The sequence below is a fragment of the Squalius cephalus genome (genome assembly GCF_949319135.1).
Source record: "Squalius cephalus genome assembly, chromosome: 17".
In the NCBI taxonomy this organism is placed as follows: domain Eukaryota; kingdom Metazoa; phylum Chordata; class Actinopteri; order Cypriniformes; family Leuciscidae; genus Squalius; species Squalius cephalus.
Window position 1 is genome coordinate 30265550 of NC_137138.1, and position 72089 is coordinate 30337638.

A 72089-nucleotide genomic window follows, 5' to 3' on the forward strand; every position below is an offset into this window, starting at 1 on the left:
TCTTTATGAAGCACTTGTGATGGTTTTATGAGAGAGTAATGTTTTCCGGATAATGTTTTGGCAGATGTATATGAGAGCACAGTTTGACTATGACCCTGCCAAAGATGACCTGATCCCATGCAAAGAAGCTGGCCTGAAATTCCAAACGGGCGACATTATTCATATCATCAATAAGAAAGATCCAAACTGGTGGCAAGGAAAGGTAGACAGCTCCTCCACAGACTTTGCAGGACTCATCCCTTCTCCAGAACTTCAGGAATGGTGCGTTCTGACCTACATTCTTTTCCTGCATTTGATAAGATCTCCCTCTCTTTCACACAAACTAAACATTTCTGATGTTTCTTCAGGCGAGTAGCAAGCAAAAGCAAAGCCACACGGGAAGCCGGACAGTCCTGCAGTCCTTTTGGCAAGAAGAAGAAATGCAAAGACAAATACCTGGCCAAACACAGCTCAAGTTAGTGAAGCTCACCTCTTTATCATTTCTAAGGCCTGTTTTACATCATTATTTTGAGAAAATGCTCTTATAATATAAAATTCTAGCGCAAACTACTTACCCATTGTTTGAAAATGCACTTTCTGTGCTGATCTAAATGCAGGTGATTTAAGCTGTTGATAATCTGCACTTTAAATTTGTGTTCCATTCCATGTAGATTCATTTTCTTTTTGGATATAAAGGTGACAGACACCCCTACTAATGTAAATTTGATTTCACAATGATGAGTTATTCTCCAATGCCATCTCCCAATAACCATTTTATGGCTGTAATTAAAAAATACTCATTGTGGTAACCCAGAAATCATTGTGTTTTCTGTATAGAGCTTCAGCTCTGTTAAGCAGCTCAAATGGTGTTTGAGTTAAAGCAACAACATGAGTCTGGTCCTGTAAAAAAGGCCTTACACAGATGCACTAACTGATCAAGCATTAACTGATGATTTTTTTCTTCTTTAGTCTTTGACCAGCTTGATGTAATATCCTATGAAGAAGTGGTGAGACTTCCTGCATTCATCCGAAAAACTCTGGTTCTGATCGGTAAGCATTATCATACCCTATTAACTTTAAATATTGTGCCTCCGTCACCTTTGACACAGCTTAGACCAGCAGGGAATTCTTGGGAATGGAGGATTTATGTGTCACATTGTGGTTTCAGCAGGGTTCAGCAATTAAAACTTTTAATTGCAGCAGTTCATTTCTTTGCCAAAACACTGAAAACTCTAGATCAAAAACATTAACTGAACAACCAATTAACCAAGATGAGATCGGACAATGAACAGAACTAACACAGGGCTTAAATACACAGGTAGATAATAAAAGAAACTCAGAACAGGTGCGTAACTAAATCAGTAACCATGACAACCAACTCAAAGCACTGAGACAGGCGAACAGACAGGTAAAAACAAAACTAGAGCACAAAGCAAACAGACGTTATGGGAGTAGACATCATCGTGGGCTCTTTTCACAGTCCCTTTTGGACTGTGATGACGTGTGTGCACAGTTATTAACATTGTAAATCTAGCTCATAGTATAGTGTTATAAATATATAAATATAAATAAATAATTGTGTTATATTACCTTTAAAGACATTAAATTTAACATTTAATTTAGTATTCAACGATAATATTGATCTGCCTGCATTGACACCATTATATGAGAACTGAACTGAGCTGGATGATGACATCATGGTTTTCTCCAGAGCAGCTGTATATATAAAATTAACTAAATTAATAACTTTTTTACAACAAAACTGAAACATCACTGAACTTACTTAAGCTGGACTGTGACCCTATTTTCATCTGGAAACAAACTTTGTTGCATTATATTCCTTTTATCTCTGTAAAGCTGCTTTGAAACAATCTGTATTGTAAAAAGTGCTATATAAATAAATGTGACTAGACTTGACATGACCTTGGCATTTAATTCCAGAACAAATAGTTAACACTGCTATGTGAGTGTTTCCAATACAACTGCTTGATGGCTAATTTGGAGTGATGGCTGGAGTTATGACGATTTCAGCTTCTGAAACCCCCGGAAATGTTAAAAAGAATCTACCCTATATATATATATATATATATATATATATATACAGTGCTATGCATAAGTTTAGACACCCATACTAAAGTTGACTAAAAAGAGGAATAAAAAATCATCTTTTGGAAACTGAACTTAATGCCTTAAAGCTACACTGTGTGATTTTTACCCCCATCTAGCGGTGAAATTGTATATGACTACCCAGTGAATATTAGTTTCTGTTCCTCTCAATTCCGAGGGCGTTTTAACTCCTACGGTGGCCGTATTATTCCAAGATTAACATGGCTTCCAGTTATCGACTTCGTCCATGACAATAATAAACAATACCTCTAAAATGAATAAAAATACAGGACAGATGTCAGGAGGTAAACGTCACCCTTGGAATCGGCTATCCCAGCATAATCAGATTAGGCTAACGTTACAATGTGTACAAAGTAAAAGCAATTAAAAATAACTAAAATTTACAGTGTCCTTTTTTTTATATAGCTTAAAAAATTGCGCCTTTAAAACTATTCATCACCTGTGATCCGTCGCAGCACAGATTTATGTTACAAGGTAAACAATACTTTTTCACCATTGACGCGAGGATGAAGTTATACTAGAGGTCGTTCTGCCGTTATGCACAACTATGCTATGGTTAGACAAGCAACTATAAAACTTCGAATTTACACAAATGAATTACTATAGGCTGAATTACCTGTCGAGAAGAAAGCAGGCAACCTCGGCGTCCGTTTTAAAATCTTTGCTCCTCATGAGCTCTTACCATCTGGGAAAAGTTACTCCAATATTGACTATGGTCTTGCTGATTTGTCTGTCGCGTTGACGTTTTAATTCTCTCTTTCAAATGTGAGTACACACACACACACACACACACCACACTATTTTTCAAATCTGCCGCCGGCACTCGCGAGCTCGCGAGTAATCTCCCCCTCGCATTCGTCACGGTGTCACTGAGTGAAAAACGCAAAAGGCGAAGCTTGAATTTACTGGTATGTCCCTCTTTGGCTAATGTAGTTTCAAGATGGAGGGGCAACATGGCGACCGGCATTCGAACCCCTCACCCGTATGTACTTTCAATGGCAGATTATAAACTTAAGAGAATACTTTATTACTTGAAAGAAGTAAATATACATTAATGAGCACATATATTTTTGAAAGAACTAAGTGTTTTTTGCTAAGAATCAACTAAAAAAGTTACACAGTGTAGCTTTAAAGGAGAACTCCGGTCAATTTTAACATTGAGCTCATTTTTTTGTACATTTGGAGTGCTGTCAATACAGAGAACAACGACAAAAATCGGTGTTGCCTACACCGAGTTATTCTATTTTTAAAGTTTGCACCCTGTTGACTTCAATGGGGCAAGTACTAAACCTGCTTTTAGGCTCTTAACATCCTTGATGTGTCATTACAAGTGCACAGAAAATGTGAGTGATTCCTTCTGAGTGAACACGAGTGGATCTGACTGCAGTAGATGTGAAAGATGATGTTATTTAAGCCAGCGCAAATACCTGTTTACATCCTGTTTTTCGGTTGAAGTCCAAAGTAGTCGATTGCCGAGTTCACGCGCATAGGTTTAGTTACCTATGATCACACGCGTGAACTCGGCAATCGACTACTTTGGACTCCAACCGAAAAACAGGATGTTTTTTTTTTCATTAGGGTAAATTATCATGTAAATCCACAAAAAGGAGCTTAATATTTGAAAATGTGCAGCTAAGTTTACAGGCTAAAATTTTATATTCAATGTTTTGCTCTTGTTTAAAGGTGCACCTGGAGTTGGAAGGAGCCATATTAAAAATGCACTGCTGACCAAATATCCTGAGAAGTTTGCCTACCCAGCACCACGTATGTACAATCCAGCTGCTTAACTCCAAAGTCTTCCACCTGTATTTAGGAATTTTAAACAGTGTTTAGGAATGTTTAAACATAGCAAAACAATTATATACGGTCGCAAATCCATGTATGGATACCCTGCTGAAAAATCCAGTATTGCTGTTCACCAGCATAAGGTATGTTTGCATGCTTGGACCAGCATGAGATGCTGGTTTCTGGTTTGCTAATCCCTTGCATGGGAAGCAGATGTGCTGGTGGAGCAGCTAATTTTTTATTATTTTTATTTTTTTTGCTTGATAACAGCTTGACTATGCTGGTTCACCAGCTAGACCAGCATTATACCAACCTGTGAAAAGACCGGACCAACATGGATTTCACGCTGGTTTATTTAGGATTTTTCAGCACAGTAGTTCACCTAAAAATTTGTCATTCATTACTCACCTTCATTAGCAATGTCAAGTTGACATGCCACACCATTTTTATTGTTTATGTACTTCAAGCGAAATCACAAAACAAATGGATACGAGGTCATTTTGAACAAAATCTAGCCAAAACAAAGCCATGACTATTTGCATAATAAGGTAGGTTTACTCTGGGCCCCAGCAATCTTTTCAGGTTCCTTTCTTGACTCAATCAATTTCTTCATCAAGGTCAGACATGAGTAAAAATGAACACACTGGAGTGCTACTTTATAGCTGAAATTCAATTCAAGTTGTTAGTCAATGGCTACCACCAATTTTCTTGTTACCAACATACTTCAAAATATCTTCTTCTCCTTCTTTTTGTCAATTTTGTCTGTTTTTCTATGTAAGCGTGTGCTAGATGGACATCTTTGTTTGTTTCTTTTAATGCAGCACTCATGTTAAACAAAGTTCAACTTTTAAAAAAATTTTAACAATTTTTCACTGGAAAACATGACAAAATAATGAATCATAAATACAATTTTTCTTTGCAGACACCACAAGACCTCCAAAGAAGGACGAGGAGAATGGCAAAGAATATTACTTTATTTCCAATGATGAAATGACCAAATGTATCGTCGGGAATCAGCTACTAGAATATGGCAGTCACCAGGGACACATGTTTGGTACTAAGATCGAAACTGTTGACAAGATTCACGCACAGGGGAAAATTGCTCTGCTGGATGTGGAACCACAGGTAATGCCACACTGTTGAGTCAGCTATTAAATAACCATAGCATTTAATCCCTAGCATTGTGGTGTCAAGTTTTGCACAGAAAACACCATTCACATTTTGTTTTTATTTTGATGAACCGTCACTATTTCTAGCCTTGTCAGTCAAATGCTTTCTGAACCCTTTTTGTTTTTTTCCAGACGCTGAAAGTGCTCAGAACGGCAGAGTTTGCTCCTCTTGTGATGTTTATTGCTCCTACTAACACTGGCAATCAGGTTAGAAACTGATTAATTCAGGCTTTAAGCCCCAGGGGCCAGATTCACAAAATTTTCTTAAGAATAAAATTGTTTTTGTATTTCCAAAAATACTTCTTAAGAATGTTCTTAACATTGTTCTTAAGACAAAACTTGAAAAGAAATCAAATTCGTGAAAATAAAAAAGAGCTTTCAATAATGATTATTTTGGTAATAGAGTAATTGGTCGATTATTTTGATGATTAATCGACTAATCGGATTTTTTTTTTGTGGTAATAATAATAGACAAAGTGAACAATAGCCAATAAAATGAATTAAAATACATATATAATGACATTGAGGCAATAATAGTTGGTTCAAATAAAGTATCAAAAACAAGTGATCATATGGTTTTGTTGAACAACACTGTTACTGTGAATACAAAATGTAATATACATAATATAAACAATCAACTTATGCGCCACTTCTGGTATTTTGCCAGTTAATCGACATGGGTAAATTGCAATCAAGGATTTTTTAAAATCAAGTACTCAAATTTAATCAAGGAATCATGGCAGGCCTATTAAAAACCATCGTAAATAACTTTTCAAAGTTAGGATAACCTCCAACTTGTCTTAAATCCTCAAAGGTAATATCTTTTATGCTTTTATTAGGTTGTTTGAAATTCATTTTTGCACGTAAGCATTACAACATAACACTAGCTTACATGTATTGCATATTACTGTTAATAGGGTTGTGCATGTTTGCTGAATTTGAAATTCAGGAACAATCAATTCAGCACAAATGAGAGAGCTCGTTCACCAGGACTGAAAACTACTACTCTAGAGAGAGCCAAAATACAGCATTTAAGAAAAGATTTGAGAACATTTTATCTCAAGTAATTATTTCATAAGAAGATTTTTGTGAATCTGGTCCAATAACCCCACCCTTATGGCCCACCTATCCATGCTTACGACCTGAAGTTTATAATAAAAGCAATGTTTCCTTTGTACACTGAAGATTTGTAATCTATGCTTTTCTACTTTTCAGTCAGAGGCAGTGCAGAACATCCAGAAAGAATCTGATGGCATCCTCAGTTCCTACCGCCACTTCTTCGATGAAATTCTCGTCAACAATGATGTAGATGAGAGTGTTAAGGGTGTTGAGGAGGCCATCGAGAGAGCCTCCTCGACCCCACAGTGGGTGCCAATCTCATGGGTGTACTAAAAACCCCAGTCCCTTTCCCTAATCTCCCCTCCAAATATACCATAAGAGTAAACCACACTCACACGGTCATCAAGACAGTTTGCACATGAATAAGTGGTTTATAGAATGTTTTAAAAAAGCAATAAGTTTGTTCTTTTTGTTTAATATGTGAATGATTTTTAAATGCCAGAGTGCTATAACCATACCAGTACAGTATATATATATATATATATAGCAGTAAGCGATGACATTGTTAGCGATGCAAAAAGGACCTCTACTGTGATTCAAAATACCACTCAGTTCATTTTTGATCTTCCCTGGAGTTTCAGTGTATTTTTTATACCATGTACCATGGTGTTCTTCTGAAATATAATTACGTTTAAAAAAAAACATGTTAAAAACACAGGGAAATTGTATCAATCTATATTTGAAAGCAGGTTTGTCTTGTCCTGAAATGTTTCTCATTATGATATATGGATTTACCTGAAGTCATAATGTAAGGCACTTTTAAAAGAACTGAATAAACGTCTCCCCACACTTTAATTGTGACTCTCTGTGTTAAAGAATGGAAAACGTTTCGGTTACTAATGTAACCTTAGTTCCCTGAGATGACGGGAATAATAATAATAATAATAATAATAATAAGAGCTCAAGGACCTTTCCAGAGCTCAAGGACACTTTACAATAAACAAACAACAATGAAGGCAGTTGACAAAGACAGCAGACAGAACAACAGTAGGCAGTTGAGAGTGCAAGTACAGTAAGTGAAAATTGGGTAGATGGGGCGGCAACCAGCAGAATACAAACAGATATAACTTTTAAAAATAAAAAAAAATAAAAATGGAAAATTGAGAATTATAACATTCAGAAAATAGATGAGTTTTGAGCATGGATTTGAATTCAGAGATAGTGTTAACAGAACAGAGTGATCGAGGGAGAGAGTTCCACATTTTGGGCGCAACAACACTGAATGATCTGCCCCCCATTGAAGCAAGGCGATGCCGAGGGACGACGAGAAGGCTGGAATCAGCAGATCGTAAAGAGCGAGTAGGGGTGTAGGGGAGAAGCAGGTTACAGAGATAGGGGGGAGCCAGGCCGTGCAGAGACTTAAAAGTGAGAAGGAGAATTTTGAATTTGATACGGTAAGCCACAGGAAGCCAGTGAAGATCATGCAGAATTGGGGAAATATGTGCAGAACGCTTGGTGTGGGTGAGTAGTCTGGCAGCAGAGTTTTGAATGTATTGTAATTTGGAAATGGAGCTAGCTGATAGGCCAATGAAAAGTGCATTGCAGTAATCAAGACGTGAGGTGACAAATGCATGGATGACAGTTTCAGCATCTGAGATACTGATAAAGGGACGGAGCTGAGCGATACGACGTAGATGAAAGAATGCCAATTTAGTGATAGAATTAATGTGAGAGTGGAAAGATAGAGAGGAATCAAAAATTACACCAAGATTTTTAATAGTACTAGATGGTTTGATAAGAGAGCCAGCGATCTCACAGGTGAAGTTGGTAGGAATTTTATTTTTGAGTGATGAGGGTGCAGTGAAAATAATCTCAGTTTTGTCCATGTTAAGTTTTAGAAAATATGTATGAAGCCAATCTTTTATTTCATGTACACAAGCAGAGATTGTGTCAGTTGTGAGAGATAAAGTCGATGTACAGGTAGTATATAATTGAATGTCGTCAGCGTAAAAATGATAATTAAAACCATGACGGCGGAGGATCTGACCAAGAGGTATTATATAGATTATAAATAATAATGGCCCAAGAACGGATCCCTGAGGGACACCTTGCTTCAGGGGGACAGTAGGTGAGCGGAAATTCTGAAGTGAAATGTAGAACAGTCTGTCAGAGAGATAGGAGGAAAACCAGGAAAGAGCAGCACCAGAAATACCCACATCCAAAAGGCGCGAAATGAGTAGTTGATGGGAGACGGCATCGAACGCAGAGCTGAGGTCGAGCAACAGGAGCATAGACAGAGAACCAGAATCACCAGAGAGAAGCAGATAGCCGATCATTGATCATTCAGTACCTTAACTAGTGCAGTTTTAGTACTATGCAAAGGGCGAAAACCAGATTGAAAAGGATCAAAGATATTATTTTCAACTAGAAAAGACTGCAGCTGGGAGGCAACAGTACTTTCCAGTAATTTAGCTATGAAGGGGAGATTTGAAATGGGACAATAATTAGATAAAACTGAGGGATCAAGGTTGGGTTTCTTGAGAACAGGGGTAACAGCTGCAGTTTTGAGTGACAGAGGAAATGAAGCAGAGGTAAGAGATGCATTGATGAAGTGAGAGATAGGTGCAGAAATAACTGAATGGCAAAGTTTCAGAAGAGTAGTAGGAGCAGGGTTGGATTTCAAGATTAACTCAGAGACAGAAGAAGGAGTAGACAGAGAAAAGAGAGGCAGGGATTGACCAGGTTGATTCGGCAGATAACTAATGTTAGTAGCATCATTAAAGAGGCACTGGTTTACGGCATCTGTCTTTTCTAGCAAGTAAGTCAAGAATGAAGTGCAAAGTTCATCAGAAGCTAGAGCAACATGAGATGGAGGTTTGGTAAGTTTATTTATTGTGTTAAATAATGCTTTTGGCCTGTTACTTGATTTATTAATTGTATATTTATATATTTTATATATATTTATTAATAGCAGATACAAAACTGGAACGAGCCAGGTTCAGGGCCGATTTGTACTTTTTGATATGTTCAATAAATGCCAAATGGTGAACAGTCAGGCCAGTTTTCTTGTAGTAACGCTCAAGCCGTCTACCAGTGGCCTTTAAGATACGGAGCTCAGGAGTGTACCAAGGAGACGAATGTGTGGAAGGGACACTTCTGGTCTTGACAGGAGCATGCTTATCTAAGATATCCGAGATATCCGAGGGAATGAGCATTGCGTCAGTTACTGATGCTTATGTTTTTCTCAGAATACTGAAGACAAATGGCATTTCAGCCCACCAAAACAGACAGGGCCGACTGCCTATTTAAGTCGTGCTGATTGCCAATTTCGTCAGAATTTTTCGACTTGAGGAGCAGGAGCTTCGACAAGCTACGTAATGCTAGTTCCTGTTAGGGAGCCAAGGTTATGGACCCATGGGGCATGACACCACTCGGAAAAACCCTGCGTTTGGGGACTGGTTAAGCAGATAATATCTGTGCCTGAAGACTAGGGACTTCAAAGTTGTAAAAGCTGGCGGTGTAAAAACAAGTCAAGTCACATTTATTTATATAGCACTTTTTACAATACAGATTGTTTCAAAGCAGCTTTACAGAGATAACAGTAAATAATGCAAAGTTTGTTTCCAAAAGAAAATAGCATCACAGTCCAGCTTAAGTAAGTTCAGTGATGTTTCATTTTTGTTGTAAGAAAGTTATTAATTCAGTTAATTTATACATACAGCCACTCTTGAGAAAACCGTAATGTTCTCATATAATGGTGTCAATGCAGGCAGATCAATATTCTTGTTGAATATTTAGTCAAATGTTAAATTTAATGTCCCCAACTAAGCAAACCAAAAGCCAATGGCTACAAAGGTGAAAAAGGCAACAGTGGCAAGGAACCAAAACTCCATCAGGGCAGAATGGAGAAAAAAAACCTTGGGAGAACCCAGGCTCAGTTGGGGGGACAGTTCTCCTCTGGCCAATGAACGAACAGTGTATGATTATGATTCAGGCAGCATTATAGGTCAGAAGTCAGATTGGATTTGACAATCAGAATATTATCCAGTTCCAACAAGGTGGACAGCGAGGACCAGTTGGCCGCTGTACAGATATCCTATATGGATACTCCGCTAGACCAAGAGGAGGGCATACCCCTGGTGGAGTGGGCCCTCACCCCTATAGGGCACTGCAAGTTCAAGGAATTGTAAGCTAGTGATATTGCGTCCACTATCCAATGAGAGAGTCTGCTTTGTAACTGGCAGTCCCTTAGATCGGCCTCCAAAGCACACAAATATCTGCTCTGACTGCCAGAACTGACTCGAGCGTTCAATGTACTCCCTAAAGGGGAGGACAACTCAGTCAACTTTATGGCCAGCAATATTGTTATGTTTAAGGACATTATGAAACTAAGATAATGTCTGTACCATGTTATGATTGTACTGTACAATTAAATACAATCGTTGCTATGGGGTGTAACGATACCCTTGACTTGAATAGTTATGTCGAATCAAGTTATGGTTGAATCACGTAAGCTACACCAGTTACTTTGCCAAGAGATTTCTTATTTATTATGTTATACATGCATCAGACAGAGAAACAAGCATATCAGAATGAGGCTACATGAGAGCTCCATTTCTCTATCCTCTCATCCCATCATGCCAGCTGTTAATGGTTTCTTGGTGTTTCTCCTTCCTCACCCCCTCATCTCTCAGTTTCTCCTTCCTCACCTCATCATGCCTCTATGTTTCTCTGGGGTGGTACAGTAAGATTGAACTTATATACACCACAGAGACCCTTAGAAGAAGGGTATCAATGGAATTAGGAGCTAGAATCGTGTGGATTCTGATTTTGACAATGAAGCTGTTCAATATTTGAGGAGGAGACTGATCTGAGTTAAACTTGAAGGAAAAAAGCAAAAGCAAAGAAAATGATTGACTCATTGAAATGAGTTAAATTAAGAAAAAGATGTCACGATCCACACACAAAAACAAGGATAGGATCCAAATGCAGTAGGTATTATTTATTGTAGGGTAATCCAATCTCATAACAGTCCAGGCAGGGGTCAAAACCAAGGTAGCAATCCAACAAACACAAGAACAAACAAACAGGTCTAACGACAGTACTCAGAAGTGGTGTGAAATACAAGGACTCCGTGACACATACTAAAACAGACAGGGTTATACACACAGGGAAATGACAATGCTAATGGGGAACAGGCTGAGTGCAATGATCAGTGATAAGGGACAGCTGAGTGCAATGAAAAGACAAGGATCATGGGGGATGTAGTTCAAGAGTGTGATGGACACCGTGGGGAAGGAGGACATCTAGTGGTGACCCAAGGAACATAAACCAGACACTGTGACATAACCCCCCCTCTACGGAGCGGCTACCAGACGCTCCCAAGACGTGACAGACAAACAAGAGTCCAGGCGGGAGGTGGACTGGGGGAGGATCAGGGGGAGGGATGGGGGGCCAGGTCCATCGAGGGAAACGGGGACAGGGAGTGACAGTTCATCTGGCGGCCAGGGCGGAGACTACAGTCCCTCGGGCGGCCAGGGCAGAGCAGACAGTCCATCGGGCGGCCACGGTGGAGACTTTCCCTCGGGCGGCCAGGGCGGAGACTTTCCCTCGGGCGGCCAGGGCGGAGACTCTCCCTCGGGCAGCCAGGGCGGAGACTCTCCCTCGGGCGGCCAGGGCGGAGACTCTCCCTCGGGCGGCCAGGGCGGAGACCTTCCCTCTGAAAGGTCCAAGGCACAGGAACAGACACCACCGGCTCAGGAACTGGAACAGACACCACCGGCTCAGGAACTGGAACAGACACCACCGGCTCAGGAACAGATACGGACACCGGCTCAGGAACAGATACGGACACCGGCTCAGGAACAGATACGGACACCGGCTCAGGAACAGATACGGACACCGGCTCAGGAACAGATACGGACACCGGCTCAGGAACAGATACGGACACCGGCTCAGGAACAGATACGGACACCGGCTCAGGAACAGATACGGACACCGGCTCAGGAACAGATACGGACACCGGCTCAGGAACAGAAACAAACACCGGCTTCAGCACAGTGTCCGGGGTTCCAACCGGACTGGAGGCTGCCATCTTGGTAGTGTGTGCAGCCCAGGCACGCCAGACAGCAACCAAATAAAAAGTGAAGACAGCCCTCTGTGCCGTGGCAGGGCTGACGGGTACAGCCTCCGGCACAGGAACAGTCTCTGCATCGACAGATGTGACGTGAACAGTCTCTGGATCGGCAGACGTGACGTGAACAGTCTCTGGATCGGCAGACGTGACGTGAACAGTCTCTGGATCGGCAGACGTGACGTGAACAGTCTCTGGATCGGCAGACGTGACGTGAACAGTCTCTGGATCGGCAGACGTGACGTGAACAGTCTCTGGATCGGCAGACGTGACGTGAACAGTCTCTGGATCGGCAGACGTGACGTGAACAGTCTCTGGATCGGCAGACGTGACGTGAACAGTCTCTGGATCGGCAGACGTGACGTGAACAGTCTCTGGATCGGCAGACTTGCTGTGTCTCTTCCACGCATGCAATACCGCCACTGCGTAGAAGAGAAAGACAGCCCTCCTGGCCGTGGCAGGACTGATGGTGGGCAGCTCCGAGACAATCCTCTTGTCCGAAGACACAGGCTCGGCGGCGGCCATCTTGTCCGAAGACACAGGCTCGGCAGACGTGACGTGAACAGGCTCGGTGGCAACCATCTTGTCCGCAGACACTGGATCCGACTCGGCAGCGGCCATCTTGTCCGAAGACACAGGCTCAGCGGCGGCCATCCTGTCCGAAGACACAGGCTCGGCAGACGTGACGTGAACAGGCTCGGCGGCAACCATCTTGTCCGCAGACACTGGATCCGGCTCGGCAGCGGCCATCTTGTCCGAAGACACAGGCTCGACGGCGGCCATCCTGTCCGAAGACACAGGCTCAGCAGACGTGCGTCTCTTACCCTCTCTCCGTCTGCGACGGTGAGACGGTGGCTCCAATTCGTCCCTCACCATCCCAGAGTCGAAGGGGGGCCATGGTGGAGAGTGGTGTTGGACTCCCTCTCGACCCACCACTCCTCTGCGACCTCCCCGGGTCCCACGAAAAATGACTAGACGGGTTCCCTCAAAACCCTCTCTCCTCTCCCGCTCGATGGCTGGGGAAAAGACATTAAAAAACATACCGCTGGATCCTTGTTGACGGAGTCCTTCTGTCACGATCCACACACAAAAACAAGGATAGGATCCAAATGCAGTAGGTATTATTTATTGTAGGGTAATCCAATCTCATAACAGTCCAGGCAGGGGTCAAAACCAAGGTAGCAATCCAACAAACACAAGAACAAACAAACAGGTCTAACAACAGTACTCAGAAGTGGTGTGAAATACAAGGACTCCGTGACACATACTAAAACAGACAGGGTTATATACACAGGGAAGTGACAATGCTAATGGGGAACAGGCTGAGTGCAATGATCAATGATAAGGGACAGCTGAGTGCAATGAAAAGACAAGCATCATGGGGGATGTAGTTCAAGAGTGTGATGGACACCGTGGGGAAGGAGGACATCTAGTGGTGACCCAAGGAACATAAACCAGACACTGTGACAAAAGATAACAAAAGAAACTGATCTGAGTTAAACTAAATAAAAAAAAATACAAATAAAAACTTAATATAAGGTATAAGGTAATATAAGGGTGAAAATATAAGGGTTAACTTTGTTTTTAACTTTTCTTTTTCTTTTCCTTGAGTCCCTCGAGTGAGAAGGGAGAGTGAAGCAGCCCCTTCCTTTGGAATCTAGACACACACACACACACAGAGAGAGAGAGAGAGAGAGAGAGAGAGAGAGAGAGAGAGAGAGAGAGAGAGAGAGAGAGAGAGAGAGAAATACAAAGCCTGTTGCTTCTCTAGTATACACAGAGAGTGGTAAAATGACCGAAAGTAATTGTATAGCAAAACATCTTCAGATATTTGAAGAGAAAAACAGAAACAAGCTAAGCTTTTGAACAGAAATCTCTGGTGTTAATGTGTGTTTAAAAGTAGATGATTGTTTAACATTATAAAGTTTAAGTTTTTGTCTGAAAAAAAACATTTAAAAAAAAGATAAAAATAAGATCATAAGATTGAAGGTAAGGAATTACTTTGAGGAAAGATCTATGATAATAGTTTTATAGTAATTGACAAGTACAAGCTGATGTAAATTATAGTTGACTCCAAAAGAATGAGAGTTGAAAAATATATAAGGAAAAAAGACAAATATAAACAAAGATATTTATTTGGACTAAGTCGAAGTAAAAAGTGAGTAGAATGAAATTATAAAAGTTATGAAAATGCAGAATTACTCTGAGGCAGTCTGGACTTTCTCTCAGAGTCTTTCTCTCATTCAAAGTCAGTTAGATTCTGCTATTTGAGCCTGTGTCATAACTAACAAGCTATTTATAGTAAAGCACAGTGTCTCAGTTGGAAATTATAGACACAGAGATTTTAAAAGAAATGATACATGCAATTGGTAATTAAATGTTTCAAGAAATAATAATATACCTTAAATGATAGAAGTGACCAGTTTTATTTGTTTATCCCATGACCAGTAACTTCTTTGACTCATCTTTGTCATCATGTACAGGGTTGATGGTACCGGTTATTGATGTAACAGAACATTACACTGAATGGACGGTTGTAATAATTAAATTCACTGAGTATAACCTCAGCATTGCTATGTTGATGTTTTGAAGATGTCTAATGGATTTTTGTGATTAAATACTACTATTATTAATTTGTCTACATGTTTACACTATTAGGCATTCCAAATGGCTCTGATGGCTTCTTGAATGCACTTCCCTGAGCTCCAGAAAATACCTGTTAAAATTCTTAATGGGAAGGAGCGGTTACCAGTGTGCATGAGGTGATTTCTCAAAGACGGGTAAGATCCTCTTTTGGCCAAGTGGAGGGCAACCTAAGGCAGGGGGTCACCGCCACTGGGCACCTGCTCTGAAGGGAGGTGTTAGATGTGAGAATGGTATGGTTGAGCAGAGGTTTGTTAGGCCAACAGCATCATTGAGGGTTTCAGCAGTCTGCCCAAAAATGTGAGCTCCATGCCTGATCACCAGAAACCGTTTCCTTGGATGACTTGTATTTCATTGTGACAAGTGTCATAACTTGATATAACTATGCCAAGGGGACAACACCCTGAGGAAAGGAGATTATTACAAAAGAGCTGATGGGAATGGGTTTTCAAGAACTAGCTGAGACCATGAGGGTGATTGTCATTAATTCTCTGGAGACTAAAACAAACATTATTAATTTATTTTAGAAATATGTTAGTTTCTTTATGGAAAAAAAAATGTCTAAAAGTTTAAGATCCTGAATCCGTGATGGCTGTGATATTGAATTAATATGTCTACCATAGTTTTCACTTTTGCAGATCATTATACATGGCATCAGACAATTCCAAGACATGGGGCCCTATTTTAATGATCTGAAACTCAAGTATCAAGTGCCAAACGCAAGTAACTTTGTGGGCGGGTCTTGGGCGCTGTTGCTATTATACCGGCGGGATAAATGACTCTTGCACCCGACGCAAATCTAAAATGGGTTGGTCTGAAGTAGCTTCATTATTCATAGGTGTGGTTTGGGCGTAACGTGAAATAAACCAATCAGAACGACATCTCGCATTCCCTTTAAGAGCAGACGCACTTGTTCCATGGCGGATTGGTATTGTAACGGCGGATTTGCCAGACGCGCGCCAGGAGCGGTTCACAGCAGAGGAGACCGACGTTTCCGTCGTCTCGACGTTTTCCTCTCTGTCCTGCAGTTGCCACGCCCCATTTTTCTTTGCCACTCAGTTCCCTATGCAGTTCACCACACCTTCAACTAATTAGCCTCAATCAGCCACAGACTTCATAGTACACAGCCCCTTCCTTTTGTTCATGCCACATGGAGGAATCCTAGTGTGTTGCTGCTGGAAATGCCGTGTCTCCTGCCTTGTGTGCGTTATTGAACTATGTAAGTTCCATATGTTTCTGCTGTTAGATTGAACAGTTTAACTTGGCTTATATTGCTCATGTCACTCACTGTGGTAATTGTAAGAGTATGTGAATTTGAGTATTTATAGGCATTACCAGTTCATTAATTACGGGGCAGAGAAAATGTATGTATTGACTTTGTTTGTAGGCTACCTAGCTAATTTCCTGCATTCTAAGTTCTTTTACAAATGTTTGATTATCATTCAAATTAATTGTGGCCTTGTATTGTGGCATTATGTAGCTAATTGTATTCCATATCCTTTTCGCTCCTAGAAACCACACACACACAAACACATACACATACCCAATAAAGAAAGAAGCTGTGTAATTAAAGTGACTGGACTGGACTGTTCTTACCGACACCTCCACTGGTCTCAAGCCAGCCACCTGCACATCCCTCTCAAACCTCCTTTTCACACATACTACACTACTTACAAAACACAACCTCACAAACAATGAACACCTGCTTACTGATTTACAACCCTAAGGGATAAGATCCTTTAACATCAACGTTTGTTTTAGTTTGTTGTTTTGGCCAGGAACTGGAGGACTGGTAGAATAAATTATTAGTTTTTCTTTTCTTGGATGATTGGGATTTATTTTAAACGCATTCACATAGACGTTAAATGTCACATAGTATGTGGGGACATAACATGGGTTGGGGTTCTTTGTTCTTTGTTTTGTTTTCCTTTCTGTTTCTATTATTCTGTCCTTTATGTCTATTCCTTTGGTCTGTTATTTCTCCTCACTGTCAATTTCAATAGGGTCACAACCTGGGAATGATGGTGTGGAACTGACTGTCATAGTTCTTAATATGGAAAGTGGATTGTACCATGTGTAAGCATGACATACAGTGGGGAGAAAAAGATATTTGATATACTGCCGATTTTGCAGGTTTTCCTACTTAAAAAGCATGTAGAGGTCTGTAATTTTTATCATAGGTACTCTTCAACTGTGAGAGACGGAATCTAAAACAAAAATCCAGAAAATCATTGTATGATTTTTAAATAATTAATTAGCATTTTATTGCATGACATAAGTATTTGATCACCTACCAACCAGTAAGAATTCCGGCTCTCACAGACCTGTTAGTTTTTCTTTAAGAAGCCCTCCTGTTCTCCACTCATTACCTGTATTAACTGCACCTGTTTGAACTCGTTACCTGTATAAAAGACACCTGTCCACACACTCAATCAAACAGACTCCAACCTCTCCACAATGGCCAAGACCAGAGAGCTATGTAAGGACATCAGGGATATAATTGTAGACCTGCACAAGGCTGGGATGGGCTACAGGGCAATAGGCAAGCAGCTTGGTGAGAAGGCAACAACTGTTGGCGCAATTATTAGAAAATGGAAGAAGTTCAAGAAGACGGTCAATCTCCCTCGGTCTGGGGCACCATGCAAGATCTCACCTCGTAGGGCATCAATGATCATGAGGAAGGTGAGGGATCAGCCCAGAACTACACGGCAGGACCTGGTCAATGACCTGAAGAGAGCTGGGACCACAGTCTCAAAGAAAACCATTAGTAACACACTACGCCGTCATGGATTAAAATCCTGCAGCGCACGCAAGGTCCCCCTGCTCAAGCCAGTGCATGTCCAGGCCCGTCTGAAGTTTGCCAATGACCATCTGGATGATGCAGAGGAGGAATGGGAGAAGGTCATGTGGTCTGATGATACAAAAATAGAGCTTTTTGGTCTAAACTCCACTCGCTGTGTTTGGAGGAAGAAGGATGAGTACAACCCCAAGAACACCATCCCAACCATGAAGCATGGAGGTGGAAACATCATTCTTTGGGGATGCTTTTCTGCAAAGGGGATAGGACGACTGCACCGTATTGAGGGAAGGATGGATGGGGCCATGTATCGCGAGATCTTGGCCAACAACCTCCTTCCCTCAGTAAGAGCATTGAAGATGGGTCGTGGCTGGGTCTTCCAGCATGACAACGACCCGAAACACACAGCCAGGGCAACTAAGGAGTGGCTCCGTAAGAAGCATCTCAAGGTCCTGGAGTGGCCTAGCCAGTCTCCAGACCTGAACCCAATAGAAAATCTTTGGAGGGAGCTGAAAGTCCGTATTGCCCAGCGACAGCCCCGAAACCTCAAGGATCTGGAGAAGGTCTGTATGGAGGAGTGGGCCAAAATCCCTGCTGCAGTGTGTGCAAACCTGGTCAAGAACTACAGGAAACGTATGATCTCTGTAATTGCAAACAAAGGTTTCTGTACCAAATATTAAGTTCTGCTTTTCTGATGCATCAAATACTTATGTCATGCAATAAAATGCAAATTAATTACTTAAAAATCATACAATGTGATTTTCTGGATTTTTGTTTTAGATTCCATCACTCACAGTTGAAGTGTACCTATGATAAAAAATTACAGACTTCTATGTGCTTTATAAGTGGGAAAACCTACAAAATCGGCAATGTATCAAATACTCATTCTCCCCATTGTATACGTTCCATTTTTAAACATAAGCAACATGTTTGTTTTTTTACCTTACAAGGAAGTTGTAAAGTCTCTCTGTGGTGTATATAAGTTCAATCTTCCTGTACTATGGCAGAGAAACACAGAAACGCATTGACCTGGCATGAATACAACATCTTCTCAAGTTTCTCTCCTGACATATAAGAATAAAGATATTTCTTGGCAAGATAACTGGTGTCCGGTCCCGTGAATCAAATAATAACGGGGAAAAGGCTTAATTCCAAGTCTACACCCTCATGTCACGATTTGACATATATCACGACACTGAACTCACGATGCGATATTATTGCGATACTGCAAGACATATTAAAAAATTAACTGTTGATTAAAATGCTAAATTTGGTATATGGTTGGGTGTGGAAATGAATAGGCTTGGACTTGTACTGGTAACCCGATGCACAGGACAATAGAGACACCAGAATAAAAATATTCATGATTCTAAAGCTGAAAATAATTATTTTAGACGAATATGCTTGCACTCTGTCACTGACTAGATATATTTAAAATAATGTAGGCAACTTTTTACTGGTAACATAAGACATTCGGCATTATCAGGACCCACAAATATTCCCCCATTGCATTATTATACATTATATTCAACACTATAGTAGTTTAGTACTGACACTAAACTTTCTCACACAGTAATTTTTATTTTTGGTGAACTACACACAATATATATTGTCATTATCCACGATAACATATTGTTGCATTTTTGTATTGCGATATATTGTGACACGATATATTGTTACACCCCTTATCATTGCTAAATCTGCAGTCTGAACACGTTACCTCAGGGCGTACATTAACTGAATTAATTGAGAATCTCACCTGGAAATGCGATAAAATATTAGGAATCTTCATCCACGCAGCTGATTTCTGTAAATCAATGTAAAACTAAATGTATCTTGCAGCACATGGTGAAGTTAGTATGTACATTAATGACGATTTGAGACAAATATAATGTACATTTCATATAAAACTATGTAAATGGCACGGCAGGATTTTAAACAGAGTCCTGAGTTGTAGCTGGGAGCCACGGACAGACGCCGAATGGCGCTGCTGGTGTGTGTACACTCATAGAACATAATGTGTTCAAATTTTAAAGACGTGGCTTCTCGTCATTAGGCCCAAACCCGAGGCAGGATGTGTCCACAGAAAAATTATTCCAACCTGCAAATGGCCAACTTGCTTGACCATGCCAAGGCTACCAGAAGGGCAGTCTTTAGCGAAAGAGATCTAAGGTTGGCTATTGCGAGAGGCTCAAACGGAGGGTATTGGAGTAATATTAACAATAATTCATTACATTTACATAGCGCTTTTATCAGCACTCAAAGCACTTTACATATGGAAGGGGGAATCTCCTCAACAACCACCAATGTGCAGCATCCACTTGCATGATGCGACGCCAGCCATATTGTGCCAGAACACCCACAACTTTATTGGTGTAGAGGAGACAGAGTGATGAAGCCCATGAGTTTATATGGGGATTATTGGGAGGCTATGATGGACAGAGTCCAACGGGCAAATTTGGTCAGGATGCCGGGGTTGCTGAGATGTTTAAAGACCACAGAGAGTTAGGACCTCCGTTTAACGTCTCATCTGAAGGGTGGTACTTTTTGACAGTATACTAAAGACCATTTCCAGGAAGTAAACAATAACAAACGTGTTGCAATGATACTGCTTATCTGGTCCTGAAGCATTTCTGGTGGCGCCATTTTTAAATCACAGAGCTGTCAAAACAAAATGACTAGCACATATGTTTTAAGTCAAACTAAAACAGAACAGTTAAGATATTTTTAAAATATATAAAAACAGACAATAACGTGGAATTACCCTTTAAATCAGACCCTGAGGCGACAACTATTCACTCAGGACGTAAAACGTTTACCCGAAGTGACGTATCCAGACGTGTACCATTATCTGGTTGAGACCGAGTGTGTCTACAAGAGAGAAGCGCTCAAGGCATATCGTAGTCTAGATGCTTACAACTACTTCCTTAGCGGAAAAGTTAGAAACATTTGTTCACAATGTGGACGATGTTTGTCTTGTATTTGGTGAAGTTGGAGCTCTGTGTGGTTCGTTGCTAAGGTGACCGGGCAGGTTATTAGTGGGCATTGCACTTGCATGGCCGGGCAAGTCAAGTCACCTTCATTTATATAGCGCTTTAACAATATGGATTGTTTCAAAGCAGCTTTACAGAGATAATAGGAAATTACCGTAACAGATTGTTTAGGCTTTACAGCAGCTCTAGGATAAAGTTATTGTCCAGCTAAAGTTTTGATTGATTGATTCACTTCCATTGCGAAGATCATTAGTTATTAATTTAGGGGCCGCTAACACGACATCGTTCTAACAAGAAAATCCTTAACGCGCTCCGGCCACCCATCCGCACAAAACAGTGCCTGGTGTCGAGAACGCACTTCCTGAAATAGAATAGATTCGAAGGTGCAAACGATGATCCGTTATCTCTCCGCAAACCTCAACACGAACACAACACCGTTCTAACAGGAAAACCCTTAATGCGCTTATATAAATATATATATATATATATATATATATATATATATATATATATATATATATATATATATATAAAAAAACACTCAGAAAGTAGAGTTCTCTGAAGAGTACTGGGCTCAGGTCAGACCAGAACTGTATTTCTTCTATAGACAGCACATTCTTACAGGAATTTGCACACACAAACTGAGGAAACAATTTCTGATCGGAGAGACTTCCTGTTTGTCTAAAAGTAGGTCTAAAACATGTGTCACACAGTGCTCTGTCTGTCACAAAGGTGTTTCATCTGAAATGTGTAGGCTTAAAAAGGCACCCTGGTGAGCAATGGTTTTGTTCAGTGTGTTCATCAATCCAAATAAATGTGAAATCATACACAGCCTTTTAAGTAATCTGTTCAAATTTTTAATTTTGTTGTGAAATACATTCAATCAATTGCAGAGCAACAAATGTTCTCATTAACAAACAAATGTTTAATAATTATAGATAGTTAGAAAAAAAATATTAAAGATCAAACATAAACCCAATAAAAATCTATATACAAAGGATATACACAATGCAACATTTCATGTGTTAAATCTGCCACCAATGTTAATTCTGTACATTCAATAACGAAATAAAAGGTTTCCAACCACTTCCCAGTTGCTACTGTCTGTTTTTTTTTTTTTACTTGATTAATGACTTGTCCAAATTAGATAATGCAGAACAAACCAATAGAATTTTATCAACAGTTGCCACTGTGTCTTTTGATCTTCGCTTCACCAAGTTCATGGGGAGTGTTTGTCGCAAAATGCAGTACTTTTTAATGCGACCAATAGCTCTTTCCACATGACCCCTCAACTTTGACATGTGACGTGACACAGACACTTCCTGTCCTGAAAGCGGTGTCTTTCCACGGGTTGAAGCTGGTATGAGTAGCTGGACTCCTTTCGCAGCAAAATACTCTGGGAAACTGAACCCTCTGTTAGCCATGACAATGTCTCCCTCTTCCAAAAGATCAATTAAACCAGATGATTTGGTGATCGTTTCGTCACTGGATCTCCCACCCCAAGACTTGGAGAGGAATGTGATTGACCCTGTTGGACTGATGCCAACCAGGAATTTGATGGTGTTGTGGGACTTATCGTTGGAGTATGTCATTGTTCTTGCACTGAGTGATGTTGGTTGGTCAATAAAGATCTCGCTGCAGTCTATGATACATCTCACTGAATTGAAAGGGGGGCTTTTGAACAGGGCAGGAAGATTCTTCCTAATCTCTTCCCTAGAAGGCCACTGAATTAGAAAGCTGAAGCGCTGTGTCATTACGTTCAACCAGTCATGAAATATTTCAGAGATTGTTGCACAAGTGCAATGAAACCTGAAGGCAAGATCTTTATGAGTGAGGCCAAGTCTCAGTTTCATTAAGACTAAGTAAAACTGGAGAGGTGTTGGAGGACTCTGTGTTCTCGGGCTCCAAGAAGTGGTAAGATGTGTCAACAGGGCGAAAAACACTTTGGATGAGCGAAGGCCAGTGTAGAAGTGAATGATTTGATCATCATTTAAATCCACATCAGATTTCAGTTGTTTCCACTCACAGGTGAGAGTTTGTACCTTTGATACTAGGCTTCTCACTTGCTCTTTGTAAGATGTGTTCAGTTTCTGCATATCTTCTGTTACATTTATGTCCATGTCCTCTACTTCCTCAGTAGGCTGAACTCCAATACTTATCTCAGAGACCTCTGATGCTCGTCTCAGAGACCTCTGATAACGGTCCATTTTCCTGGAGGTTTCAGGTCTGTGTAGAAGCTTTGATGGTGTGTAATCTGGATTTAGAGGGTCATTTGATGGCTTTCCTAAAGACAAAAGTAGAAAAACATTATTGGGATAGTTATAGCTTGCACACATCACTGGTTGAAGATAGATGATGACAAAGGCCAAGACTATTTTTAATAATGTAATCTAGCAATAAACTAGCTAGCTAGCTTTCAGTATGATCACTGCATACTGCACTGTATGTATGTATGTATGTATGTATGTATGTATGTATGTATGTATGTATGTATGTATGTATGTATGTATGTATGTATGTATGTATGTATATATATATATATATATATATATATATATATATATATATATATATATATATATATTAGGGCTGGGCAATATATCGCATGACATTGTTAGGCGCATCTCGTCAGTAAAGCCGGTTCCTTGATTAGTAGTAAATTGCCATCACCTGCTTTCAGTTGGAGCGGCATTCACTACAAAGAGCCGTAGTTAACTGACAAGCTGAGCCATATCGCATTATCGCAGGCGATACGTCCGCGATATTAATGCGATATGGCTCAGCTTGTCAGTTAACTACGGCTCTTTGTAATGAATGCCGCTCCAACTGAAAGCAGGTGATGGCAATTTACTACTAATCAAGGAACCGGCTTTACTGACGAGATGCACATAACAATGTCATGCGATATATCGCCCAGCCCTAATATATATATATTAGGGATGTCCCGATCAGGTTTTTTTGCCCTCGAGTCCGAGTCCGAGTCATTTGATTTTGAGTATCTGCCGATACCGAGTCCCGATCCGATACTTAATACATAAAAAAAGAATAAAGAAGAGCGAAAAAACAGATCCAGGATGTTCCTTATTTTTTTATTTAATTCACCTTATTTTAACATTCAACAACTCTGTTAACAAACAGAGCACTTCTGTGAGGTAGCTTGAACAATCAAGTAATACATAAATTCTTCACTTTTGGACTTTAGTGCAACAGTAAATATAAAAAAAGTCTAATATATAAACAAATAGCACCTCAACTTAAAATACCCGGCAGGCATGTAAACAAATAAAAAATAAAAGTGCTACAGTGTTTGCAAAGCCAGTAATGTGCTTTTAGGAACTGCACTCCTAACTCTTACACCGGTTTCACACTGCACTGTTAGCAGAGCGTGCAGCGCGTATTTTTTTCCGCCGCCCATGTTAACAGATTAAACCAGGCTTTAGAGCATTCACACCGCGCGCAGAGGCGGCGCGGCAGTGCGTATAGCAGAGCAGAGCAGAGCAGGAGTGCCGCGATCGTTTCGGCGCCGAGTCTATTTTTGCTGCGCCGCTTTTGCTGAATTAAAGTGACAATACATTGATCATGGCCAAAATACACCGCAGTTTTATCCAAAAAGTGCATTGATGATATCTATTGTGTTTTAAACAGTCAATCAAATGACCAACAGCAATTTAAAAAGAAAACAAATGTCCAAAAACAAACTTGTTGCCATAACAATAAAATCAAAGATGAAACAAAAGTTATATAAATGAAATTATTAATAAAATAAGCTTCTTGACAAGTCTTTTCTCTTAAATGTATTTGAAAACGAAAAAAAGCAATGCCAACTTATCCATTATGGAGTAACGTTACTCTGTCTGTAGCCTGCCCTACACAACCCGCGGTTCAGCCGCGCGTGACAAACGCTGCCAGTGTGAAAGCAAAACGCACGTGTCCTGCTCCTGCTCACCGCTCCTGCGCTGCTTACTAACGCGTGCAATGTGAAACCGGCGCAACTCTGTGCCACCGCATAAATATTGATGTGTTAAAAAATAATGAGAATATATATATCCGAGTCCTGATCGGGAGGTAACGTCCGATTCCGATCGAGTCTGAAAACACGTGATCGGGCCCGATTTCCGATCATGTGATCGGATCGGGACATCCCTAATATATATATATATAAGACACTGTCTTATATTTGTACATATTTTAGGTATCATAAACAAACAATTCACAGCTTTATTATTAATTCTAATTAATAAATTTACAATTGTTCACACGTTCATAATGCACAGCTTGTTTGTTTTTTAACATAATTCCAGCTTATGGCAGAATCGGGTTAAAACTTTATAACGCTTTTTAAAAAGATTTTTAATAAACAAATATTTCTTTAATATTTAATTAATTAAGTTGATTTGACTGCTTTTATTGCTCTCTTCATTTGTAAATCGCTTTGGATAAAAGCATCTGCTAAATTATTAAATGTAGTTAATATTTAACTTAACCAGGTTAATGAGCAATGAAGAAAAAATAACAATTGATACTTTGCAGTCACGTGACTACCACGGATACCTGGCGGGCAACAAACGGGTATTTTCAACGTTGAGTCCTGTAGTTCCAGGACTTTCTAGTAGCTATCAAGTCTGTTAGCGAGCTAGCTGCATAACTATGGACTAGGATTAACCCTCCAAGGTATAAATTGTGTAAAGCAGACAAGTTTTTTTAAGATAATCGAGCAGTAATAATTCCTCCATAAATAATCTAGCTCTACTGTTGGGTCATCTCTGGTTCTCATTGAAAATCATAGATATCGCAAACCTCAAAACAACCTATCACACACTTCTGTTATTGTTAGCAAAAGACGACAGCTGTTACTGTCTACTGTCTATGGTTACTGTGCGTTCACACCGCCACTGGCGAGAGCGTCAAAGTGCCCGGAAATCATTCATTTTCAATGAATTTTGCCGCTCTCGCCAGCGGCGGTGTGAACGTACAGTTAGCCTAGCTTAGACTCATAACACAAGCAGCTGACTCGCCGAACCAGCTGGTGAATACTGGTGGTGTTGATTGACAAAACTACAGTAACTTAAAGACACGATTAATTACATTATCATACACCCATTGTATTCAAACAAATGTTGAAATTGCATTTGATGATAATTTGCACAGACGTGTATACTGTGAAGGTTGCTTATCTCATCTGCGGTTAGTGCATCCAATTGCACAACTATCTGGCATGTCGTTTACACCTCAAAACACCAACTTTTGTATAGTAAAACTGGCGACCCTTGATTAGTTTACTGGGTTTCATTGCTGGAGAACAACGTTCTTGCCCACCAGCCAGTACTTGTGACGTCACGTGCAAAGTATCAATAGTGTTATTGTTTATACCATGGTCTGGGTGAATACTCGATTCTGATTGGCTGCAGGGTGTCCATTAAAAAGTGATAGAGGACACCTAGTAAAGGAGTTCTGGTGAAACTGACTGTTTACCGTTCGAAATTAATAAATAAATGCGCTGGCTACATCACCTGTGAGTAACCATAGCAACAGGCAGTCAAAGTATATGGACTATAAATCGATCGGACTATAAATATCTCCGGTTGCTAAATAAACCGTCAGGCGTAACCAGGGAAACCAAGTTATTGTTTGTAAAAACTTTAGATTTCGATTGTAAAAGTAATTAAAATATAAACTAATGTTTTAAAAATGTGTTATTTGGCAAGTGACCATGGTATAAGCAGGTTAATGCCCTTCGAGGTGTCCATTGTCAGGTATTAAAGGTGCCGTAGAATGGATTATTTTATTATTTTATAATGTTTCCTGGGGTGCCCTTATAATGTTAGTATGTTTTTTAGATAAAAATTTGTTATAATTTAGAAATAAAAGGCATATTTCCTAGCCTGATTTCATTCCCTGGTTTGAACACTCTGTTTGAGGGGGCGTGTCTGCTGTGAGACTTCAGTGTAAACGCCCTCTGCTGTGATTGGCTGACATGCTTGCATATGAAATATCTGGCATTACATGTAGAGCTATCTGGAAAACTTTTACTATTACAGCTTTTATACGTTTTTACTATTACAGCTATCGGGATTAACGAATCATGAGAAGTTTTTTAAGTATTTAGATCTATTCCCATCACATAAAAGGTTGCAGTGATGAGCATTGAGCAGATGACAGCCTGTTGATAGCGTGAATGAAGATCTTATCACTGCAACGCGATTTACTGATGCATAAACAGTGTTGAACGACTTTGAGAGAAAGATTATCTGTCTGAACTTGAACAATTACACATCAGAAATTCACATAACCCACTGGTTCTTCAGAGGCTCGGATGAAGGAGCTAAAAAATATTTTTGTGTTCATTTGTACATCCAAACACTGAGCAACTGCCATCGTTCGCTCGTTTGCAAGCCACGATGTCTCTCGAGGAAAAAACAATATCGCGCTGGATCTAGATAACACAGTGTAAATTATCGTTAATAAAATCACTACTTACCGCTTGCGGGAATATAACGTTAGTTGAAATTCGTCCGTTTGAGACGCCGAGAGAAGCCTGGCTGCTTGATATTGTTCCAGGTTAGAAAAACAGTCCGTGGTGAAATGGACAGAGCAACTAACAACTTCGAATTAAACTGTAGCGGTATCCGATTATAGATAGATTATAGATAGATCTGCCATTTTCCCTATGATCCTCCTCCTGCTTGTTTCTTCACCTGCAGAACTTCTGATGATTCGGCTGTGCAGTTCCGCCTGGCATTGAACATGGGCTGGCATATGCAAATTTTTGGAGGCGTACATATTAATGATCCCAACTGTTGCGTCACAGTCGGTGTTGTGTGGAGATTCGCCTGTTTTTCAGGGGTGTTTTTCAAAAACGAGATTTAAATAAGAAAGAGAGAAAACTATGGTGTTTGAGACTCACTGTATGTCATGTCCATGTACTGAACTCTTGTTATTTAACTATGCCAAGATAAATTCAATTTCACATTTCACAATTTAATGGACTTCGGCGGAGGCAACCTCGCCGTCGTCCATTAATAGGGACTTCAGGGGGCAGTCATGGCCTAGTGGTTAGGGAGTTGGACTGGTAACCCAAAGGTTGCTGGTTCGATTCCAGAACTGGTGGGAAATGACTGAGGTGCCCTTGAGCAAGGCACCTAACCCCTAATCGCTCCCCGGGCGCCACACAAAGGCTGTGTATCCACGTTTGCAGTGTGTGTGTGTTAACTACTCACTACTCTGCTCCTAATGTGTGTGCATTAACTTGGATGGGTTAAATGCAGAGGTCAAATTCCAAGTATGGGTTACCATACTTGGCCGTCACGTGTCACTTTCACTTTAAGCAACAGCTGCGAATGGAACGGCTACGGCGACCGGAAGTATGCTGTCACACCGCCGTAGCCAAGAACGTACAAATCACTAACCCCCAATTTCCACCAACTGCGGAACGGCTGCGGATCCGCTCCGGAACGGCGGCGGAGTCAATAGGTTTCCATTAAAGTCAATGTGTGTATTTTCACTGACTGCAGAACGGCTGCGTTCCGACTCCGGCGATCCGCAGCCCTCCGGAGCAGATACGCAGAGCTTCTATTTTTGCCGGATGCCGGAGAGCTCCGCAGCACTACAGGGCAGAGCAGAAAACAGAACAAACCAAAACAAAATAAAAGATCCGGTTAATTTTTTAAATAAAATACACCGTGATCATGGCGGATCATATTTCCCTACACTACACCTTGAAAACGTCATAATATACCATTCGTCATTAACGTTCTGTTTATAGAAACTATATATCGCGCGATCATACGTGAATTAGCGAGATCTCGTGGGTCCTCGTGACTTCAGCTGTCAGTTATGGACGCAGCCGTTCTGCAACAAATCCGGACCTGGTGGGTATTGAAGGACGACGAAGCACGGAGCCGACACGCAGCGGAGCCGATCCGCAGCCGTTCCGCAGTTGGTGGAAATCCGGGGTAAGCAACCGTAAACAGGACAGCGCAACGCGGCATTAATTCATTTATTGAGATACAAAAAAAAAGTCCTTTAAAAAAGCAAGAGAAGGATTGCTTTTGGCATTAAATGACAATCTTTTGTCAGAAGAGGAGTTTTTACTATTTTATGATGTAGGCCTAAATAAGTCTAAAAACCTAGATTTACCATGTAAGCAATACTTGCCTTTTAACCTTGATTAACGTTAACGTTACATGGAGGAAGACGAATGCTTAAATGAACTTCGTGTTTTAAAAAATCGTTAAAATTAGCTTAAGTTTAAAACATTTTAACACATAAAAGACTAGTGGTACAATCATAAACTGATGCAATTACAGTGTCATGCCATAAAACATAACATTTATTTACCTAATCTCTCACGTTGTAGCGACTCCGGCAAATCAGCTGTTCTCCCGTAGTAGACCGTTACAGTAGAACGTCGCAAAGTAGTAGTTAAATTCGCGCATGCGCATTACAACGCCAGAATGCCGTTGCCCCAGAGGCTGTTGCTTAAAGCATACTGTCTATGGCTTAAAGGTCCCGTTCTATGTGATCCCATGTTTCAAACTTTAGTTAGTGTGTAATGTTGTTGTTAAGAGTAGAGCTGAAACAACTAATCGATTTAATCGATTAAAATCGATTATTAAAATAGTTGTCAACTAATTTAGTCATCGATTAGTTGCTAAATAACTTTTATTTGCCGTAAGCGGCTCATTTCGTGCATATTTTAAATCTGCGGTGACCAAAGTGTGGCAGTAATGAGCCACCGGAGGTTTTACTCGGCCAGTACAGCAGGAGAAGTAGCGAATAGCCAATAGCTGGCCTCGTTTTATGTCACGTGCTTCCCGCACAGCGTCTTTCTGCAGCATTCAGCGAGATGGCGGAGGCAGGCGGCAGTGGAGTTAGCTCGAGAAAGAAAAAGAAAAAAGCGGAAGATAAAACTAATCGAACGAAGTCATCCAAAGTGTGCAAAATCATGGGAGAAGAGAAGTGTCACACCATGAAATGTCAACAGAAAAAAACAAGCAATGCATTCGGCAGTTTAGGATATCGCACAAGATTTGTCAACAAAGAAAACATTTCATCACTGGAGAGTTTTTTTTCGACACCATCGTATCAATTGATTTTGATTATATGCGCGAGGGAGAGAGAGAGCAAGACAGCGCTCGGGTGAGTGCGCGCGCGCGGCCCGGGCTCTCTCTCTGCTCGTTCTTATATGCCCTGTCAAGCGCGCCCTGTTAAACTGACAGGACTTAAAAACACATGCAAATGATACACTTTCACTATGATGGTTAAACTCTGCAATTAATTATTTTTTCTCGGAACTAATGTTTTGGTAGGAACGAAAGTTTATATCGTATGTTCCTCCGGAATCAGCCAGCGCGAAAGACATCTATTTTTTTTTTTTTTTATTAAATGCCAGTCACATACAATGATAGATTTTGCGAAGGACATCTATATTGCTGGCATTTGCCGCTGCACCGCGTCATAGCTCCATAAAGTTGAGCTACTTTCAACTTTCTGATTGATTTCACAGCATAAGCTAAAGCTGTTTCCCAGGTGCTGTGTGTTTACAGGAAACAAAATAATAAAATGCAATTTACTGCAACTGTATTCTGTTTTATTCTTATTCTTCGTGAAAATATGTTCTGCAAGATTCCTTAATAAGCTTTGTTCGGGATGTTAAACTACTTTAGGAGCCCTAAGGACTGCCATGGTGAAAACATTATTTGAAATCTCCTTGTGAAATTTGTTAGAGTACGTATGGGTCAGTGTTTTGATTGCAGAAGAGTTCGACAAAGGATTACTAACACATAATAAAACAACTCCAGGTATGTTTTTGATGAGGATATGGCAATGCAAAATGGTTAAAATCTCTAAAAAGTCTATGTTGAATGATAAAGACCCTTTGTTAATAATTTACTTGGGAAAAAATGGGCAAAACTAAAATATAAGTACATAATCCGATTAATCGATTAATCGTAAAAATAATCGACCGATTAATCGATTATCAAAATAATCGTTAGTTGCAGCCCTAGGTAAGAGTATAAATAATATCTGTAAAATTATAAAGCTCAAAGTTCAATGCCAAGCGAGATATTTTATTTAACAGAAGTTGACTACAAAAAACGGCTGGATTGGACTACACCCCTCTACTTCCTTCTTTAGTGATGTCACTAGAACCGTAACCTCCGCCCACAGGAACACAGGCGTATTGATGGCGAAATGTCTACAGACGTGGTTGATGTTTATCTATAATCGGATACCGCAAAAGTTTAATTCGAAGTTGTTAGTTTGCTCTGTCCATTTCACCACGGACTGTTTTTCTAACCTGGAATAATATCAAGCAGGCTTCTCTCAGCGTTTCATACTGACGAAGGGGGCAATTTCAACTATATTCCAGCAAGCGGTAAGTAGTGATTTAATATGGAAGTAGCGATCACTCTTCACATCGTTCGTTTCTCTTAGTAGGATGAAAATAATCTTACTTAAACTGTGATTAATATACAGAAAGCGATCAAAGAACAATCCCTTTCCAATCGCCCAAGCTGTTAATCACACAGCGCGAGTTTATCTGGACACTTGCCAAAACTCGTTATGAAATCAATGACGCTGTTACACTGCACAACGAAGCTCTTACTGTATTTATATGCCTCATGTTTGCATTGGTGAAATCATTAGTGAATGCAGAAACTGCGTTGCAATGATAAGATCTTTCACGCGATCAACAGGCTGTCATCTGCTTAATGCTCATCATCACTGCAACCTTTTATGTGATGGTAATAGATCTAAATACTTAAACTTCTCACGATTCGTTAATCCAGATAGCTGTAATAGTAAAAACGTATAATAGCTGTAATAGTAAAAGTTTTCCAGATAGCTCTACATGTAATGCCAGATATTTCATATGCAAGCATGTCAGCCAATCACAGCAGAGGCCGTTTACACTGAAGTCTCACAGCAGACACGCCCCTTCAAACAGAGTGTTCAAACCAGGGAATGAAATCAGGCTAGGAAATATGCCTTTTATTTCTAAATTATAACAATGTTTGATCTAAAAAACATACTAACATTATAAGGGCACCCCTGGAAACATTATAAAATAATAAAAATAATCCATGGAATGGGACCTTTAAAGTCCCTATACGCTGATTTCACCCAAGGGTGCAGGGATTTGTATTATTTTGAAGTACCCCCGGACGCCGCCATTGGCTAACGGAACCCCACCTGCAGTTAGCATCCCATTGACTCCCATTCATTTTGGCGTCACTTTGACAGCGAATAACTTCACATCTGAGGCGTTTAAAGACTCCATTTGTCCATTATTTATTTCTAAAGAAACACGACAATGTATAAAATGCTCCATTACCTTGTATCTTACGTTATGGCCCTGTAGAAGCAGTTTTTGTAAAAGTAGGCTAACGATTGCGTCACAGCCACGCGACTCTCTGTCGCACAGTAGAGAATTACCATATGGACAGGAGGAGAAGCTCGCGGGCAATCGGTAGGACGTCGAGGCAAAATGACAAAGTAATTAATCAGAACACCTACAAAAAGTTTCTCCTGCTCCAAGATCATGGACAGCTCCTACTCACGCTCTCCGTCTCTGCGAGTTTCGGAAGGTAATGATTCAGATTGAACTTGGCACAGCTACTAGAAGACAGACGGTTTGCTCACGTCACATCTACGTCGTCGAGCTCAGTTTGAGTCTGCGCAGTACGCTGGACCCCCAGGAAGTAAGATTTTCTAATTGGCTTCACTTTGTCTCCGTTGAATCCAATGGGGTCGCTGTGTCCATTTCTTTTACTGTCTATGGATTTCACGCAGCCGCCATTTTGAAATCGAAAGTGAGGCTCCGGTGGGAAAAACCCCGGAAGTAAAGATAAACAACAATGCCTTTGGACTACCAATCTGAAGCTGCTGCCGCGATTTACACTATTGGATGTTAATATCCAATATAGGATATGTATATAGTTCATTCCTGCTTCTTTTTTTACTTTCTGAATTATATATATATAAAAAAAAAATTTATAAACGAATTTCACTTTATATAGTCTATAAAAGAAATGTATGTACAGTTTTAGAATTGACACAACATCATTAAACACAACAATACGCCATCGCATTCACGACTCTCCTGTGATTAAAGGCGACACTTCCGGGTTTTTTTTCCCACCGGAGCCTCGCTTTCGATTTCAAAATAACGGCTGCGTGAAATCAGCGTATAAATATACCTGACAATGGACACCTCGTCGGGCATTAACCCTTACTTAATGCATTAGTGCATGTTGGAATTAACATTAAACAAGCTTAATAAGTGATGTAAAAATGTTGTTTATCGTTATCTTTTCTGAAATAATGCAGTTAAGTTGTAGGCTACACAATGTACAAGTATAAGTAACGTTACACAATTAAACATTATTATAAAGTATTATACACTGCATCTGTCAGCTGAATAGATAGCTAGACAACTAATGTACGGCTACTTTCCTAATTACAGCATTTATAAATCAAACTTAAATAAAAACCTGGCTTTTTCACTGCAAACGTATCAAAACACTAGCTATTTACATGCTATTTGAAACCAATGACAAAGCCACACTGCTAGCTCAAATAATGATACACCATACTTAACTAGTGAACGTATAGAAATAGAAATAATTCAGTGACAAAAAAAATGTCGTTTACTTACCAGAGATAAAATGTGTGCTACATATCCTGGAGTTGCTAGTTGGTATCCAGCCTTCTCTCTTCACTGCCGCAATCCAGGCGTCACATTGTTTTTTGTTTCTTGGAAATCTAAACGCTTTGATTTCCGAAAGCAAGTTAGTTCCGGCCCTGAGAGAACATCCAGCCACCGAACAACATGGTCCTAATTTTAATTTTGACATGTTTTATTCGCATGAATAAGTAAATTATGAAGTAAATAAAGCGCCACCCGAGTCTGCCGATGTTTCGAATGTGCGCGCTATAAACCGGAAACGTCTGAGGGCCAACGACGTCACTTCCTTACATCTACAAATAGCCGTTGAATAATAATAAAAGACATAATAAATACATATTTCAATGAATTCCTGCTTAGCTTCAATGGGCAACCAGTCTTGGGCTACAGGTGATATTGGACAGTGGACAGGTCCCAGGATGGGGCCGTGCGGGGGGCGAGGAAAAAGTGTTAGCTTGTTGCTAAATTCATTATCTTTGTAAAATATCACACATTTCTTAATAAAGTTTAGTACAGCCTTGCATTCTGCTTTTGTTAAACTGAACATTTCATACCACTAGATGTCAGTATAGGATCGTGTTAAAGTTGATGGAGAATAATTAGCGAGTGAACTATGTAGTGCAGCTGAATTCAAATATCCTTATTAGCATACAGCTTCTTAAATGTCTGCCATATAAAGATAAGGTAAAAATTGTAAAGTATGTAAGTAGTAAGATAGAACACGTCCTAGTCAGAGCAAAAGCTCTGGCCTGAGTTTGGTGGATGTAAAGCTCTAGGAGGATTCTTTAAAAAAATAGTCTCAGAATAATAATAATAATCTAATAATAATCTAATAATCTTAAATAGAGGAACAGAACATTGGTTTTCTCAAGCCAACACAATAAAGCAGCTCTACAGAAGACAATAAACATAGTGTAGTTAAGCAGGCTGGTTGCATAAAAACTGCTAAGACTAGTCTTAAAAGTTAGTCGTCACATTTTTTCTTTAAGACTATTCATAACTGTTTTAAGTCAGTTATATAAAATTTAGATATTGGTCTAATTTTGTACTAAAGTAATACTCGACTACCCCTTGATTAAGTTGGTCATACTAGTAGTAGCCTACTAAATTGTCTTAACATAATGCTTAATACAACTGGCCCAGGTCTTTTTTATTATTTATTCTCATTCGATAGTGTCAGTAGGCTAGTCAGCTCGATGGTATATTCTGAATATTATTAATAATTTGGGGTGTTTTGTTCTCGTTTTGACCTATGATGGCGCTAAAGATCACAGCCGTCTGACTGAGATCACAGGAAGCTCTAAGGCAAATCTGATCTGATGAGGGCTGTGGCTTCTGGCTTTGCCATTAACTTGTTAAAAAAAATCATTTAGACAGTTTGTTGCTTGAATTGTGTCTTTACGGGAATTTTCGTTATCTTCTCAAGCTCGCTGAGGATGGCTGAGCCAAGTGGGAGATATCAGCAGGTGAGTGAGTCCTTATTTTTAAAGCAGACCAGCGGCAAGCGCGTCCACGTCGGAAAGCATTTTCGTGAAACACCGAGGCTCTAACAGGATGCAGGCCGCAGTATTTTGAAATGAGTAACACGACCATTTAAATGATTGTGGCATGACAACACATAGACTGCATTTGTGAACGTATTGTGTTTAACCAGTTTGTTATTTTAAAATAGTTGGTAATACTATAGCCTAGTTTCTTGCTTACGTCAAAGTTTTCATTCATGCAACATAATCCTCGTATCTCATTTACCATGCAAGCAAATAAAATGAATGCAGGGAGGGTTAACGTTACTGCAAATTGACTGATATTTATGTAGTAGGAACCAGCCTTGACATGTTGACAAAATATCTGGTTAGATTACTGATAACTTGTAGAGACCAATGTAATATAATGTAATATATTCCACTACAGCAGACACGTTTAATCATATATATTTAGAAAAAGAAACAAACTACTCAATGAGAAAAAGAAACAAACAAACTACTCAGTGACATTTTTTCAAGGTTATTACAATGGCCTTTATGTGGTACTATGTTGCAGTTCTGATATCAGATGGTAATACCTTGGTAACTTTACTTTGATACTATAGAATTATTATCATATTCATACTTTGTCCAAGCTTCTTCAAAAACAATACGTGCATCATGATATTTAACATATGATTCTGGTTCTGAACATTTAACATATCTCAAAAACCATGGCATTCCCATGAGACATGACCGCAAAACACTGTATTACCATGATGTTACTATGGTACATGTCTGGAAAACAGTGTAACTATTATAATACCTTTACATTTACCCCCGGTTTCACAGACGAGGCTTAAGCCTAGTTCCAGACTGACTAAAATTCATGTGCAACTGAAAGCAACTTTTCTTGCACTGTCATGCCTTAAAATATGTCAGTGACATTTTGTCTCAAGATGCACGCCAGTAAAGTGTTTTTTTTTTTTTCTAAGGCATATTTATACAAGTTAATTAAATTTCCTAATTTAACTCAGGAGTAATCCTTGCTTAATCTAAGCTTTGTCTGTGAAACTAGGCCTTAACCATGTAGCTAAAGCCTGACATAAAGCCTGGAAATAGTCAACATAAATTTATAATAAACTGAAATGGAACACTTTATTGAACCTTTATACAAAATATATGCATGATATAACATTTAAAGCTCAAAAAAAATGATGGTAATGTAAATCAATCAGATGTGTAGCAGTATAGCAGACTACATACCAAACATCTCCCAAATAGTGTATTAAAGTGATAGTTCACCCAAAAAATGAAATTTCTGTCATCATTTAGCCTACACACACTCATGTTCTTCTAAAACTGTACGAGTTTATTTCTTCTGTTGAACACAAAAGAAGGTATTTTGAAGAATATTGGAAACCACACAGTCGACGGCACCCATTAACTTCCATAGTGTTTTTGTTATTTTTTTCCTATTATGGAAGTCATTGGGTGCTGTCGACTGTGTGGTTTCCAATATTCTTCAAAATATCTTCTTTTGTGTTCAATGGAAGAGACTCATACAGGTTTGGAACAATTTGAGGTTGAGTAAGAAATGATCATGAACATGTTCATTTTTAGGTGAAATATCCCATTTAAGATATTTAAATACTCAATAATTTTATTATCAAAAGCCCTGTCTGTGAAACCAGGCCTATGTATGGATGGATGATCAAGTAAACCTAAGTTTCTTAAATGTCCATCTTGAAATATTACTAACAATATAAAGGTTATTCCTACTTTACTTTATAAAAAAGCATAAAAATGTCACAGCAAAAAGACGTGAACCACAACCTGAACCATTTTTAGAATTATGCTAAAAGGCCTTTTACACATTACTTTATAAAAAACATTCAAATGTCACAGCAAATAGACATGTGAACCACAACCTGAACCATTTTTAGAATTATGCTAAAAGGCCTTTTACTTACTAAAAAGTTAAACCACCAATCAAATGACAGAAGGCAATGTGATAGATTTTGTTCAACAGGTTTTTCTTCAGTTTTGATCATGTTGATAATTTAAAATTAATGTATCAAATTTGATACGGTATTGTAATACAGGCTTGTATACAGGCTTTTTAGGGTTAATATTGTTATTACTGTTTCTACAAAAATGGTGTAATTTTATTCTAATGTTTTTATTATGGGTCTGTTTATTTAATTAGTGAATACAAATAAATAAAGTTTTGCATTGTCCAGATTCCTTGAATGTTGTTTTATGTAATGACTATTTCTGGTCATCATTAATGAAAGGCGGTTTGGTAGCCCAACCTTTACTTTATTTATGAAAGGCTGAAGGTGAACTCTTTCTTGGAACACATGTGAGTGTTAAGTGTATGGAAAGTCATGTGAGTTTCAGCTTCGGGTTACATTTGTCATGGTCTTTTACGGTTTCAGGAAGTAGGCTACTACAGAATGGTATACAGAACCCATTCATTTAGGCTTGACTTGAACCAAAAACAATGATCTCATATTTTCATCTGCCTTTACACCAGGATCGTGTGTACAGTGCAACCATATCGCAATGAAACTGGGCAGGCAAAGTTTAGGATTTGTTGCAGCCAATGAACTGTCTCTTGTGTCTCCAGCTGCCCAATGAGGAGGATCCGGAGGAGGGGCCTCAGCTGGCCAGTGATGCTCCGCCCCCTTACAGCAGTATTGCAGCTGACAATGCAGGTATGAAACACTTATAAGGCTCTATGAAATCTGTTTTATTTTGTCCCAAATTCAGTTTTATTTTTTTTCCAAAATGCGTGTTTTCTGTTTTAAGTTTTCTGGATTTCGTTTCAATGGTTGATTAAACTGATCGCTATTGAAATTAGTAAAAATTGGGGGGTGCAGACTAGAGGCGTCATTGTGTCAATGTGTCAAAATGGAGGTCCACTGACTTTGACTTTGAAAACCCCTGAATTAGATTATGACTTCAAAACTCCTGAAGTGTTTCACATTTTGTGTGCCCTGTGCATTGTAGGGATGGGACGAAATATCGTTTGACGAAATATCGCGATACAAAACGTGACGAAACGCATCGAGGTCGAAAAAAATGGATCGCGAAATAAAGATAGATGGCACTGCTGCATGATTTGCGTAGTATATAAATAATTTAGTGTATTATGTGTGTGTATGTATATGGGGCAGACATACAGTCTATGGCGGCAGGCTGGCAGCACTATCTGCTGATCAAGCAGGGTAAAACTAAAGGCCATTGCACACTGAGTCCGAAATTTTCGTATGCGTTTTTTCGTGTTCGTCAGCCTTAAAATTCGTCACGCACAGAAACCTTGCACACTGAGTCCGATGCGTATTTATTAAACCTTTGCGGAAAAAAACGCAAAAAATACAAAAAGATTCGTCAAGCAGTGAGGATGAATTTGTTGCACTCTTTCTTCTTAAAAAGAAAAAAAGAAAGGAAATATTGGGTCCATCCAATCCTGAGATTTCGCCGAGAGGAAGGAGAGTTTCACCTCCTCGAGTTGCCAAATTATTCCGAGCGATTCAAAATTTACCTCAGAATGTCAGTGGAACAGTTTGATGCTTTGCTAGCGATACTGGAGCCACATATTAAAAAGAAGACCACCAACTTCCGTGAACCAGTCGATCCTGAACAGGCAGTATGTCTATGGACGGACACGCACACACACACACACATACATACACACACGCGCGCGCGGCCGGCAGAAGCGCTGGGTAGACAGAACAGCTGTATACAGGTTATATTTTATTCAGTGTCTTTGTAATCCGCATTTTGTTTTTCATACAGTACTGCGAGACGAAGTGTATCAACTTGTCAGACGTCATTCTGGATTTTGTCGTTCGCTTGTACGGTGGCTCTGAATTTTCAAAAAACCTCTCAAAACACTGTGGATGCGAAAAACGCAGAAAACCGAACCCAATCCGAATTATTTTTTTACGGACGAAAGTTTCGTAGGTCAGTGTGCAAGCGTGATTGACATAACGTGAGGTCGAATTTTTTTTTAACGTGCGAAAATTTCAAATGCGAATTTCGGACTCAGTGTGCAATGGCCTTAAGACTGTGTGTAAGTATGCCATGCTGTCATTCCGTACACCACATCCAACACATCAAACATGAACCACCACCTTCAACGTCACCATAATAAGTTGTTGTTATACAGTAATATTTTTTTCTTTTTTGATATCGTATCGTGACGTATCGTATCGTGACCCTGGCATATCGAGGTGCATCGTATCGTGAGTTTAAGTGTATCGTCCCATCCCTAGTGCATTGGACGTTCAGCCAACGGTCCATGACGTCTGAGGCTGCGACTAGTTAACGTTTAATCATCAAAAAGGATGTCTAATCAGTTGAACTCAAAAAATGCTAACAATTTAATCATTTATTAAAATTTTAGCAATATTATTGCCCTATGAATATTTTTCACAAATTCTGTATTGTGTGTATTCTATATACACAAAATGCCTATTTCTCTCAAATATTTTTCACAAATCTGTCTAAATCTGTGTTAGTGAGCACTTCTCCTTTGCCGAGATAGCCTAATCCATCCACCTCACAGGTGTGGCATATCAAGATGCTGATTAGACAGCATGATTATTGCACAGGTGTGCCTTAGGCTGGCCACAATAAAAGGCCACTGTAAAATGTGCAGTTTTACTGTATTGGGAGGGTCCGGTATAAAGACGTGTGAGGTGGATTTTGAGGAGGTAAAAAGCATGTTATTTTAACCACAGTATGTTACGAACTTTACATGAAGACCCTAAAGAATCATACCAACTTGTGGAAAATGGGCATCTGATGACCCCTTTAAAGGCTGGCTTTTACGGTTCGGTAGCTTATAAAAATGTAGTTCAGGATTTTTTTTTAGCTTGTTTGGTGTACACCCAGCTTTTAGGCATTGTTCTATATTTTGTTAAAGCAAGAAATGACAAGGAGGCAGCTTCACGCAATACAAAGTGAATGGAGAGGGTTGGGTTGCCCCCTCCCCATGTGGATGTGGCCTAAATGTTCTCTGTCTCGATAGCTGAGACCGATCAGATAAAAAATCGCCCAGTACTGATTCTTGAGATAGGTTCAGGACATCCCTACAAATGTATTATCTATAATAATGAAAATCAAATGAATGCATAAAACATTTTTATTTTTTGGCAAACAGGTTTATTTTTTAAATTAAAATGATTATTGTTGTTGTTGTTACATTGAAAAGTACATTCTACTTCTAAGCACAATAGTAATATTTCTTCATGTTAAACCAATTTTTTTTTTTTTTTTTTTTTTTTTTTAGTGAAGACCTTTCTGTGTGTATCTTAAGATAGTTTTATCAAATGTACTGGCGAACTGCTTGTAAAGTGAACTCTCAGAGCAGCTCTGGAGATGAAGTTTGTGTGTAGTGTTCTTGTACTGTGAGATGGAAGATGCTGGAAACACCAGAAGCGTCATGCGTGCTTGAGTGTGTGGTAAAAGAAACTGCTCTGTTCATTTACACAGAGACATTTGTTATAGATTTTAAATTAGCAGTCTTTTTGCAGTTTAATATCCACAGACACTAGTCCGTATCGTGATTTGATTAAGTGTACAGAATTTTGTGAATTTTTTTTTCATACAAAAAATCTGCATTGTGGAAATCATAGTGCCCTAATTAAAGGAGCCCTACAAACTTTCAGCATGCTTTTTCATCACATTATGCAATAGCATATGTGTAAGTAATCACTATTCATATTCTTTCCTTCTTCTCAGCATATTTTGATTACAAAGACGATGCATCATTTCCCAAGCCCCCATCTTACAATGTAGCCACCTCACTTCCATCGTACGATGAGGCTGAGAGATCCAAAGCAGAGGTTACCGTCCCACTGGTGTCAGGTCGAGTAAGTACCACAAATCTCATTCACAAATCCAACAAACGTCCTTAACAACATCACCACAGGAAATACTGTTTTAATGTGATGTGGTTTCCCCTGTTCACTGCTCTGTTTCTCTGCCACACACTGCTTGCGTACAGCACAGGGAACGTCTGGACACACTCGATGATGTAACTCGCTGTGCGCTGGAGGTACAGTAACAGAGTGTATGAGATTGTAAAGTGTGATGGTGCAGGTAAGGTCCATGGAAGACCCCAGGGCTTGAACCTCGCTGTATGTCTTGACTAGAGAGAGGCATACAACATTTTTTTGGAATGAAATATATAATTTGCTGTGCAGAAGAACAACAGTAATAACAGCAGACTTTGCATGTTTGATCAAATTATTAGCGTTAGGAGAACAGCACTGTTTTGGTGTATTTCAGGCCATGAAATGTTGCCCCTTTTGGAGTGTTAGATTTTAAAAGGAATGATTTCTATAGTGTAAGTGCTATAGAGTATTTTAAACATTTATTTCTAGAGGTATTTTACTATTTGAATTTATAATTCTGCAAAAATATTTTGTAATTTAGCACAATCACCTTCAAAAACGTGTATATATGACATTCAGGTTTTTTTTTTTTTAGCCTGAACAAGTCTGTCTGTCTGTCTTTCTATCTTTCTGTCTGTCTGTCTGTCTGTCTCTATCTTTCTGTCTCGCTGACATGGCATTAAATAAAACTGTCTGTCTGTCTCTGTCTATCTTTCTGTCTGTCTGTCTCTGTCTATCTTTCTGTATGTCTGTCTCTGTCTATCTTTCTATATGTCTGTCTCACTGACATGGCATTAAATAAAACAATCTGTCTGTCTGTCCATATGTCTCTGTCTATCTGTCTGTCTGTCTCTGTCTGTCTGTCTGTCTATATATATATATATATATATATATTCACTGCTCAAAAAAATTAAAGGAACACTTTGAAACGCCATCAGATCTCAATGGGGAAAAATATCATGCTGGATATCTATACTAATGTGGACTGGGTAATGTGTTATGAACGAAAGGATGCCACATCGTTTGATGGAAATGGAAATGATCAACCTACAGAGGATTGAATTCAAAGACACCCCGGAAATCTAAGTGAAAAAATGATGCAGCAGGCTTGTCAATTTTGCTGAAATTTCATTGCAGCAACTTAAAATGGTACTCAGTAGTTTGTATGGCCCCCACGTGCTTGTATGCATGCCTGACAACGTCGGGGCATGTTCCTAATGAGACGACGGATGGTGTCCTGGGGTGTTTCCTCCCAGATCTGGACCAGTGCATCACTGAGCTCCTGGACAGTCTGAGGTGCAACCAGGTGATGTCAGATGGACCGAAACACAATGTCCCAGAGGTGTTCTATTGGACGTAGGTCAGGTGAGCGTGGTGACCCTTCAATGGTATCATTCCTTCATCGTCCAGGAACTGCCTGCATGCTCTCGCCACATGAGGCCGGGCATTGTTGTGCACCAGGAGGAACCCAGGACCCACTGCACCAGCATAGGGCCTGACAATGGTTCCAAGGATTTCATCCCGATACCTAATGGCAGTCAGGGTGCCATTGTCTAGCCTGCAGAGGTCTGTGCGTCCCTCCATGGATATGCCTCCCCAGACCATCACTGACCCACCACCAAACCGGTCATGCTGAACAATGTTACAGGCAGCATAACATTCTCCACGGCTTCTCCAGACCCTTTCCTGTCTGTCACGTGCTCAGGGTGAACCTGCTCTCATTTGTGAAAACCACAGGGCACCAGTGGCGGACATGCCAATTCTGGTGTTCAATGGGAAATGCCAATCGAGCTCCCTGGTGCTGGGCAGTGAGCACAGGGCCCACTCGAGGACGTCGGGCCCTCAGGCCACCCTCATGAAGTCTGTTTCTGATTGTTTGGTCAGAGACATTCACACCAGTGGCCTGCTGGAGGTCATTTTGTAGGGCTCTGGCAGTGCTCATCATGTTCCTCCTCGCACAAAGGAGCAGATACTGGTCCTGCTGATGGGTTAAGGACCTTCTACGGCCCTGTCCAGCTCTCCTAGAGTAGCTGTCTGTCTTCCTGGAATCTCCTCCATGCTCTTGAGACTGTGCTGGGAGACACAGCAAACCTTCTGTCAATGGCACGTATTGATGAGCCATCCTGAAGGAGCTGGACTGCCTGCGCAACCTCTGTAGGGTCCAGGTATCGCCTCATGCTACCAGTAGTGACACTGACCCTAGCCAAATGCAAAACAGTCCGAAAAGATGAGTAGGGAAAAAATGTCAGTGGCCTCCACCTGTAAAACCATTCCTGTTTTGGGGGTTGTCTCACTGTTGCCCATCTAGTGCACCTGCTGCTAATTTCATTAACACTAAAGCAGCTGAAACTGATTACCAACCCCCTCTGTTACTTAACTGACCAGATCAATATCCCAGGAGTTTAACTGACTTGATGCTATTCTCTGATTAAAAAGTGTTCCCTTTATTTTTTTGAGCAGTGTATATATATATATATATATATATATATATATATATATATATATATATATATATATATACACTCACCTAAAGGATTATTAGGAACACCATACTAATACTGTGTTTGACCCCCTTTCGCCTTCAGAACTGCCTTAATTCTACGTGGCATTGATTCAACAAGGTGCTGAAAGCATTCTTTAGAAATGTTGGCCCATATTGATAGGATAGCATCTTGCAGTTGATGGAGATTTGTGGGATGCACATCCAGGGCACGAAGCTCCCGTTCCACCACATCCCAAAGATGCTCTATTGGGTTGAGATCTGGTGACTGTGGGGGCCATTTTAGTACAGTGAACTTATTGTCATGTTCAAGAAACCAATTTGAAATGATTCGAGCTTTGTGACATGGTGCATTATCCTGCTGGAAGTAGCCATCAGAGGATGGGTACATGGTGGTCATAAAGGGATGGACATGGTCAGACACAATGCTCAGGTAGGCCGTGGCATTTAAACGATGCCCAATTGGCACTAAGGGGCCTAAAGTGTGCCAAGAAAACATCCCCCACACCATTACACCTCCACCACCAGCCTGCACAGTGGTAACAAGGCATGATGGATCCATGTTCTCATTCTGTTTACGCCAAATTCTGACTCTACCATCTGAATGTCTCAACAGAAATCGAGACTCATCAGACCAGGCAACATTTTTCCAGTCTTCAACTGTCCAATTTTGGTGAGCTCGTGCAAATTGTAGCCTCTTTTTCCTATTTGTAGTGGAGATGAGTGGTACCCGGTGGGGTCTTCTGCTGTTGTAGCCCATCCGCCTCAAGGTTGTGCGTGTTGTGGCTTCACAAATGCTTTGCTGCATACCTCGGTTGTAACGAGTGGTTATTTCAGTCAAAGTTGCTCTTCTATCAGCTTGAATCAGTCGGCCCATTCTCCTCTGACCTCTAGCATCAACAAGGCATTTTCGCCCACAGGACTGCCGCATACTGGACGTTTTTCCCTTTTCACACCATTCTTTGTAAACCCTAGAAATGGTTGTGCGTGAAAATCCCAGTAACTGAGCAGATTGTGAAATACTCAGACCGGCCCGTCTGGCACCAACAACCATGCCACGCTCAAAATTGCTTAAATCACCTTTCTTTCCCATTCTGACATTCAGTTTGGAGTTCAGGAGATTGTCTTGACCAGGACCACACCCCTAAATGCATTGAAGCAACTGCCATGTGATTGGTTGATTAGATAATTGCATTAATGAGAAATTGAACAGGTGTTCCTAATAATCCTTTAGGTGAGTGTATATCTGTCTATCTGTCTGTCTTTCTATCTATCTGTTTGTCTCTGTCTGTCTGTCTGTGGGGAAAATGTCTCCATTACCCCAAATTAATCCTACATATATTTTAAGAATTCATTGTGCAATTAAAACATACTATAACTATGAAAACATATTACCTTGATTAGTTAGATAATGTGTTGAAGCATTGCTTGAATTAACAAGCTCAGTGCTTCTTATGCTTTAGCTCTTAAGGAGCCGTCACAGTCACACTGACATTTGTACGGTGAAACTGTCATCTCGGTCATGATCTGGAATTTCCCACGAGGGTTGCATGCTCACTCCTCATCCTCTGCTATTTTTGCTCATGCGTTTTGTTCATAGACGTGTTATTTGTTGCTGTAAAGTGACGTGACTGGCGGTTGTTTTCTGTGCATATTGCGCAGATGGTATTATTCAATAATCAAGTTTGTTGTTATTTACTTTCATTATCAAATCATTTTTATCTATTAGTTTTTGCAGCCCTAGATTTTGAAACTTGTACAAAAGTGAGGTGAGCAAACACTAAATTTTGCTGCCTTCTGAGTACCCATTATCTCGCATCGGAAGCAAACGGGGCACTTTGATTCAAACGTGCCACTGACCCATTAAATACAGTGTGAACAGAATCCATATGAGGAAGGAGTGAGCAGTCAAACTCTGGTTTTGATCAAGCAATCAAACAAGTTTGAATGCACTATTAAGGCCCTGATATACTCACAGAAAAGTACTTTTTGATTTTTGCTTAGGGGTAAAAAAAAAAGTTTACAATGGTATACTGTTAGCAATCATCCTGACGCTGCTTGGAGTAGCATATGAATGAATTTGTAAATGTTTGCTGCTCACTTATCTCTTGATGATAAAATAAACTGAACCAAAATAACATCAGAGAAAACATCAGATAAGAAAGCATCTGATCATAGCGATGGGGATATGTTTGCACGAGCTCTGCAATTTGGCTCGTTTGGCTTGACCAAAAGTAATTTATACCACTTTATACAATATTGCTTTTACGCACGCAGCTTTATAGTATTAAACATGAAAAAACTGTCAGTATTTCTTCGTATTGAAAATTTTCACTTCAATTTCCAATTGAACTTGGCCTGTTTATTGTTCGAAGTTTTGTTCAAACAGATCGTTATTCAGTTTCGCTTGAAGTATGTCCGGGCCTTTAAGCTACATTTCTACCAAGTTCGCTCTTAAAATGTTGCTTTAGGCGTCACTTATATGTATGTGTGTCTGTGGTTTTTGTTTCTGTGGTTTTTACGCACTGCATCCAGTCACGTTTCTTTTCTGACATTATGAAATTCTCTGTTTTCTCATTTAAACGATCACCAGATTTTTCCCAGTGTGTTGATTTAGTCTTGTTTCCTTCTCTGTTGATATACATCTATGTCTCTGTGTTTTCCTCCAGGATGATGACTTTGTGGCCAGAGATGACTTTGAGGATGCTGACCAGCTGCGGATAGGCAACGACGGCATTTTCATGTTGACGTTTTTCAGTAAGTGTTTTCAACGATGGAGGATTCAGAAACAGTTTTTGCACTTTCTCTTTGTTCTTTTATCTCCTTGTGATCAAGTGGGACTTTCCATACATAAGTTAAAGGAATAGTTCACTTCAAAATGAAAATTCTGCCATCATTTACTCACCCTCAAGTTGTTTCAAACCTGTATGAATTTCTTTCTTCTGCTGAACACAAAGGAAGACATTTTGAAGAATGTTGGTAATCAAGCAGTTGATGTAACCCATTGACTTCCATAGTATTTTTTTTCCTACTATGGAAGTCAATGGGGTCCATCAACTGTCTGGTTAGGGACTGTTCTTTTTTTATTTAAGGGGCTACCGGAGGAATTTTGAGATCTATAGTCAAAATAGACTTGACCCTCACTTCGCCAGCTATAATTTTTTCTATGACCCTCCAAAATGATTGTGAAAAAAGGCATGACCCTCCCCCCCGATAATTTATAGATTACTTCTGTACTGGTTCTCGCTTGGCAAAGATGTTCAGATTGTTTTTTTACAACCATGACAAACGACTTACGCCCGTTTCACACATACTCCGTTTGTAGTGCGTATTTTTTTCCGTACCCATGTTAACAGGTTAGAGCTTTCACACTGCACGTGGATGCGGTCCGGCGATCCGTTCCAGGAGCGGTGCGTTTACAGCAGTGCAGCGATCGTTTCCACACCGAGTCTATTTCTGCTGTGCTGCACGCGCTGAATTAAAGTGACAGCGCATTGTTCGTGGTCAAAATGAACACAGATTGACATGAAAATATAATTATCTCACCATAAATGTATTTAATTAAATACTACTATTTTTCACTTTTTGTCGTCTTTTTACTTTAAGACCGGGGTAAAGCAAGGACAACCACAATTTACCTCAACAAGGCGACATAATGAACAACACTCATCTCATTCGTGGAGGTGAAAAAAGTTCTTTGTGACGTGCAAGATTTATTGTATTAAAATTTAAATGCAAAAGAAAAGGCATGAGATTCAGCTGTTTTTGTCAATTTTAAGTTTTGATTTAAAATGTTTGCGATTTTAATATAAGTACATGGTTAAATATTTTACCACTTGCTTGGGCAACTTAATATATAAATCTATATAGAAGTAGCTTAATGCATTGAATAATTTGAAATAAAAATAGTGAGTGTGTTTGTGTTACAGTCGTGGATCAGTTACGCACTGCAAACACAGCATATGTGAAACGGGCGTTAACCTCTGCTTTCTCATCTTACACATCACACTCCACTGTTATGGTGGCCATTTCAGTAGATTTACTCACTAACATTGCTGTGGAAACACAATAAGCATGGAAACTAAAAGAATCTAAAACTAAAAATTTCATTGGTGGTCTGTTCTGACATGATGCACTTTTTCTGAGCGCACACGGTCAAACAGCGCCAAACTGGAATTTTGTTGGGTCAGACCCATCTGCTAGCGATGGGGGGGGTTGAGACTGAGAGAGCTACATGGAAAAATATGCACCAAACAAGCCACTTTGAAATTTTGCTGTTTTCATGAATACAAAAGTTGGGTGACCCTCCCCCAGACTTAAAAAAAGTTGGATGACCCTCCCCTCAACAAAGAATTAAAAGACATGACCCTCCCCTATTTTCCTCCGGTGGTCCATTCCATAAATACAGAAACGGTCCCTTACCGACATTCTTCAAAATATCTTCCTTTTTGTTCAGCAGAAGAAAGAAATTCATACAGGATTGAAACAACTTGAGGGTGAGTAAATGATGACAGAATTTTCATTTTGAAGTGAACTATTGCTTTAAGGCATGAATGTTGACAACCAAATAAAGAAACAAAAAGGAAATTATGATAATCAGAGTCATGTTGATTTTTATTTAATTTTTTTCTGGGAATGTGATGATGGTACAGGAAAGATTCCTAGAATAAACAAAAAAGAAAACAAAACAAATCTGATGTAATTGAATATATATATTATTTTTCCTCAGTGGCTTTCCTCTTCAACTGGATTGGCTTCTTTCTATCATTCTGCCTTACAACCTCAGCAGCCGGGCGTTATGGTGCCATATCTGGGTTTGGTCTGTCACTCATCAAATGGATCCTCATCGTACGGGTATGCCACCACCTAGACAACTGCTGCTAATTTTACACATTTCGTTTAATTTAGTATATCTATTGGTTAACCATTTTGGCTTGGCTGGGTTTGTGAGAACATTACAGAAGCACATTACTGCGCATTATGATCTGACTGAATGAGTTAAAGGCTGTGATTTATTGTAATGTGCTTTCTTGACATTACAAGCCTGAACATGATTGGTGTTTTGTTCTTGCTTCTGATTCTCACTCTTCCGCTCTCTTTGGTTTCTTAGTTTTCCACTTATTTCCCTGGTTACTTTGATGGCCAGTACTGGCTGTGGTGGGTGTTTCTGGTGCTTGGTAAGTATAAAGGCACTAATCACAACTAAGTTTTTGCTGCTTTCCAGTCGAAAGACATTGAATGATATCAATTGATTTTCTTGTTGATCTAAAATGTTTAAAATGTAAAATAGGCTTAAGTTGTGTTTCAATAAATACCAAAACTTAGTTTGAGTTAAGAAATTGTACATTGTTGGGCTAATCAAAAGGCCGTTAAAAGGAGCGAGAGGCGCAAGCGCTGATGTGAGTTTCCATGACCTACAGGCTTCCTGCTCTTCCTCAGAGGCTTTATCAACTACGCAAAGATCCGAAAAATGTCAGACTCCTTTTCTACTCTTCCACGGACCAGAATTCTCTTCATCTAGGTTAATTTCCATCAGCCTGTTTTATGAAGGCAACTTGTCTTAATTGTCTTGGGATTTACCTTCAATTGTTCATTCTGGTTATTATTGTGTAATTACATTTTAAAGACATGAAATCCAAATGTATGCCCTTTTTTGATCCTGGTCTTATTGTGTCAAGTATGACCACCCTGTGTGTGTGTGAGATATTAAAAAATGTATGCGATATTAAATTAAAAGCCCTTTTTCCTATACTTTTATGAACACCCTTTTTTCAGGATCTAATGAATCCCTGATTATTTTTTCCCCCATATATAATAATAATAATAATAATTGTGTGTGTGTATATATATATATATATATATATATATATATATATATATATATATAATGTAAACACATAATGAATGATATATAAATTTGTTTAATCTACTCTAGTCACTTGCTGGAAATGAAACCACATGTATGGGCCTGTGTTGAGCCATTGACCCGGCGGGGAAAATATCTTTACAACAACAACAAAAAACTTCCTTCTGTAATCTACCCATCTGAATGAAAGACTGCGGGATTCCAGAGCGATGGAGGAAGAACTTTTCTTTTCCACCCTCTGCTTCTGAAAATACTGTTTGTGTGTCAGATTGCAAGATACTCTTTTTACGTTTCTAGATGTAAAGTAGTGGATGCTAACAGCTTTATACCTGTTCTGAAATCATTCGTGGTTTGATGTTGAGTGCTATTTTCTATTTTCAGTCTGTAATGTATGAGATCTTGTTTGTTGTAAAGGCATGTGCTATGCTCCCTGTTAACCAGTAGGGGGAAGTCTTGCTTTTATATTTCAGTCTTCGGTTTTTTTCTTCTTTTTTTCTCATTCAGTCACGTTTGACAAGACAGCAACCAGTCACTGCTGGTCACCATTCATGAAGAGCTTTTCTCTTTGTGAATGGCAGTGTGAAATGAATTGAATCTAAAACAGTCAATGCTTTTCTTTTCTTCTATTCTCTTTACTGTTTCTCTTTCTCTCAGCCTCCCTACATAACATGAAATTAAAGTTACTGTTTTTAAGTTGTCGCTTTTGATGTGGTTTAGACATGTTTTATTGGCTATGTAGTTGTTTGAAATGGCTTATTAAGACCAAAGTTAAGATCCAGAAGGCATATGAATAGCATCTTGCATCAGCAAATGCAAATAGTTTTTTCACTTAACATTTGGCGTCCACAAAGGGGCTCTTAGAGCTCCATGGTTGACTACTTGCAACTTTGCAAAGAAAAATGATATTATCTGCGTTGCAATTCATGCAGTCAAACCTTTTTCCTTTTATACTATGGCATTGCAGATTTTTCCTTTGAATATACATTTAGCCGGATGCCTCTCCCCCTTGTGCAGTGGCCATGATAGGGGCCCGTTTGATCTCTCTCTGTCTAATCATGCATGATTCTGCTTTGGCTTGTCTGCTCTTGTCACCTTGGGTCTCGTCCATGACACAGGAAGTTACTCTTTTGTGCTCTGTTTTCCATACAGCTTTGCGGTCACCCTTCAAATTCCAGTGGATGTGCACATGTATTTGCTTTTAAATAAGATACTGCTATTAAATGTGTCTGGTGTTCAACGTTTAGTGGTAATGTTTTTGGTGCATCCTTGTCATATAGGGTTGATGTATATCCAAATATGAGTTAACATTTACAGTCAGCTAGTTACCATATATATATATATATATATATATATATATATATATATATATATATATATATATATATATACACACATGCACACACACACAAAGGTTGAATTTAATAACCTTTAATAACCCAGCATTTGTGAATCAGTAATTATAATAACATTAAAATGTCTACACAATACTTAAATTACTTTTTTGCTAGACTGTTTCAAACTGTTGTTAAAAGTAGTATAAAATATATTCAAAACCATATGAAACAAACAAAAAAAAAGATTTAAAAAAAATCTTTCATTTAGTTTTTCTTTGCACAATCTTATTTGTCATTGACCATTTTCTAACAGCAAAAGCCTTTGCAAACTTTGGAAAGAATTATCTGTTACCAAAAGGTTTGTTTTCAGCTGTTAGCCTGAGTTGCTGAACCTATAAAACTAGTCTGACCTGATTTCCTTGGTCGGATGTAGAGGAAAAGTATTCATGTCAACAAGGGCACATTTCTGTTGTGGTTGCAGCTGGAGACTATTGACAGGCAATATATCATGTCAGCGAAATGAAAGTAATGAATCATGTGGAATGTAGAACATAAACAGCTGGTTTTGAATACAATGATATTTTTTGTGGCTTGCGCATCGGTGATATTTGCCGATGTTCGTCTAATAGCTCATGAATGCAGTATAGTTGAGTATGTGAGTGTGGGTTTGAGGAGCAGGCACAGGCTGTCTCCTGTTATTGCCTGTTTGTGCCGTCCATTTGAGGTGTGAAGCCAACAGCTCTCATTCCTCCTTCTGGTGTGACTTCCTGGGGGAAGCGCACAGCATTTAATAACCTAACACTCTCCTACCACTGACAATCATCTCCGCAAACACAAACACGCTCATGCTCTGGGGTCCTAAATATATCCCAGGATAGCTTTCCAAGAAGGTGACCACCAGAGTCCCATTTGAATTTGGAGGGAGGAGTTTGCAGGGACTAACAGATGACTGTGTTTGCAGAAATTAAAGTTGTCATGGCAATAATTTATTATTATTATTATTATTTTTGGCCTGATCATGCACCAAAAGGGGTATTTCGCAGTGATGCCATATAAGAACAAATTTGGGTTCCCTAAAAGAACCTTGTCTATGAATATCTTGTCTATGGAAGGTGTAGGGCCTTAAAATGTTTGTCCAATCATTGCATTAGTTCCGAATGCAACGATATGATGTCCTACCTGCCTGTCAATGTACAGTTGTAATCGAAATTATTCAACCCACTTATTGGCAAAATCTACAGACCTTTCAGCTGTTTGCAATGAATAAATCAAACTAAAGTAATTGAAATAGCTCAACACAACAAATGTTTTTATGTGGTTTCCCCAAATTCAACTGAAAATGCAACTTTTAATGACTTCTGCAGTCTCAAAATTATTCAACCCCTTCATGGCAAGCATCTTTAGTACTTAGTAGAACATCCTTATGCTGTTTGACCTGCTGCAAACGAGATGTTTAACCAGACAGCAGCTTCTGGCAGCGTTTCTGAGGAATCATCCCATTCCGTGTGAGCAATGGCCTCCAGTTCAGTAATATTCTTGGGTTTGCGTGCTGTAACCGCCTTCAAATCCCAGCAGAGATTTTCTATTCAAGTCAGGTGACTGTGAGGCCACTGTAGAATCTTCCAGGACGACTTCTGCAACCAAGCCTTTGTGGAATTTTAGGTATGCTTGGGATCATTGTCCTGTTGGAAGGTCCAATGACGCCCAAGCTTCAGCTTCCTCACTTAGGATCCTGATACTTCAATGAATCCATCTTGCCTTCCACACACTGCAGGTTTCCAGTATCAGAGGATGCAAAGCAGCCGCAGAACATCACCAAGCCTCACCATGCTGAACTGTAGACAGAGTGTTCTTTTCAGCTTATGCTTCATTCTACTTCCTCCAGATATACAGCTGATCCATAGGGCCGATAAGTTCCAGTTTTGTTTTATTGCTCGACAGAACAGAATCCCAAAACTTCTGTGGCTTATTTATATGATTTTGAGCAAATCATTTTTCTTATGCTTTTGGGTCAGTAGTGGTGTACGTCTTGGAGTTCTGGTATGCGTTTAGCACGTGCCTTACTGTGCAAGCTGAAACCTCAGTGTCTGTTGCCACCAAGTCTTGCTGCAAGTCTCTTTGCAGTCACTTGAGGGTTTTTCTGAACCTGCCTTCTCAGAAATCTGGTTTCAGCCATTGATAGCTTCCTTTTTCTGCCCCGTCCAGGTAGTGAAACCACTGTTCCTTTAACTTTGAACTTGCAAACGATGCTTCCAATGGTGTCTCTTGGAACATTTAGTGCCTTCGCTATCTTTTTGTATCCTGTACCTTGTTTGTGAAGGGCGATGGTATCTTTTCTTAACCTTTTGGACCATTCTTTTGACCATATTTCTAGCATGCAGTCAAACGTGAACACTCAACCAACCTAGCCAGTTCAGATATTTCATGTGTTCTAGCTCAAGCACACCTGGTGCAACTAATGAAGCCCTTGATAAGTTGCATCAGGTGTGCTTGAGACAACACCTGTTTTGCAGATTTGTGTTGTTGTGAGGGATTCTATTCAGGGGGTTGAATAATTTTGAGACTGCAGAAGTCATTATAAGTTGCATTTTCAGTTGAATTTGGGAAAACCACTTGAAACATTTGTTGTGTTGAGCTATTTCAATTACTTGTGTTTTATTTGATTATTGCAAACAGCTGAAAGTCTGTAAATTTTGCCAGTTAACCTGATTTTCTAATGGGGGTTGGATAATTTTGATTACAACTTATGTATTTTTATATTTTCAGGTGGTACAGGTCAGTGCTCTTTAAGTTGTTTATGTTCTTTATTATTGTAATATTATGTGCTTTGAGACATGAGGTTCTTTAACGCTGTCTCTTGTGATGCTTTTGTTTGCTCCCTGCTGTGTGCGTTCATGTGTTTTCGAGGAGGCGTGGCTTTGGAGATGCTCTGAAGGGAGGGTGGGATCTAATGCTTTCAAACCTAGCTCGCTATTTTTAGCCTCTACGAAAATCACTGTACGTAATAACCATTAAAACTGTCTAACACTTGATGGATGCTCTGTCAAGTCTTCGTCCTCGGTTAGGAACCTGGGTGTTCTCTTTGATACCAATCTTTCATTAGAATTCCATGTTTCTAGCATCTGTAAAACCGCATTCTTCCATCTTAAAAATATATCTAAATTAAGACATATGTTCTCAATGAGGAATGCGGAACAGTTAGTTCATGTGTTCATGACCTCAAGGCTAGATTATTGTAATGCTATTATGGGTGGTTGCCCTGCATGCATAATAAACAAACTACAGCTGGTCCAAAACGCAGCAGCTTGAGTTTTTACTAGAACCAGAAAGTATGACCGTATTAGCCCGGTTCTGTCACTGTTCATTCGTTGGCCAGAGGAGAACTGGCCCCCCGACTGATCCTGGTTTCTCCCAAGGTTTTTTTTTTTTTTCTCCATTCTGTCACCTGATGGACCTTTTGGTTCTTTGCCACTGTTGCCTTTGGCTTTTGGCTTGCTTAGTTGGAGACACTTAATATTCAACAATATTATTGATCTGCATGCATTGACACCATTATATGAGAACTGAACGATGACATCACTGTTTTCTCCTAAGCGGCTGTATAGATAAATGAACTGAATTAATAGCTTTTTTAAAACAGACATAAACCTTACTTAAGCTAGAATATGACACTATTTTCTACTAGATCTGCTGTACAGCAGAAACAAACTCCCTTGCATTATTTCCCTGTTATCACTATAAAGCTGCTTTGATACAATCTATATTGTAAAAAGCGCTATATAAAAATAAAGCTGACTTGATTTGACTACCATGGTACCGCCTCAGCACTTAGCAAAGGTGGGGGCGGGGGATTTAGTCACTTATGACTCATACAGCCCCCCCATCCTCACTCCCCCCCCCCCCCCCCCCCCCCCATAAACACACATTTGACATAGATGTTTTGTTGGTATGTGTGTGTGTGTCTCTGTCTCTGCCTCTATGCTGATAAAGTCAATCGAACGGCGCAAGGACTCTGACTGGTTACCGTGACGAGGGCGGACCAGTTACCAGGAGTGACGGCCAAGAGATTGGTGACTCATCGGCGGCTGCTGCTGCTGGCAGTGATGAGTCCAATGTATTCTGCTCACACTTGCTTTCTGCACCTCTCTCTATCATCCCTCTGTTTGTGAATGGCGTTCATTCACAATCTCTGTATTTTTGCAAATCCTATATCACCTGATTTTCCCCCCCCCCCCCCCCACAGCAATCTATAACCTTCATATAAACTGCTGTCATGACTCTACAGATCAGTGTTTCCTTACCTTTTTGGTTTTATGAGTCCCCACAGCCACATAAATTAAGCTCAATAACCACTTCATATCATCAACATTTCTATTATTAAAATGACAATAGTTGTGTCCCAAATACACTATGCACTTATACTATGCCGTATGTACTCGACTGTCTAGTGCAAGGGTTTTCAGACCTGTCCTGGAGTACTCCTTTATCGCCCCCTATTCCCTCATTCACTATTCCCTACATTGGTCCACTAATATAGTTCACTTGAGGGAGTGAACTCGGACACTGGGGCCCTGTTTACAACCCTAACCCTGGTTTTAAGATGCGTTTTAGTCAAATCGGATCACAAGTAGACGAGGCAGTCTCTTTTTTCCACTTTCAACCATTTGGTCCTGATTTCTTTGAGGTGAGGGTCTATGGGTGGGTAAATGTATGGGCTTTTTCAGATATTTCGTTCTAATAGATGAAATAAGCTCACGCAATTTACATTTAAACGCACCCAGAGACGATGGAAGAACATACGGAGAGCATCCGCTTTTGTTTAAGACCACGCCAAACACAGTGATTTGTGTGTCAGAAATCAAGAATGGTGAGAGAATATTGTGCTTGGTACACTTTTCATCTTCCAACCAAACTTTGGTCTCAAAGTTTAAATCCCATCTGGCTAGCGCACTTCCCATAATGTTTGGGCATTAGGACAGTATGCGGAGAGTAGGCGTCATTTGTGGCTGTTCGAACGCATTCAACCACATGAGCGTCTACACTACAAAAGCAATCCGGTCGAATGTGTGTTCGACTACCTCTGGAAGTGGTCAAATATGGACAAGCTCAAAATTCTTTAGACCCCGTTTACACCTGTATTTAGCGTCGTCCAATTGTGATCCGATTGATCAAAACACATCTTAATACCAGGTGTAAACAGGGCCTGAGTACGCCAGAAGGGCTGTCGCTTTTGGATAGTTTATGTTTGCCGTTTAATAATCATTTGCAACTTAGAAAACTGGCAGTTCCAGTAGCAAGATGAAAAGATTTATCTTGAACTCTGTCATTGAAACTATGTATAAAGCTTAATTAAACAATTTAATAATCAATTAAAAAGGAATTTATACCTGTATGATATTACGCTGTACCCACATTGGACCAATGTTTTGGAAAATGGATTGGTGATTCAGATGCAGGCGCCATCTTCTGGTCAGACACAGCAATTCATTCGGCGCGCGACTCTTACAGTGCATTATGGGTATTTTCTAGCCATTGAGTATACATGGGTTGTACAGTCGTTATTGCGGTGCATTATGGGGTTGAATTAGTTCACTCGATAACATCCACTATGGTTTCAAACACCACTACAAATGGTTGTCCCTTCAAATAGCGCCCTATTTAAGAGTATAGGGGGCCATTTTGGACACAGCCCAAGTCTTACAATCTCAACTAATGAGCTGATGAGTTGAATCAGGTGTGTTAGATGAGGGAGACATATTAATGCTGCGTTCACACCATGTCGTAATTACCGTAAATAAAGCTCTGTATGCTTTCAAATCACTCTCGCGGTACTGTGATGTCATACACTGTTCGGTCTGCACAGCGCCGCTTCAAGTCAAACACATCTTAAATCTGCAGTGGTCAGGTGGTACAGCGGCCACGTGGTACAAGTCAGAAAATTATGAGTTTACACATTGTAATTACAACTTCGATAAGCATGTGAAGGCTTTTGTTAAGTTCAGAATTGTGACGGCAATCACGACATGGCGTGAACGCACCTAAAATGTGCAGTGCTGGGGGTGCTCCAGGTTAGAAAACCCCTGGTCTAGAGCATACCTTTTATAAGGTTATTTCATTCAGCGTCTGAGTACGATTCCCCTTCCCCCTCCAATACGTAATAAAAACTGCAAGAGATGAGTGCATGAAGTGAACATTCCACAATTTTTTTTTGGTTAAATAACTGCATAATTTATTTAAAAACATGTTGTAATTTACTCACCCTAATGTTGTTCCAAACTTCATTTTTTTCCCCGGTTGAACATGAGAACATTTTGTCCAAACAATGAAAGTCAGTGGGATCCAAAACAAAATTGGATCCCACTGATTTTAATTGTATTGACATTTTTGAAAATATTTAATTTTGTGTTCCACAGAAGAATGCATTTAAGTCTATACAGGCTTGCAATCGACATGAGGGTGAGTAAAGGATTACGACATTCTAATATTTTGGTGAGCTATCCCATTAACAAACATTATATACAGTATATAAAAAAAAAAGTATACCCCTAGATGGGAATCACTTCTATGAGGCCTAGAATCATGCAGTGATGCAAGTGTCCTACAGAGTCTTTGAGATGCTGGAATGCAGGCCAGCCTTATTATCCAGCTATCTACATCCACATTTCATATTTTTATGAATGAGGAGAGATACTGAATGCTGGGATGCTGCGATTGGCTGCAGAGGACTCATTCAATCACACACCTCCCAAACACACACACAGAAAGAGCGAGGAGACGTCATGCTACGTTTCCGCAGTGCATCAAGGGAATCAGACTGCCTCTGACTCATGCTGGAGACATTGAGAGAAAGAGCGAGTGGGGAGGGCTCGCTCTTCATTCTGATTTTCTCGCTCGCTGCTCCTGGAGCCCAGTGATGTAATACAGGTGACCTATTCGTCACAGACCACCCCCGCTTCCTCCTGGCAGCCGATTGGCTGAGTGCTCGTATGAATGAGCCGCTCTGTTCCCTGTGGGGAGGGGGTTTGGGTGGAGTGAGGCAGAAGCACGTCACTTGTTCATTGAGGGAAAAAAAAAGGAAGTGGAGAAAAAACTGCTGGCTTCCTTGGCAGCAGCTCCGAATAGAGCTTAAATGAGTTTGCATGCTGATCTCACTCTTTGTCACACATGTAGGCAGAATGCATGAAGGTGACAGTGAGTGTTCGCTTTACGTGTGTACTGGTGGATATACATTATTAACTACTGCATGATCGTTCATTACAGACAATGAGAATGTAATAGCTATAGTTTCATACTTATTGTATTATAATTACAGACACCAGCATTAACACAAATATTAAGTGGACTGCACATGGAAGCATAACTGAACCGTGTCTCCAGCATAATGAGGAACAAACCTTGTAAATTTGTGATGTCAGATGCAATTTAAAAAGCTTTCCACCTCAGTTTGCTGCTGAAGTCCTATATTCTGCTTTTACTCTATTCAGTTCGGTTCCCTTCTGTACTTTCTGCTCAGTTCTATTCTGATCGGCTCCTATTCTGTTCTAATCAGCTCTATTCTGTACTGTTTTTATTCCATTGTACTCTGTTCCTATCCATTTCTATTCTGTTCTATTTCTATTGTGTGCAGTCCTGCTCCTGTTGTATTCGATTTTTATTCTATTCTTCTCATACATGTTCTGTTACACTCCTATCCTATTCTGCTTCTATTCTATTCTACTCAGCTTTATTCTGTACTGCTCTGATTAAATTCTACTGTTTCTATTCAATTATATTATTTTTCTGTTCTATTCTTCTTGTATTCTACTTCTGTTGTATTCTGTTTATATTCTAATCTGCTCATACTGCGCTACTCTTATGCTCCTATTCTATTAGGTTCTACATAGATTGATTCTATTCCATTCAAACTCGATTTTGCTCTGCTCCCATGCTATTCTGCTTCCATTCTATTCAGCTACTGTTTTGTCATATTGGTAATCTGTTCTATTTTATTAATTTTCTCCATTATGTTCAACTCAGATTTATTAGATTCTGCTCCTATTCTTTTGCTGTTCTTATTAAATTCTACTGTTTCTGTTCAATTATATTCTTTTTATATTCTATTCTTGTATTCTACTGTTTATATTCTAATCTGTTCGGTTCTGCTCATACTCCTCTGCTCTTATGCTCCTATTCTATCAGGTTCTACACAGATTGATTCTATTCCATTCAAACTCTATTTTGCTCTGCTCCCATGCTATTCTGATTCAATTCTATTCTGCTACTGTTCTGTTCAATTTTTGTTAATTTTCTCTATTATGTTCAACTGAGATTTATTATATTCTGCTCGTATTCTTTTCTGCTCCTACTCTATTTCTATTCTGCTGTATTCTGTTTGGCTTGTTTCTATTCTATTCTATTCTGATCTGTTCTGTTTTACTCTCCTCTACTGTGTTCTGTTTCTATTTGATTCTGTTTTGTTCTATTCTGCTCCATTCCATTCTATTCTATTCTATTCCATTCTATTTTCAGTCTTTATATCTTATATTACTTGTCTAGAATGATCTAGTTACACAGTTTTGCTAACATAAGGATATGTATCGTCCTTTATGTCAGTATTTTTGTGAATGATTTCACACTGTGTGTATTTGAGTACATACTGGGGAGCTGAAGCTGTGTGTGTGTGTGTGTGTGTGTGTGAGTGTGTTGTGTGTGTTGTGTGTGTGCTGGGCTGGAGAAATGCGTTTGCGTGTTCAGACCCTGTCCGTCTCTGCTTGATCCTGAATGAGTCACTGCTGCAGTGCTCTGTGGGAGGAGCTAAGGTTGGATCCCCTGCTGCAAACCCAGTTCAACATACTCGCATGCATGATTTCTCTCTTTCTCTCTCTCTCTCGTTCGCACACAGACACTGCATGCTGTCACATCCGGCCCTCAGGTCTACAGTGTGGCCTATAATTAGCCGCCTGCACAACTTATGGCCTAGAATGATCCAACCAAATGCTTCAGAATACCATTCCACTGAGATGAAGAAATCGAGAGGTGGTTGAATGAAAAAGAAGAAAGAATAGATGCTGAGCTGGAATCTGTGTGTGTAAAACTAGAATGCCACTGCTGCCTCTCGTGCAGTCCAGAAACACTCTGGTGTGTGTGTGTGTGTTCTGACTGTCCTCCCAAAGCACTCCCAAACAAAATGTGTTTTTGTCATTAGGGTGAGTTCATGGTGGGAGAAGAGGCCTCTTTCTGCTTAGTTATTAGATCTTCAAAAACAGCAGAGCCCAGCAAACAAAGCTCTTGCAAGGAACCTCTGGTGACTACAAATATAGTTATGTGTCACAATTTATTTTCATAATTATTAGTGGATTATGACATCCTACAACTTGTTTATTACAATTTAAAAAGCTTGTTTAGCATCTGTTTTTTTAGGAAGCAGTTGTATTTAGTACAGTTTTGGCGCTCAGCAATGGTGTCCTGCTATTGAGTGGGCTTTTAAAGCCACACTTATATCCCTCAGCTCATCGTGTCTGCATCACTGTTTGCTGTTGTGTGGAATCTTCCCGGGATGGACAGTGAGTCATACACTCCCCCGCTGCTGTTCCTCTCTGCCAGGAGTGGGATCTCCATGGAATCACTTATTCTTGCCTGACTAACCCATCTCTTGTCGGGTCTTCCTGCCTCCTCTCTGGCCAGGCAGGAGTCTTCAATGCATCATCCAGAAGATATCACACAGAGAATACAATTCAGTCCACTTCCTTATAAGACAGGATGCAATATAAATATATATATATATATATACATACATATACACTACCAGTCAAAAATTTTGGATCAGTGAGATTTTTTATGTTTTTAAAAGAAATATCTTTTGCCCAAGGCTGCATTTATTTGATTAAAAATACAACAATAACAAAAAACAGTAATATTGTTAAATATTATGACAATTTAAAATGACTGTTTTCTATTCTAATATATTTTAAATTGTAATTCATTCCTGTGATCAAAAGATCATTTTGAATTCTTTTTAACTTTCTATTCATCAAAGAATCCTGAAAACAAAAATTGTACACAACTGTTTTCAACATTGATAATAATAATAAATGTTTTTTGAGCATCAAATCCCAATTTAGAATGATTTCTGAATAATCATGTGACACTGAAGACTGGAGTAACGACGCTGAAAATTCAGCTTTGATCACAGGAATAAATTACATTTAGCTATATATTCACGTAGAAAAAACTGTTTTAAATTGTAATAATATTTAACAATATTATTGTTTTTTTTTTTTGTTGTTGCTGTTTTTTTAATCAAATAAATGCAGCCTTGGTGAGCAGAAGAGACTTCTTTTAAAAACAAAAAATCTTACCGATCCAAAACTTTGGACTCGTAGTATGGATGGATGGATGGATGGATGGATGGATGGATGGATGGATGGATGGATGGATGGATGGATGGATGGATGGATGGATGGATGGATGGATGGATGGATGGATGGATGGATGGATGGATAGATAGATAGATAGATAGATAGATAGATAGATAGATAGATAGATAGATAGATTGGACTGCTTGGGTAAACATAGCAATGTTTTAAAACTTGGACAAATATCAGCATAAAAAAAATGACATGCATTCTAGATATAGTAATCAAGGCTTGTGTTCATAGCAAATTAATTAATAATAAGTAAGTTTTACTTGAATTGACGGTAATGATGGCGTCTGTTTGCACAAAATTAAAATGATTGCTCTGCCCTCTACTCGATCCGTAAACATGTAAGATGAATTAAGCAACTTTATATCAGAACACATCTAAATATCAGTATATCAATTCCAGCACAGGAATTGCTAAACAGCAAGCGGGGAAAACAGAGGGCTGTTTACTTAGCATTAGCATTCTCTCTCTTCTGCGGCAAACTGGCCGCCAGCTGCAATCGCATATGGAACCTATAGATCTTGTTTTTGGTCTTGCAGAATGCATTCCATTGTAATGACATCCTGGCCAGAGACGGTATCATCCTCTCAGCAGCCAAAGGGACCGACCCTGGGAATCTTTTGGGTTTTTGCATTCCTCTTTAACAGTGGCAAAGTTTGTAAGACTTTTATAAAAGAGTTGTAGATGGGATTTGGTAGTTAACTTAATCTGGCAGGACAGCTCAAGGCAAAGGGCACAGTATTCTCAGTAGGGGACATAACCCTGTTATATGAACCATTACACAAGGATCCTGAAAACTGCCTAATGGGTTAAGTCTGTAAATGGATGTGGTAACTCTGTTAGGTTAAACTGTCAAAATGCATTGTAGGAAGTAGTCATTCATGCTTGTTATTATGACAGCAGCACATTTAACTAAGGTGATAGCGGAGTGTGCCGCCTCAGTGAAAAAGCTATTACAGCCTGACCTTATAGTCATGTAATCTTATATTCTTAACTTTAATCTAAAAATGACAAAAAAATATATATTATTACTATTTAAAAACACATGAAATCTAAATTTTACTGCATATCTATCAGTTATGAGGTCATATATGCTGGTGTACTCTTTAACTGCTGACAAAATAAACCTTTTAAATAAACTTAATCTAACTACTATGGTATGCATTATGCATTTTTTCAAATATGTTTTTATTACATGAACTAGCTTCAATCATACAAATCAACAGATTTTTGAGAAAAAGAAAGGGGTTACTTATAGGGAAACAGTTTTTCTGTAAAATTATGATTTTATTTTATATTTAAATGCACATTTCTTTTAGAAATGGACAGATTTATATACTTGGAACTCATGCAAACCAAAAATAAGTAGATCCCTATTATTTAACCTTCAAAATGGTTCTTAAAAGTATTATAATATTGCTTCCAAACAGACGAAAAATAGCCACTTTTGTACCATACATGCATCATTTGGATTCAAATTCATCCGTTTTTTATCCAGAAACTTTCCACAAAAAAAAAAAAAACAAGTCTTTTTAAAAAGTATTTAAAAAAGGTAAGTAAATATATGGTAGCTTGGAACATGCACTAATACCATGTCGAACATGAAAACATACAAACTTTGAATGAACCCTCATTCAACTCCATCTCATCGTCACAGTCACGGAAGGCTAACTCTTCACTCTTCCTGTTGCCCTCTCCGTAAAATATTGCTGTATTTATTTTCTGAAAAGAAGAAATCAATTTGTTATTTATACATAAATTCAACTATACTACAATAAACACTTCAAATAAATAAATAAATAACTGCAATCATATTACTGATGCTACTATCTCTAAAAAAAAAATACCAATGGGGAAATACATTACTGTAATTCCACTGTGGTACAGCGTTGCCAAATGGAAACATTGATATCTTCTCAATTTACAGTAAAACTATGCTAGACAAAGTTGATTTGTGAATAAAAAACATCTAGTTCACTTTCCAAAGATGCTGCAAAAAATCCCTTATGAGAAGAGATGTTTAGAAATGAGGTTAATAGAGCAATTTCTGGAGCATTTCAACATGGGTCTTCTGTGTGAGGGTGACAGCATTGGAGGAACATTCAAATGTCATTTGACTTGAAAAAATAGCACATCATTGGCTACCTTAAGGCCTAACCTTTTAATTCCAATAGTGCAATATATTGTATTTTTTTCTTTTTCTGAATAACAAAGAAATGAGTAGAAATGAATTCTTGCCATATGGCAACTCCGTACCATAAATGGTTAACACATAGAAGCAGCTTGTATTCGTCAAGCTGCTTCACTGCCTATTGACTCCATAGGAAGTTACTTTCTTTGGCGGCATCTTAATTGAAATGGAATTGAATTCTCCACGAAGGACACCTGTGATGCTGCTTTCGAATTCAACCAATAGGGCAGCATTATTATTGTACTGCAATGGGACTGTAAATAAGATTTCCTCAGCTTTAGAGGTACATTCATAATGACAAAAGTGATTGAAATGCGTTACTAATACTCAACACTTGACCTGGTGGCCCAAACACATTCCCTTCTTTGCGAGAAGGGTAAATTGCTGGGCAGACATGGCTCTTTTCCTCACTGTGAGGTGTGGCGGCTGGGGGTGGAGGAGGTGCTGTGGGGGGTGTTCTGAGAAACGGAAGGGGGCGGAGAGAGCAGAGAAGATGGGGTTAGGAGGTGTGGGGGGGTAATGAAGGTGTAATTTGGGAACCATCTGTAAGACGCCTGCAGGGCTTCCTCTCTTAACCTCCCCCCCTGGAGGGACGCAGGTGCTAGAGGCGGAGTAGGAGAACAGGGGAGTGGAGGAGGAGAGGAAGGGGGATGCAAGGAAAAAGAGGTAGTGGTAATTGTAGTTAACTAGTTTGCTAAAATATCATCAGCTCTGGAAGTCTGCGTTTTGGGATAGGGAGTCTATGTGACGTGGATGGCCTTTGTTCCTTTGACTAACTTAAAGGTCTTAAAGTCGAGCGGTGTGCCCTTAAGGCTTATGGATGCACCAAATTCAAAGTGACCTCGGCATAAATGAAGGATGATTACACCGTTCACACCCGCAGGCCTTTCTTCTTATGCTTAATTTGGGAAGAGGGTTTGTGAATGGGAGAGGTAATGCTCTTAAGCTTTTAAGCTCAAGTTAAAATGGGCTGTAATGATTGTAAATAAAGGCCAGTGACAAGGTAACGTCCAGAAAACATGAAAGAGGGTGGAGGACTTTGTGTTAGCTATGTTGTCCTATTTTTAGCTGGCACGGCTAGTGGGCTCCTGATATTCTAGCATGTAGATTGGCGTGTTTGACACTTTGGAGTGCGTGGGCAACAGTCAGATGCACACTGCTCGTAGTTGCCATTGCAACATCATACTGAGCCTCATTATTCATGGAATTGTTCTGACACTATGATTTTTTGTAGGGATATACGACAAGAACTATTACTCCAGCAAGTTGGATGTACACGTTGACTCCTGAACTTGACAGTGTTAACAGGGTGTAACAGCTGTAGTAATAGACTGAAAAATGCATGAGTTGGACTCCTTCCAATTCCATTTACAGTTGCAGCGCTCATTCTAGCATTCTGCCTGTTTTTTTTTTCTTCCATTTTAGCCACTTGTCTCTCTCTTTCCTTCTATTTCTCCCTTCCACCTTCTCATGGAATGACTCCTGCTTAGAGTCTATTAAGACAAGAGCAAGACTCAATGTTTGTAACATCCCTGAAAAGACACCTTTGTTGGGGTGCGAGCATTGGGGGTTCACTGATTGAATCCCTGATTCCCTATCATTGCAGACGCACTAGCAGGATTCCCAAACCTAGCAGTTGGTGATCTGCCGAGAGATGACCATCACCTAATTTGAGTGGGTTTGGCAAAAAGACTGAGATAACACACAGTAGGCAGTCTTGTTTATCACTCGAAGGGAACCACACTATTCATTTGCAGTTATTTGAAAAAAGTTGCTGGCCATCACCAGCCCTTTTTTTTAAAAATCATTTTCACAAAAGTTTCATGGCTCACAGAATATTTTGTAGTATGAATATCTTAACATGCAATATGTCAAAAGAAAGAACAGACTAAACAAAAACATTTTATTCTAGCTTTATGTGTTCCTTCATAAAAAAAAGCAACATTTTGAGCAAAAAGCTGAGAAAATCATGTTTTGATCAAAGATCAGGATCGGATTCAGAGCGATGATCAAAACATAGATGGAGTAGATGGAGTAGATAGATAGTCAGGTGTAGATAGTCAGGTGTAAGGAAGTCTGCTGCTGGTGGTTCTTTAATCAGTTCAGCCCTCTCTGAGAGTCTCTCTCTCTCTCTCTCTCTCTCTCTGTCTTTGGAGTGAGTGGGCATGGCTGAGGCTCCTTCCTGCTTTGAAATCCTCTAGTCAAGCGTGCTGGCTCTCGCCACCGTAATGGGTTTAAGAGGCTCTCCTGAGCCGCCGTGGCTTCCTGCAGAAATGGCTCCTTCCGCTGGCTTGATTCTTGTCGGGGAATGTGGCAGGTGGCTGGGCTGTGCCTGCTTCTTTGTCTTTTCTTTTTTCTTTTTTTTTTTCTCCCCTCCACCCCTCCTTTTCTTCTCTCTCTCTTTCCCTTGAGCAAGAATGAATGAGGCATTTAACCCCTTCAGCCTCATCTGTGTTGTTGGCAGTTCCTGTTGACTTTGTGTTGTTTGTGTGGAGTGGCCTTACATGTGCACTGTGCCATGAGTCTGTAGGCAGCATCAAGACAGAATAGTGATGATCAACTGTCTGAGGTGGATTTTAACAGCAATACTATACATAAAAGAAGGGCTTTTGAAGAAGTTTGTTGAGTACTAAGGACAACAGGCCATTCAAACAATACAAAGAGTGGTAATCATACTATGGATGGTGGTAACCTGCACACCAGGTTAAGTAGGGCATTTTTTTGTGTTACCCACTTCAAAATACATTTTCAAGCATTTTGAAAGTTGCTCATGCAGTGTTCCTTGTTTCTCTCCAAGCAGAGAGCTAACAGTGCTCATCAGAACGACCAGCAGATTTCCTCTAATCTGGCATACCGCACATTCCCAATTTCCCACACTGATCCGCCACCCTTCCATTCGACTCAGCTGTGCTTCCAGCAGGACCTCAAGGCTCTATCGCGAACACACTGCTGAAGTACAGAGGCACACAAGAAAAGAAAAAAGTCCATACATACGGCCATACAATAAATATGCTCAGTAAATATGTTACCAGAGAAAGGTTGTTTTTTTGTTTTTGTTTTTACAATAAAACACTACAGAGAGCTCAATTTTGCACTACTGGCATTCTTATTTTAAATGCAAATTTACTTCACATTATCCTCAAAGACATCCAAAATCTTTAAAATCTCCTTTCCAAAGGTAAACAAGTCTTTGAGAACTCACAGGGGTAGCTCAGGGCTGTGGGACACAAAGGCGTCCTCTCTTGTTTCTTGACTCTTGTTGTTTTGAACTCCATCTTCACGCCTTGACTGTCACACTCCGCTGAGGCTGGATAGGATGAAGAGAAGTGGAGAACCTTGGTGATGGAGGTGCTGGTGGCTCTAAGGGCCAAACTAAACCCTGCCCCCCTTTAACTGAAAGCAATGCCCACAATATGCTATTTAAAAGTAACTGTCTAAAAATTACCAACAAAAAAAAATCAACATATTCGTGCACATTTATTAATCTCTGATGATACTATACAATAGTGCATTTTCATACAATTGTGTCAGAATAGAATACTGCCCATACCAGTGAATGTGATTTCACATGTTCCTGGGTCAACATCTTTATTGATCCTAGAACAACATTCAAATCAACCAATCAGATTTAAGGGATAGGTTTACAGGTCATGTCAAGTTTAGGCTTCAGGTGCTTTTACATCAGTGTTATTCACCTATCATTTCCCTCTGATTTTAGGATAAGTTATGGGTAGGGTTTGGTTTAGGGGTATATGGACAGGGTTAGGACTACATTTTCAGACAGGAATGTTGTTCCAGGATCTACAAAATATGCTGATCCAGGAACATGTCTTGCTTGACCCTAGCCTACCGCCTAATGATCACTGCATGTTGTGTAGTTTATACAGTACAGTGCCTACTATTTTTTGAAAATGCAATGTGAACTGGTACACATTATAAACGCTTTAAATAGTAGTAAACTACACTGATGTCACATTATATGACCTAATTGCATTGTACGTTTTATTTAGCAGTTATCATCCCCAACATAATAATGTTATTTTGCATTTTAAATAAAAGCATCTTTACTTTGGGCAGTTTGATTATGTAATAAGTCAAGGAAGTAAATGAAAAATGTCACAATTGGAACAGATTGTCAGACTGAGTGAATTATAGTGTGATACAGTATTCCGGTGCACATTTTGGCATGGTCTTCTGGGTATTGCATGCATACAGAAAATATAGATACATACTGTCATACTGAAGAAGTTGTATTAGGCCCTGTCCCAACTGGAAGCCTGAATCCTTACAATCTTCCCCCGAGTCCACACTTTCGTGACAATGCTGTTTTGACTGTCGGGTAAAAGTCTGCTATGGGCTCGGCAAAAGAGCACATAGCACCCTTCTAAAACCTAAAATGACAAATAGGACACCCTGCATTATAGTTACGCAAATGCACATTAAGTGTGTCATTTGGGATAGGGCCTTTGTTGCATGCTAAAATGCTGTTCCCAACATTGTTTGCAGTTATCTTCTTCTTTGTCCTGCTTACGGTTAAAGGAAATGTACTGAACTCAGATTTGAGAGTATGGTCACTCCTCGTCCCTTTGCTACAATAATTTGGCTTTTGAATTTGAATGTGGCCACTATTTGCGGTCATCCCCCTTCCTTGTTCTTTCTCACCATCGTTGTATCTTTCCCCTCATCCATGCCCTAGAGGCCCACATCCGGTTTGCTGTCATGTTTATGGCTGCTTATTCAGGTGGAGTGTCAGGATCGTAATCCATAGTTTAACCTTAGGCACATAATTACAGCTTTGATGGTGAAATATCAGATCTGAGATCAGTTCACACTGTTGCTCTCAGTGTGATTGATGACCCAGCTGGATGTGGAAACGTTACTGTCCAGAACATGCGTTAAGGTGTAGAGGGAAGGGAATGTCCCAGTTTGACTTTTGTTGGTGTGCATCTGACAGGGTTGAGCAAAATTCAGGATTTAGAATTTGTCACTAAATCATATCATCAAATCATAAGCAGCAATATAATTTGAATTGGCCACATGCCTCAAAATTTTGAATTGGAATTTAAATTGGAATGACAGAAAGAGGAATTTTCTGAATTCATGAAGTGGATTGGTATTTTCTCAGTTCGGTTCTCTATGGCTCATAGCATGAATCTGAAAGTGTTTGTGCTGTGCCTTATCAGGTGAGTAGCCTTGCACAGATGGACACAAGTCTGCTAGTCTTCTTTCCCCACACTCCCACACACTCACACAACTCATTGCCCACTTGATCAGATGGCAAATATGCAGCACCGGAAGTACAGGAACACTCTATCAGCATGTTATCTTAGCTTCTGTTTACCCTGCCTGCCCTTATCTGTCACATGAGGGCCATTGGGTTCATGCTCCTGGAGCAGTGTATCCTGGGCTAGATGAGAGCATCACGTGAAACTGCTGTTCCACTTTTGAGAAAGAGCTTGCATCATACAAATGAGCTTCACACATGCAACTTAAGTTGCTTAAAATGCATTAAAAAAAACAATTCCACAATAATTAGTAATGGTGGCTGTCACAAGAGCTTGTTTTGTGAAAATTTCCTCTAAAATTTCGTCTTCGAGTGGCGGTCAAAAATGACAGATTTTTTTTATTATTTCAATGAAAGGAATGTACTATATTTTAGTTTGATAATGTTTTTAATTTAATATTTTGTATTTTTAGTGAATTTAATGGTACTATATTATATTTACGCAGTGGTTATAATCCATTTATTCACGTTTTGAGCATAGACTTGAAAATTAAATTTCCAACTTAAATTGTCATAAATCTTGAATGCTTTAAAGCACAGACTTTAGTTCAATACACTTAAGTTCAATTATCACTTATCAAATTATTGCTGAAGTAAAAAAAGTTTAAAAAAGAGAACTTAAAAAAAGTTACAGAATTTTACGTTTATTGTTATGAAAATGTATTTTATTAAATTTTTATATGAAATCTTCAGAAATGTTCAAAAACACGTTTTACTCTGAAACTGAAAGAAAATCAAAGCCATAAATCTAAACAGGCTGTGTTCCAAATTTGAGATTGATATCTAAAAAAAATTGCTTTCAGTAAGATTTTGTTTGGCCGCAGTACCAAAAGATTTCACTAGATGAAATTTGTCTCCCATTCATTTCCAATGCGGTCATTTTTGACCGCGAGGAGCATAAGTGTGACTATTTTTTTTCAGGACCATTTAACCTTTTCGAATCATGTCCATGATTTTTTTTGTGTGTTCACATTGCCAGTGCCAAAGCCTTTACAAAGTTTTGTACCATTCCAATAAAGTAAAAAAAAAAAGAGCACCAGAGGGTTAAGTGAAAAGTATAAAGAGCTGAGGATTGATGAGTGAGCTGTACGAGCATTTGGAATGACCCAAGAATTTGACCGATGGGGTGAAAAGTAAGTGTTCAAAAGAAGTGATTCAAGGAAAATGTCTGGACGTTAAACACTTGCTATTTTGTAGCCAATTTTTAATTTGATCAATTTCAAATGTTGCCATTAGACCAATTATCTAAATCATTACTCAGCTTCCGGATCCTTCATTAAAATCTTTGGACGTGAAACATCTGGAGTATAGTCTTCATTGTGTCTGTCAGCGGCAGTTAATAAGGACACTTCTCAGACTCTGTTCAGTCGCTTCCTCCCATCTACAGGGCGATGGGTTGTGGTTAGCTGATCTCCAGTGAACCTCCAATGAAAAACAGACCTGTTGGCAAATCAAAACATCCTCCACAGATTTAAACATATTACGACAGGAATAAACAATCTGCTCCGATGACCAGGGATAACTGTCTGGGCTCGGCACGCTGATTGAAAGCACCGATATCGCTGCATTGGCATCGTGAACCCCTCTTTTTTTCAGCGGAAGAGGATTTGAAGGAGTACAGGAAGGACAGTGGGAACGGAGTGGTTGGGGGTGTCAGTTTTAAGCTCGAACTCTGCATGTTTCCTTATGAATGACAAGGGCCCAAGTGTAACTATCAGTAAATAAAAAGTGGCTGTAAAATGAACTACGAGACAGGTCCAACAGGAATCCCTGGCGGCACTTCCTGCCTCTCAGAGGCCATAAACAAGCCTTATACAAGCCAAGCTGGCTCCAGCTCATATCCCGCGGCAACAGGCTGGGGTCACGGTGGCCCCTGTTGCCTGCCTTCTCTGTTGGGGGCCAGGACACTGGGACAACATGGAAGAGACCACCGGAACCAAAGGAAGCTGTTTATGCCCTAATGTTAATGTTGACATTTTAGTGAATAACACAGTGGTGGCTGGCATGGAAGTTAAGGTTACTTTGACTTTTTTAAGTAAGAACTCTGTGCACATGAATATGCATTCAATGTTATAGTAGTTACCAAAACGTCCTTTGATATTCATCTATATTTGGCGCCCGATCATCGCAGAAGCTGGGAATCTCATCATGTTAAGTGCTGAGTGTTTTGTTAGTGGTTATTGTAAAACAATTTCTGTTAAGTCATAAAAGCCATTTTGTGTGTCCTAAACCTCGGTGGAGTTTTATGGCATTGGCGTCAGTAGAAAATGGCACTTGACAGAGCAGTAGGGGGGAGTGTTGATTGGGGCTTGACCCCAAGTTTCTCCCACCTATCCAACACTAACTACCCTGTCTGCTGCCTCTACATAATTGACTGGAGTGCCCCAGCAATGTTCGCTTGAGTTATGGTCAACTGACAAGACTGTAGACTGAGCTACATCAAATAACAAACAAACCCGCCGAAAAAAAGAGCTCCTTTCAACAGCCACTCCTGCACTCCTGCTGTCAGAACAAAGCAGGCTGACATTGCATGGCCTCTCAGACAAAGCTGCCCAAAGCCTCCCAAAACATTTGGGATTTTTTTTTTTAAACATTTGTTCAGTTGCTTGGTTTAGTCTCACTCATTTTTAAGTTTTATGCACTGAATAAAAAGAGAAGTCTCTGCTTTCTAATGACATAATTATTATGTTTTATCATTTTAACTGTTCCCATATGTACTGTGTATACAATACATATTCATGTAAATGGTGGCTTACCTCCAAGAAAAGAAACTTACCTCCAAATCTACCTGAAAAACTATGTGCAAGTTTAAACGCAAATGGTGGTCACACCAAATTTTGATTTGATTTTGTGATTAGAAGTTAATTGATAAATAAAATCAATTTATGACATTATTTTTGAAAGCATTCTCACATTACAGCATTTTTACACAAGTGCCTAAAACTCTTACTGTAGCTTTGCAGGAAGGTTTCTTCAAGCATCTTGGAGATGTTGCTGCAATTCTTCTGGATTTAGTCTGTCTCAGTTTTTTCTGTTTCTTTATGTAATCCATGATGGTATCTCGATGATGGTGAGATCAGATCTCAGTGTGGAGCACCAGCTGTTGTCAGACTCCTTGTGCATGCAAAAATCTCGCTGGATTATTACAATTAACGGCAAAAGGAATGTTTGTAAATGTAAACTAATATTTCTTACTGACACACTACAGCAAAATATATAAATAACTGGGTTAAAACCATGTGTGTGTGTGTGTGTAAATACTTACATACTGTATATGCATAATACCTGCATATATTAACAAATAATTTTCTTAAAGGGCACCTATTATGCAAAATTCACTTTTACATGGTGTTTGAACATAAATGTGTGTTGGCAGTGTGTGTACACAACCCCCCTATAATGATCAAAATCCACCCAGTGCTTTTTTTTAAATCCCCATAAATCATAAGCAGTGTCTCAGAACAAACCGTTCTCAGTTTCAGAGCAATGTGATGTACTTTTGCACAAGCCCTGCCCACAACTGTTGAGTGACACTGCTGTATTTGCATAGACCCGCCCTCAGTGAGCTAAACACAGTCCTCCATTGATTTGATGCTGGAACAGCTGTAGACAAGAATGTCTCCTAAGCGATTGAGGTGTTTTGTTATAAGATGTAAGAATGAACACAGCAGTCTTCATTTACTCCCGTTGTTACTCAAGGATGGATCTGTACTTTTCGTGATCCAGCTTTCAGTCTCCGGAGTGATAGGCCTAATCTTACTGA

General features: G+C 39.6%; 3 protein-coding genes across 4 annotated transcripts in view; 2 read left to right on the plus strand and 1 right to left on the minus strand.

Annotated features, from left to right (window-relative positions):
* The window catches only part of mpp1 (MAGUK p55 scaffold protein 1), a 25268-nt gene extending 18299 nt beyond the window's left edge, over positions 1-6969 (plus strand). The window contains exons 6-12 of the mRNA XM_079846752.1: positions 65-261; positions 348-454; positions 949-1029; positions 3790-3870; positions 4814-5016; positions 5193-5267; positions 6276-6969. Of these exons, the coding sequence (XP_079702878.1) occupies positions 65-261; positions 348-454; positions 949-1029; positions 3790-3870; positions 4814-5016; positions 5193-5267; positions 6276-6452 (921 nt within the window). The 3' untranslated portion in view covers positions 6453-6969. The remainder of the gene's footprint in view (positions 1-64; positions 262-347; positions 455-948; positions 1030-3789; positions 3871-4813; positions 5017-5192; positions 5268-6275) is intronic.
* A 14554-nt stretch (positions 6970-21523) lies between these two features.
* Positions 21524-33641, minus strand: LOC307144569 (uncharacterized protein). The gene is made up of 2 exons (XM_079847038.1): positions 33347-33641; positions 21524-22969 (listed from the first exon to the last, which is right to left on the minus strand). Exons 1-2 carry the CDS (start codon positions 33543-33545, stop codon positions 21804-21806), a joined length of 1365 nt encoding a protein of 454 aa, XP_079703164.1. The 5' UTR covers positions 33546-33641; the 3' UTR covers positions 21524-21803.
* Positions 33642-34646: 1005 nt separating this feature from the next.
* Positions 34647-50014, plus strand: ndfip1l (Nedd4 family interacting protein 1, like). 2 transcript variants are annotated; one of them, XM_079847052.1, is made up of 9 exons: positions 34647-34842; positions 37472-37559; positions 40594-40724; positions 40859-40909; positions 45918-46005; positions 47978-48102; positions 48359-48425; positions 48669-48769; positions 49184-50014. In XM_079847052.1, the coding sequence occupies exons 1-8, from the start codon at positions 34813-34815 to the stop codon at positions 48767-48769; spliced, it is 681 nt and encodes a 226-aa protein (XP_079703178.1). In that variant the 5' UTR covers positions 34647-34812; the 3' UTR covers positions 49184-50014. The 2 variants fall into 2 exon arrangements, with proteins under 2 accessions (XP_079703178.1, XP_079703179.1); XM_079847053.1 differs by lacking the exon at positions 40859-40909 and having other exon boundaries at positions 34649-34842.
* Positions 50015-72089: the final 22075 nt, after the last annotated feature.

Bases quoted from the DNA above. Each gene is read 5' to 3' on its own strand.
- LOC307144569 (XM_079847038.1), bottom strand. From the start codon at position 33,545: ATGTCAAAATTAAAATTAGGACCATGTTGTTCGGTGGCTGGATGTTCT. The intron at 22,970-33,346 runs GTAAGTAAACGA...TTTTGTCTTTAG, and splicing joins TAGCACACATTTTATCTCTG to GAAAGCCATCAAATGACCCT.
- ndfip1l (XM_079847052.1), top strand. From the start codon at position 34,813: ATGGCTGAGCCAAGTGGGAGATATCAGCAG. The intron at 48,103-48,358 runs GTATGCCACCAC...TTGGTTTCTTAG, and splicing joins AATGGATCCTCATCGTACGG to TTTTCCACTTATTTCCCTGG. The intron at 48,426-48,668 runs GTAAGTATAAAG...CATGACCTACAG, and splicing joins GTGGGTGTTTCTGGTGCTTG to GCTTCCTGCTCTTCCTCAGA.